We start from the raw sequence: 72,089 nt of genomic DNA, 5'->3' as shown, positions 1-72,089 counted from the left end.
TAACAACCAACCCTAAAAATAAATGGAGAACAATAAGTTGGGAGAGATGACTGTCAGCAAGGGGACATGTAAAAAGAACACGATGATGCCATTAATGGGCACTCAGGTAAAGCGATTTGACCAGTTTTTTTTAAATAGGCCATGGGGGGATTGGCTCTATACTCTGAAGGAAGAGCATTCCAAATTCTGGGTGCCAGACCGGAGAAAGCACGTTTGTACATACTTTTCTTCTTGAATTTTGGTGGTTTCAAGAGAAGTGTGGCAGTGCTTCTTAGGTTTCGATTGGAGCCAGAAAGAACAAGCTTGTTTGCTAGATAAGCCGGAGTGCTGTAATGCAAGGCTTTAAATGTGAGGCAAGCTATTTTGAAGCAAATCCTTGCTTCAATAGACAACCCATTAAGCTGTACAAGGTCAGGTGTAATATGATTATGTTTTTTTCAGGATCCTGTGATGAGCCTGGCCTAGGTGTTGAGTGTGGCTCTGAGAGGGGCCAAGCTTGCTTTAGAAAGCCCCGCAAGGGTCAACAAACCATATACAAGATGTGAGATCACCAGGGATCGTACTGCAGGTTGTAAGTCTTCTGTCAGTAGGAAAGGTTTGATTTTTTTGAGGGTGTTGAGATGAAGGTTGGCACCCCTAAAAGTGGCACTGATGTGCGCTTGCATGTTAAGTAGTTTGTCTAAGGTAATGCCTAATGATTTTGTGGAATTAACTACAAGAGGGGTGCAGTTAAGGATGTGAGTGGGAAACATCCTTTACAACGCATCTTTTACCACGCAGTGCTTTTACATCGCAACTTTTACAACGCAAACCATTACAACACATTGCGCTGGGGGCGCTCTAGGATAGGGAATAGATTTAATTTACTACCCAACACCTTCCCTACTATCCACGAGAACTGGAGTTGGAATAGTAAATTAAACTATTCACTATCCAGCACCCCTCAACACTATGCGTTGTAAAGGCATGCGTTGTAAAACTTGCGATGTAAAAGCATGCGATGTAAAAGCATGCGTTGTGATGTCATACATCCGTGTTCAACAAAAGATGGTTCTGGGCCAACCATTGTTGAGTTTACGAAAGAGCTTCATTTAGAATTTTAATGTCATCTAGAGAGGAGATCTTCAACTAAAATTGGTTGTCATCTGCATAAAGGTGGTAAAGAATGTTAGACTGGTTCAAAAAGATCGTGAGAGGTTCCAATCTTTTGCGTGGGGTTGTGTAAGAAGGAGGTAAACCACTTTAGGGCTTGACCGGCTAGTCCCATCCTCTGTTTTAGAAAATGAATCAAGGTTTTGTGTTTTAAGGTGTCGAAAGCAGAAGATAGGTCTAGATTGATCAGAAGACGAGGGACATTCTGATCAAGGGATTTCAGTGTGTCATCCACAATGTGCGTAGTCTGTTGTGTGGAGTTTCATGTACAAAGATCTCTCTCTCCTACGGTTATATAAATGCAGTCCAGGTATTGGAAGTAGAATTCTTAGAGGCTGCATATCATTCCGGCCTTTGGCTATGAGAATCCCTTTAAGGCGCTATTTTTCTGGTGCTAAAATACACCTTTTTTCTCTCTTTTTTTTTAGTTTGAGATTTTATTCATGAAAAGGGTTTGTGGCATGCCACATTGAGAGTGACCCTTTCGAAATATTGGTGCAGTAATTATATGGCTTATATAGGTAATATTTGATTCTTTGGTATTATGACAATTCACCAGTGGTATCCATACTATGTGTATAACTGGAATTCATTCCGCTTATCTATTCGTTGGATGTAGATACCGATCATCCTTTACATTAAGTTATCTTTATCTGTGGAGGCCGTTTCTGCCCCAAGACTGACAGATACTTTTTTGAGCATTTGTTGCCTAGATAATGTTGTGTGTGAATCTAGCTATATGTAAGGCCGCTGACTCTTTAAAATGTGTAAGTTGGTGGAAACTCTGGCCCCTTATATTGGAAATAAGAAATTTGGCATTAAGCTGAGTTTTCCTTAGTACCGTGAATTACTATTTTCTGCAAGACCATTAACACAATCTTTCTGGCTTGTAACACCTAAACAGAGGTCATATACCCTGTTTTTTAATCCTGTATGAAGCTTGCATGTATGTTATGAATCCAATTTTGCCCTGTTTCTCTTAAGTTCTCTCTATCACCAACATTGTGATCCGGTTGAACAATGAGGTTATGTATTAACTTTTATGTATTTATGTATTTGTGATTTTAATGTAATTGTAATTGTTTTCATTTATTACAGATTTTATTGTGATTGTTGGGACTAGATAGTGGTTTCCTGAAGAAGGTGTTGGCTTTAAATACTTTGCCCAACGAAACGCGTTGATGCTTTTGAGAATGGAAACTACGCTAAGTCTAAAGAGACAATTATATTGAATAATGATTTGAATGATAATTGTTAACTTATAATTGATCTATGTTCTGACTACTGTAGTTTCTCTCTTTGAATAGGAATTGATTTTTCCTTAGTATATTCCCAATTGTGTTTTGTTTTTAATTTTGTGAAATTCTATTTGTAATGAACTATTTAGATTGATTAACATTGTTACTGCCTTTGTATATTATTTTGTTTTTCTGCTTGTACCAGGAAAAGAGTAGGAGAATCTGTTGTCAATGTTATATATTGTTTTTATTGATACTTGAATACATTTGTACATTTTTACTTCTTTGTTTTTATACTGAATACATTTACTCTGACTGGTGAGTAAAGAGTATTGTGGCAAATTGAAGTGTGGTGTGTAACAGTTTACCCAAAGGGGGTTTCCTTGTTGACCTTGGCCTTTGTTGGTACTCCACCCCTTTGGTTGTTGGGTCCCTCTCTCTTGGTTTAGAACTGGATGGAACACCGGCATGGGAGGCCTTGACAATAGGCTTCCTGTCCAGGGAGGTGCTAGCACCTCCCCAGACAGGCTTTAGTGTATTGTGGCAGGGAGGGTTGCATTCAGTGAATGCTTTTCAGACACTGCCTGGGGCACACAAGGTGATCCATGCATTTCCCATATCAAACCGGTTGCTGGGGCACTCAGCCCCAGCTCTGGCATGAAACTGGACAAAGCAGAAGGGGTGTAACCACCCTCTCCCCAGTTCCACCCATAGGACGGACTTTAGAGTTAGTCCAACCCCTAAATTTACTATAAGTATTGAACCCCAGTCCCTAGGACTTTAGATTACCCTGGACGAAGCTCTGCAACATATATCTTGGACCTTCCCCATTTCATATCGACTAGAAGATGGAAGAAATCTCCCTAGTGGTCAAGGAGTGACCACCCTGTTCAAACAGGCACCAAATGCATCTTTGCCAGTCTGCATTTATGAGGCTCCAGCCGGATCCTGAAGAATCTGTGACACAGGACACAGACTTTCAGACATCTCTGATGTTGACCTGCTCTCCCAGCAAAGCTGAGACCTGTAGCAGACAAAAAAAGATGTGGGACCAGAACTCCGGGACATCCTGAATTTTGCAACCTGCACCTACTTCCCGAGGTATCCCGAAGTTGTGCATACGGGTGCTTGAAGCCCCATCCCCAAACACCTTTTGTGCTGAAGCTCAGAGGCCCACACTCCATGAGTGTCCCGTGGGCCCGCTTTGTGCATTTCAGCTTGATGAATCTTTGCGGTTCCTAGTCCATTGGCTTGGTATGTTATGTTATGTTAAAAATATTTTTATAGGGCACTTACACCGAACGGTTTCATGGCCCTGTGAACATTGGGGGAGCAAGACGTTGAAACAGTGTAGTGGATTTGGGAAGGATCAGAAAGGGAAATGTTTATGCATGAGCTTGACAGAACAGTAAAGTTTTCAGAAGGGATCTAAAATGGGGATAGGAAGAAGTGAGTCTCAGCTCCAAGGGCAGTGCATTCCACAGAGACGGGGCAAGAAATGAAAATCTGAGACCGCTGTGTTTTTTACGGTTAAATGTGGGGGTAGTGAGAAGGGCCATGTGAGAAGAGCGGAGATGACGCAGAGGATATAAAAATAGACCAAGGCCAGCCAGGGCTTTAAAAATAATGTAGCCAAGTTTGAATTCGCTGCGTTCGGCCACCGGGAGCCAGTGAAGGGATTTGAGTAGACGAACATGGCAGTGTCTGGGCTGATGGAAGACTAGTCTCATGGCCTGATTTTTCACCAGCTGAAGGCAATTCAGCTGGTATGCCAGGATGCCAACATAGAGGGAGTTGGCATAATCAATCCTAGAGACTACCAGGGCCAGCAACACCAGGGTCAGGGCCTCCATGGTTAGAAATCGAGCGATCTTCCATATTTTCCAAAGATGAAAAAAACAGGAGGATACCACAGCACTAATCTGAGGCTTCATTGAGAGGTCCTTACTGATAATGACTCCTAAGCTTTTCACTGAATTAATAGGGCAGGGCGGGGGGACCAAGGCCAGAAGGCCAAAAATTAGGGTTCCAGGGATTGGAAATACCTCCAAACAAGAGCAACTCGGTCTTGGCGGGGTTAAGCTTTAGGTGATTGTTTTCCATCCAGTTACTGATGAGACATAAGGTGGACTGGAATGTATGTATAAATTGTTCGGAGGAGTCAATATCAAAGACCAGCTGGATATCGTCAGCGTAGTTGAATGCAGTGACATTACACCCCCACAGAGCCCGAATGAGGGGAGTCAGGTAGAGGTTAAAAAGGAGGGGGGAAAGGGAAGAACCCTGGGGGACGCCACATGACAGCTTGACCTTATCCGCTGAGAAGTTGGAAAGACGCACAGCCTGATGACGGTTGCTCAGAAAAGAGCGAATCCAGCCAAGAGCCGGCCCCCAGATGCCGGCGTCGCCGACACGGTCGACCAAAATATCATGGCCGACCGTGTCGTAGGCAGCCGAAAAATCCAGGAGCACCAAGCCCTGGTTGATCCCGAGGTTCGCTCCTCTCCTCAGCTCCTCCATCACTGACAAGATGACTGACTCAGTTGAATGGGCAGGTCTGAACCCAGCCTTATGAGGGTCGAAGAACTGGTTGCATTCAATAAACAAGCTCAAGAAGTTGGTGACATGAGTCTCAAGTACTTTACTGAGGTAGGGGAGCAGGAAGTTGGGACGGAAGTTGCTCATAAGAGAGGGGTCCGCAGTAGGTTTCTTTAAAATGGGTATCACTTCAGCTGTTTTGAAGGAGTCAGGGACCAGACCAAGCCGGAGGGATTTATTAAGAAGTGCCGGGGGGGGGGTTGGGGCAAACAGTAAAGACCTCACGTAGAATATCAGGGGGCAACAATCTGTAGGTGAGCCAGAGCTCACCTTTTTTAGTAAGACTAGAAATTCCTCCTCAGAAATTGGGGGTAGCTGGTCCACTGTGTGAAAGTTGTAATATTAAATGTTGGGGCAACTGTGAGTGTAGAGGATGGTGTGCGAAGGGGAATACTCTCTTTGATTTTTGCAATTTTTTCCACAAAAAAGGAATTAAGGGAGTCACATAATTATTGGGAAGGGGAAGGTTTAATGGTAACTCTGTCAGGGTTTGAAAGTTCTTCTACTATGGAAAAAATATCTTTTGCCTTGGAAGCGGAGTCAGTAATCCTCTTGGAAAAGTACAAGGTTTTAGCATGAAGGATGGACAGTTTATTGTCCTTAAGCTGGGCCAAGAATAGCCCTTTTTTCTCAGGGGCGTAGTTACGCCTCCAACTACGTTCGGCCCATCTAAGTGTAAGTTTTTTAGCTTTTAGTTCATCTGAGAACCATCTCTGGGCGTTGTGGGGGCGCTTTAATTTAGGGTGTCTAAGAGGTGCCACAGTGTTACAAGCGGAATCAAGCCCGTGCCTCACACTGGCAGCCTGGGTGTTCAGGGAGTCCTGTTCGATGGGGGAAGAGACGCTGAGTAAGGAGCAAAATTTATCAAGATCAGCCCTGTTCCAGTTCCTGGCCAGGAGGTTCCCCATAGGTGTTTGGCTGGTATGGGGGAAAAGGCCAGGGAAAACATAATGATGAAGTGGTCAGACCACGGGCAGGGAGAGATGGGAGGTAGGGAGATGTCCAAATTGGATGTCCAGACCGGGTCTAGAACGTGGCCTTTAGTATGCGTTGCCGACTGGATATGTTGAGTACAATTCATGCCCGCTAAGAGATCCGTGAAGGCAGAAGAGTATGTGCTCACCCTAGCATCCAATAGTTAAAATCGCCTTTGATCAGCATTTTCGAGTTGTTGATCACCAGTTGGAAAAGCATATCGCCAAAGAGCGATGGAAATCCAGGCATGTGTTGGGGAGGGCAATAAACAAGAACACATATAAGGGGGAGAGGGAGGAATTAAGTCTTAGAATAAGGTAGTCGACTGAGGGAATATCAACAGCCTCTATAGATGAAAACCTGGTTGGGTGCCTAACAATGGCTGCGACCCCCCCACCGGGCTTACCACAGGATCTATTGGCTTGTGAGCCAGAACGAAGACCAATCTTCATTTTCTTCAGCTTTCCTGAAAGCTCTAGTCTTGCTTCAACTCCTCTCCAAAGGGGGAGTTCCTTAGACCTTGCTGGTCTGCACTGAAGCCCATATCAACATCCTGAGTGGATTGTGTTTGCCAAGGCTTGTTGGGTCCGATCGGGATACCAACACTGCAGTCAACTAGAACCTTTATGGGACAGCTCAAATCCAGCTCCTGTTTGTCATCAAGGCCTCCTGGTCCTCGTGGCTGAAGAGACAAGCTTCACCTTCTCACCTGAAATAACCCGACATCGGCTGGCATCTTCCTATCGCCATCCTGGTCATTGGCTAGACGTTCTAGATGAGCTAAAGAGCAAGGCTGACTCCAACTTACCCCAAGCCTTGGTGCTCCTTGATTTGTCCGCTGCGTTTGACACAGATGACCACTCAATCCTTCTCGGCCATGTCCACGCAGCGGGCTTTCGGGGCACTGCCCTCTCTTGGCTCGCCTCTTTTCTCAAAGAACGGACTCAGGCGGTCCATCTTTCTGGTTTCATTGCCCCCACCCGCTTGGTTCCATGTGGGGTCCCCCAAGGTTCCTCCCTGTCCCCTCTTCTTTTTAATCTTTACATCCACCCCCTCATTCTTTCTCTTCTTGACATGGGGGTCTCCGTGTATAACTATGCGGATGACCTCCAGTTAGTATTTGATCTCTCCTCTCCTTTGGACTCCCTACCTAAATTCCACTCTACCCTAGCTTTCATCCCCGAGTGGATGAACCACAACCAACTCAAACTCAATCTGGACAAGACGGAGTTGGTCCTGACTGGCCCTACCACCTCCCCCTGGTCTGCTGCCTTTTGGCCCCCCACCTTTGGCCCTCCGCCCATACCAGCGGCCTCTGCAAAGACCTTGGGCATTAAAGTCAGTCGGGACCTCTCCATGCATGCCCAGATTAGTTCAGTTGTCTCCTCCTGCTTCCTCTCCCTCCAGATTATTCGGAAAGTGTCCCGTTTCTTTTCTTCTGATGCTCTTAAACTTATTATTTCGGCAATGATTCTTTCTCGTCTCGATTACGGGAATAGCCTCCACGTGGGCATTCCGGCCTACGAACTACGCCGTCTTCAGGCTATTCAGAATCAGGCCGCCCGTCTTATCCTCCACCTTCCCAAGTCACTTCACATCACTCCTGTTTTGAAATCCCTTCACTGGCTTCCCATTTGCCAGCGATCCCTTTTCAAGATGGGTTGTCTGGCCTTCAAGGCCCGTGCCCGCATTGCCCCGGTTTTCATCAATTCACTCATCAGTCCCTACACTCCCAATCGCGCCCTCCGTTCCTCCAATCAGGCTCATCTCAATGTTCTGCGCTTCCGCAGTTCCAAAACTGGAGGCACTAGATTCTCTGTATTAGCCCCTCGTTTCTGGAACAGTCTCCCACTGTCCATTAGATCTATTCCAGTCTACCTACAATTCCGCAAGGCCCTTAAGACCTTCCTGTTCTCCCAAGCGTACTCCTGCTGATTTCCTTTCGGTGGAATTCCATTCTTTTCAGCCCTCAACTTTAGCGCCAGGAAGCCGCTTGGTCACAGTGCGCTCTATTAAGAATTTTTAACTTCAACTAACTTCAACTGGTGTCATGTTTTCACCACTATCCGAGATGCTTGGTGATATATATACTGTTCACTATACCTTGCATTGAATGTTTAAAGCCTGAGGTGTTGCCAATTCACCTACTATCAATACTGACCCACTAGAAACTATGGTCGGATGTATAAAGGGTTTTTACCCATTCTCTGTGGGTAAATGTGATGACACATATTAGGAAAGATTGTTATGAAACCAGCCATTTACCTATCAGTGAAAGAACCAAATGCAGCCAAAATATCAAATCTGAGTTTGATATTTTCTGATTCTCTACAGTTTATGAAATAATTAAACTAGACCTAAAACATGAAACTCAACCCTGCATCTTTAGACCAAAGGCCACAAAACTGAAAAAGTTAAAGGAAGAAGAAACAATATTTTAGTGGCATCCCAAAAGAACAAAACACAAGCAGAATAATGTTAGCCAGTCTTACTTACTGCTAGCTTGTATAACAAAGTTACATTGTATTGACACCTTCAGGAAGAAAAAAATGACTCTTTCACTCTCTTTTTCCTTTCTTTGAAAGGCATTTAGTTTGTGGTTGTGCAGGTGTTTTTTCAGTGTTTGTATGTTTTCACCGGGGAAGGCTATTTATCTTTCAGTGGGGTTGTATCAGTTATTATAGGTTTAAACCTCAAACCCCACAGCCTAGGTATACCACTTTACTACAGACATGTTTTAGGAAGTGAGCACAAGCACTTTAGCACTGGTTAGCAGTGGTAAAGTGCAGAGTCCTAAAATCATCAAAAATTAATTCAGAAAAAACAGGAGGGTGCAGAATGGAGTGGGTCAAGTCCTACAGTGCTCATGTGTCAGTTATTCTGGTGCTGTTCCCCTAGTGCTCCTAATATCTAGGTCATCCTGCCTCATCCTAGTTCTACTAATTCTCCTGGTCTCCTGGTTTGCTTGTCTACCTTGTTCTTTTGCATCTGACCATGGTCCCCTCTATCATGCTCCTCTAGAAATGGTCTTTCTGGTCTTCCTCATTACTGTGTCACTGGTCCTTCTAGTTCTGAGATTTGGTGTCACCATGGTTCATGTATTCCTTCTCACCCTGGTTTAGAATCCCTATCAGTCTACCCCTCATAGATGTTCTGATTCTCAATCCATTGGGCCTGGACTTCCTGGTTCCTTCTATCTATCCTATTAATTCTGATCCAGTGTCTTCTGGTCCTGCTAGCCATGTCCTTTCTGGTTAAGGTCTTAGTGTTGTCTGTGCACTCGGAGACTCCTGGCCCTCCTTGTTTTATTGTCCAGGCCCTTCTGTTATTCCTACCCCTCATCCTTCTTTTCTTCAGGTCCTTATCCACAGGGCCCAGACCCCAATGTTCCACATACTCCTTGCCCTCCTGATCATACACACCCTGGTTCCAAGCATGACTACCCAGGCGTCACAGGATGTGGCAGCTAAGAACGAGCACAGGCAAACAATCTTGCTGAATACCTCATCCGGCACTTGACCCACCCTGAACCCAGAGCCTGCAAGGTATAACTGGTGTCCAATGAACATTCAGTAAGGTATGTGGCTGTGAGATGCAAGATCTTCATGCAGTGTCCCCCCAGTTTTTGCTCCACTGCTAGATGCAATTTCCTTTTTTTTAAAAAACAATTTTTATTGTCGTTTGATATAGCAGTGACAACAAATCAAGCATAAACAGTTGTCTCTTGTTCCAGAAATCATGGCTAAATTACATCATAACAGTTACATTCTGCAATCTCAGGACAACACATCTACAGTAGAAATCCTGCACCTCCTCCCCTCCATTACCTCACCCTCAGCACTCTACTCCCGTCAAAGTTAGAAAGCCATCAGTCATTTCAGGGAGTCCGTCTTTCATGGGCTGCTTTCTGGTGTGATTTCTGTACGTGGTGGCTCACATATATTCCCCCTGGCCTCATTCCATTTCCCTCACACCCGCTTCCACTTCTTTGGCAGCCCCTACGAGTATAAACCGTTTTCTCGGTAATCATAGCGATGTCCATATCTTCTTCCCACTGTGTTTGTGTGGGTGTCATCCCGGAGCCCCAGTTTCTTGCTATATTCCGTTTGCCAGGGTCATACCCAATGTCGCCCATGTTTTCTGCGCCGCATTAAGATCAGTAGGTTGCCACATGTTCAGGATAAAGCAACGAGGATCTACCAGTATCTCCACCCCACTCACATCTGAGAGTTGTTCCAGCACGTGTTCCCAGTATGATTGTATGTAGGGACAAGCCCTTAGTGTATGGTAGTAAGTACCTGTTTGACCACATCCCCTGAGGCATATTGGATCAGGAGCTCGCCCTATTCTGTGTAGCAATGTGCGAGAATAATATACGCGATGTAGGATTTTAAGCTGCACCAATTCTAAATGGGAGGGGATCGCGGCCTCCTTTGCTGATGCAAGCGCCTCTAACCAGTCCGAGTCATCAATGTCCCCTAGTTCAATCTCCCACATGCTGCGTAGTATCACTGTAGGATCAGGCAGGTTGTTGACCAGCTTCCGGTATGTTAGTGAAATGGCTTTCTTCTCTAAATGGTCCATGAGGAGTCTGTCCTCCAGGGGGGAGGCGTCCGCCAACTCGGTGTATGGGGTAATGGCACTTTGCAGTGCATGCTTGATTTGGGAGTATCGGTATAGCTCCGTGTTTGCCATGCCATACTTTCCCTGGAGCTCCGCAAAGGAGAGGATTTCCCCCCCCGTATCCATAAGTCCCCAATATTCGTGATACCTATTAGGTCCCAGCGTTTGAATCCTTTGGATTTAGATAAGGTGCCCAAACGCCTTGTTTCCCAGAGTGGAGTTGCCAACTCGAGTAGACCCTCCCATCCTGCGCTTTCTGGGCCGTGTGCCAGCCAGGTGTCTCTTATTGTTGTATTGAGCCCTCATCAGGCGGTCAGCCGGCAGGACCTCCCTATTTAATCTGTTAGCTGGGTCATAGTGGGGTGCATGTATCCACTGATTGATCACTACCAGTTGAGCCGCCCAGTAATACAGCTTGACACTTGGCAGTGCAATACCCCCATCGTACCGAGTCAATTTGGGGTGTGCTATTCAGGGCGGGCATCCATCTCACAGGAACGTCGCTAATTCGGGATTAATAGATTTGAAATATGAGAGAGGGACCGGAAAAAGGGGTGTTTTGTAAGGCATAGAGAAATCTGAGGAGCGCCAACATTTTAAAGAGGGCCACTCTCCCAAGCAGGGTGAGCGGGAGAGATTGCCAATGTGACACATCTTACTTTAGTCTATTCAGTGGCTTCAGTAAATTCTACGCCATGAAGGCGGTGACCTGAGGTGTAATGTAGAACCCCAGATACTTAAATCCCCCAGTCGCTATTACCACTGGGCAGTCCTGGAGCAAGGTTGGAGCTGGGCAGCAGGTAAAGCAGGGATTTAGACCAGTTAATGGTGTAGCTGGATTTTTCCCCGAAGTCGGTCAATATAACCTGAAGGGCCTGTAGGGACGCTGTTGGTGACGTCATGTATAACAGAACGTCATCGGCATATAAGGAGATACTGTCTTCCCAGCCCGATTGATCTGGGTGGACCAGCGTTACCAGATGGGGCTGTAGGCGCATCACCAACGTTTTGGCCAGTAACTTTGCCTCTACATTAATCAGGGATATCGGCCAGTAAGATATTGGGTGCTCTGGAGGCTTACCCGGCATATGAATCATGACGATTGTTGCCAGTCTCAGATCTTGGGGCAAAGTTCCCTGCTGTAGGCTATTATTATACATTCGTAACAAATGGGGGGTGACCTTGTTTGCTGCTTTTTTATATAGTTCTACCGGCAATCCATTTGGTCCCATCGCTTTACCCGTGTGTAATGCTCCCAGTGCTTTTGCTATTTCTTCCACCGACAGGTCGGTTTCCAACGTGTCCGCCTCCTCTTCTTGTAACCCAGTTAACGGTATATCAGCTAAGAAAGCCCTACAGTCTGCCTCTTTTGCCTGTGCCCGGGGGGTGTAGACCTTTTCATAGTGCGTTTCCAATTCCTCAACTATGAGCGGGGGTCATTAGTTAGTGTACAATCCCCCCGTGCTATCCACCTACTCGCTCTCTGTTTCTTTTCCAACCATGCAAGCATTTTCCCTGTTTTGTCCCCTAATTCATAAATCTTGTGCATCATGTCCATGTGCCTCGCCTTAGCCTCAGTTTCGGCATGAGCACGTTGCTCCTGCTCCGCCAATTTCAAAGCATGCGCAGTGGTGGCATTAGGTGCTAGGGCATGCTTTCTCTCCGCTTGCAGCGTTGTTGCCTCTAATGAGTCCATGACTTGTTTTTGTTCTCTTTTGTGTCGGGTGATAGTGGAGATTGCGTGTCCCCTAATGACTGATTTGTACGCCTCCCAGAGTAAACATGGGGAGTCCACTGAACCGGCGTTCTTGCCAAAGTACAGATCTGTGGCTGCCATCAGGGCCTTTGCAATCTTACGGTTCTGGAGGAACCCTGGGTATAACGGATAGATACGCTGTTGGCGTGGACGGTGTGTCGTGTAGGTGAGCCGTACCGGGGAGTGGTCAGAGATCCCCCTAGCTAAGTGGTCAATCGATGTGACATTCTCGGGGGAGACTGCTAGAGTAAGGATACCGTCGATCTGGGAGAGGCTATTGTGTGCTGCCAAGTAGTAAGTGTACTGCTGATCAGTGGGATGTTTGAGTCTCCATACGTCAGTCAAGCCCAGAGCACTCAGAAAATCTCTCATTAGTTGGCTGGGTCTCGTACTATCTCTGGGTGGGCACCGGTCCACAGTCGTGTCATAAACAGCATTGAAGTCTCCACCTAGGATCAATTCACCCTCCGGTAATTCTAACAACAGTTTGCCCAGATCCTGAAGTGTTGCCTGGTGAAGTGTCAGTGGAATGTATACAGAAACCATATTATAGCTGCGTCCCTCCCACTGGCAGGCCAGTGACGCAAACCTCCCATGTTCGTCTCTCCACGTTTTAGTAATCACCATCGGGGAGCTTTTCTGTACCAAGACACCCACCCCTCTAGAGCTGGAGGAAAACTCTGCATGTACGGCCATTTGAAACCCCCAGCAGTTGAGCGCCTGGCATGTCGGCCCTGTTAAATAAGTCTCCTGAAGCAGAACCACGGTAGGTGTCTTCCGCTTTAGGTATTGGAGGATTAGGCCCGCTTAATTTTGTGGCCCAATCCATTGACATTCCACGATATTACTGTTAAGGGGGGTGACCATTCGTGTTAGATGGGAATCATCTCCCGTTCGGCCGGCGCTCTGCATGATGTCTGTGGAGTGCAATGGCAGGACTGACACCGAAAGTAGGGTATCTATGTCTTACATGGGTTGTCTTACTCTGATCACTGGAGAGACTGTACAATCTGAACCTGTAAACAAATGCATACAAACAATGCATAACTGAAAATCCCTTCCCCCCTCCCTGCCTCCCTGCCCGGTGGATCCAAAACTATCCACCTCCCCAACTGACCAGGGTGCTTACAGTCCCTCATATTCTGCATAACGCTGGAGGGTGAGTCCCTGTTGGTCCCAGTGAACCCTCTTTCAGAACTAGTCCCCATCTGGCTATTTAGAAACGACATCTCCTACCTCCTCTTCACCAGGCAGTCTGAAATGTCTGCACACCGTCGGTACTGATAATTCGGGTAGAGCGGATTCCTCCACGTCCCTCAGGAGCCACAGTCTGCCATATTGTCAATTCAATGCAGACATCAGTTCAGGCACTGTCTCATCAGTATTCCAACCTTAAGTGGTAATGTCCTCATTGGCCTTCTGCCCCACGTTGTCCGCCGTCTTCCGAATGACCATGGGCCGGTCCACGATTCTTGGGGCCCCTCGCCGTCCACCAGCCGTCCAGCCAGTCTCTCGCCTCTCCCGGGGTTTCAAAAATCCACACCTTTCTGTCAGGTTCCACCCTGAGTTGTGCTACAAAAAGCATGGAATATTTAAGTTCTCTGCTGCGCATTTCTTTCTTCACCTCCACAAAGCTTCTCCGTTGCTGTGCCACTGCCGCTGTGTAATCCGGGTAAAAGGTAATTTCGGCATTGTCGATCTTGACCGAGGGGCAACTTGGGCCGCTTGTAGAATGGTGTCCTGGTCACGGAAGTTAAAAATGCGCACCAAAATGGGCCTTGGCGGGTTCCCCGGTCGCGATTTCCCCCCTGGCACGCGGTGTGCCCGCTCCACCGAGAAGAATTTTGAGAGGCCACGTGGTCTTAGCTGCGTTTGAATGAGGTCCTCCACGAACAGGTCAAGGGCCTGATCATGGACCATCTCCGGTACGCCAACCAGCCGTACATTGTTGCATCTGGACCGACATTCCTGTTCGTCCAGTTTAGTTTTCAGCGTCGCATTGTCTGGTTCCAGTTGTTCTACTCTGACCCGTAGATCCGCCGTGTCTGCGGATACTTCATTTGTGGTTTTCTCGACTTCTCCCAGGCGGTCCGACACCATAGCGAGGTCTGCCCTCATAAAGGAAATATCCGTCGAGATTTTGCCCATTGCTGCTTGCATATTCTGCAGTGTCGCCATGACGGCTTTTAGTGTGATATCCCCTAGTGCGCCCGTGCTGGGGGGCAGTTGTGTGGAGGGCTGCTACAGCACCCCCTTCACCGCCTCGGCGCCATCTTTATTATAGGCAAAGTTGTCCAGCCTTGGGGCCTGCGCCTGCCCCCTTGCCCCTCTGCCACTCATAGTGTCTGTCCCTTGGGGCGGATGCCTGGCCTTTCTTCGCGCCACCTGGGCTGCAACTGTGCTCGAGGATCTCCTGGGGTGGGGGAAAACCACTTGTCCGCCCCCCGCGCCAATGTACCGTTCTTGGGCCCAGGGCGGCCGCCGTCCGCTGCGACAATGGTGTGTTTGCTGTAGTGGTTGTGGCACTCCGTGCTGCTTTGCCCAGTGTTGCCCCGATGAGTGAGGAGGGGGGAGACGGTCCCTCGATGGCAGTGGGACCCCCACCAGTCTGTCACCCGTTGCCTACGCCGCGTAGGATCGTCGTTGGGACCACTTATTCGTCGGACACGTGGTGGGTCCGTGAAGCTTGCGGTGGGCCCCTGCGGTGCAATCAGCTTGTCCGTTTTGGCATATGTGCTCCGGCAGCAGTTGAACTGGCCCCCACCAGTTGGCCCAGTCTTGGAGGCCTCACCTGGTCCGACCCTGCTGCGGGTCGCGTTCCTCTCGGGGTCCGCCGCCAATCAAGGTCCCGGCTCCGGCGGGAGAACTAGGCCGCAACTCGGGCCGCTTCTGATCTCGGTTTGAGGGGGGGACCCGGGAGCCGAGAACGGTCATATCGGGAGCGGAGATGCTCCGGTGAACAGATCTATCGCTTTTGAGCCAGTTTAGGGCAGGATGGGCTTACAAATGATGGCGGGAGGTTCCCGGGTCTCGGAGCTCGTTCTGGCTGCGGCCATCTTGCCTGGTCGCTAGCCACGCCCCTAGATCCTATTTTTCTGACTTCGATTGTGCCCTGGGCTTTGTTAATCAGACCCAGAACCAGTGCTTTGTGTAAAAGGTGCATGGTAATTAGGTACCATTACAATTACTACTCTCAACCTACCTGAAAGTTCCTAGTATGTGGTAGGGCATGTAGGTTGAGAGGCCCAGTAGATTTAATGCACTTAACTGTGCACTGCTGTGGTGCCTGCTGTCATTTTAAAAGCCAGCCCTGCCTTGCAGGCAGCTTTTAAAATTAAATGATATGCACATTCGATTTGAAATTAAAGGTATTTCTGAAGTCTCAAGCTAACTAACTTTTACATATGTCACCCCTAAGATATCCACTAGGTGCCCCAGAGGTAGGGTACCTTGTAACTATAAACAGGGACGTTATAAAATATGTTTTATATGTCCTGGTAATGGAAAAACTGACAATGTCATTTTCCTCATTGTAGCACACTGGCTCCATAGGCTACCATGGGAATACTTTAACACCTTGGCTGCTAGGTGTTTTCCCCTCCTATGCTGACTTATCGTCAAGTCCATTGATCATGACGAGCTCAGCTCGTCATCAGCACAGCTCAACCGTGCATCATGACGAGCTCAGCTCGTCATGAGCATGGAAGGGGTTAATAAAGTATACCTATTGATAGAAGGGAGCTAAAAAGATGCTTCAAGGTATCATAAATGATCATTAGAATAAATCCAACAACCCACCACTGTAGCTGTATTATAATTATCAGAGAAATTAATTTATAGAACTTACTTTTCTGATGAGCCAGAATCCAGCCTTCCAGCAGCCATTATCTGATTGGCCAGCTCTGCCAGGCTTAGCCAAGCTGCCTTAATAAGGTGTGAAGTCGCCTGAGCTGAGACAAAGGAAACATCTGGTGGAGGGCAACTGCAGCTGCAGAGCAAAAGGCAGAATGGGGGTCGAGTAGCCAAACTGGTCTTCAAAGTGGGAATGACAGGCAGGACGCAGGCTCACCCCAGCATTCTACCACCCCAGAAAGACAGGAGTCCCAGTAATTACATGGGGCTCGAAGGGGAGAGTTTGAGAAATGTAGTCACACCAGTGGGATGGCTTAGTAAGATCCTAACCTCCATGAGAGAGCTTCTCCATTTTGGATTTTGAAAGAATAGTGCTTTCTGGGTCAAGAATATGATACAGTTTGGAGGAAAAGGTCATACCTGAGGGTGCACTCCATTGGGCATGGGTGAATAAATATGGGAGAGCTGCCCAGAAAATCAGATCCCTCCCTGAAACTGCAAGAAAAAGGACTGCCCTACTGGAACCCTGACTTACACCCCAACGGATTGAATGACTGCACATGCTGCACACTTCGAGCAACAACCCTAAGGACTTAGCCTTGCTTCAAGAAGAGGAAGTGTGGACTCCCTTAAAAGCAATAGGTTTCAAGAGCTCCACCTGCACCATCCCCACCAAGAAGAAAAAAGCTGGACAGTGTCAAGGGGACTTTTAAGGATTTGGCCAGGAGCATTCTAGGAAAAATTGTCCCAACATCCCAAGGACCCTCCCAGACCTTCTAGACCCTTGAATTGGTGGTGTGGACACTTTGGAATCCTAAAACAACCTACTGGAAGAAGATCCAGAAGTTTGGAAAATTATTTGTAAAAAGCTCCATAAGTTGACTGACCCGTTGTTAAGAGTCAAGCCACAGATGTCAAGTGGCCGAGATCAAACAGCGACCTGCCTGGATTTTAGGTTTGTCCAGATGAAAGGTCCAGAGTTCAAGACTTCCAAGATTTTACTGAGGCATCAGGTTGAGCCAAGCCATCAACGTCTACTCGAAACCCAGCCTGAAGAGGAGCCTAGGCTTGATGTCCAGAGAAAAGGCTACAGAGAAGTCAGAAGGTAGAAACCTGACCGGGGTCTTCCACTCATTGTATCCAACCCACGCTCCATAACGGTGAGCCTGAAACTTAGACTTTGTCTTGGTCTAGCGTGACCAGATGTGCCAAGTTGGCGCTTTCTGTTTTTGGGCACTAGAAAGTGTTTAATCTTTACAAATTCATAACTCTGGTTCACTACATTGCATTTTTGTTGTTTTATTGTCATTTTAATCATTCTATTTATTTCTATTTCTATAAATTGGTGTGGAATTTTCACTGTGTGGTGTCTTATTTAATGCATTGGTGGTTTTAAATGCTTTACACATCTGTCTCCTACGTTAAGCCTGCCTGCTCACAGCCAGCTACCGAGGGTTGAGCAAGGGATTCATTTATGGTACCTTGACTGGACCTTGTATTGTGATTGTGGCTTTATTACTAGTGGTAGGTCCTACCTACATTTATTAATAAATCATCTTCCAACAGTGGGCAACCCACAATGCAGCCATTGGTGTCACTCTATTTCCAATTTATATCAGGAGAGAACCCGCGGTTCATGAGATGGCCATCATCTGCGGCCAGTCTCCATACACCCTGAGTACTAAGTGGCCTGGGGAAGGAATCTTTGATTAGACTGAGTCAGATGTAGAAGCAGAATGCACAAAAATATAATGGTCACTCTTGAAAATACATTTTTGTTTGAAATTCATCTAGGTTATGTTTAAATATAATTAATTGCTGTAGTATAAATGAACATGTTTATTACCAAAATGAATATAAAGAAAGCATAAAAATGTGCCCAACCTGCCCCAATTGTTTTCAGAGGTGAAATGGAGTTAATGTGGACCAGTGCAATCAGGCCTCTGTGTTATGAAAATAGTTACCTATATAAAGGTACAGACTCTTGGGGTTTGCAATTAAAACCAAAACACAGAACACAGGGGTTCTCGAAAAGAAAGTCATGTCCAGGTGGTAGGATTACATTATTGTTTATTGATTGGATTTAAGCATCTACTACTCATTGGCTGTTCAAATCACAAATTGTTACTCAACATTGTATGTTCTGCTTAATGGAACAATTTTATCTTTCGCCAAAATTTCATTATAATTAAAGAAAAAGCACTAGAGACATCGAGTCAAAAAGGGAAAAAAGCATTTGATGCTCGACTGATCTTCAAAGAGGGAATGACAATTAGGACAGGGCACAGGCTGACCCCTACAAACTGCCATCTCAGCCAGACAGGAGTCCCAGTGACAGCCGCATAGCTAGGGGGGATGTGGGGGGGGGGGGGGGTCTGCCCCAGGGTGCACTACGTTTGAGGTGGCCGCGCGGCACTGGAGGCCCGTTGCAGCCACGGCTGCCGTTATAATTCATTTGGGGGAATGATTTGAACGAACACAGTAGCCCAAAAAAATATTAAGGCGGCCGCAACGGGCCTCCAGTGCCGCGTGGCTGCCGGGCCGTCAATCAGTTGAAGTGTGCGCGGCGCAACCAATGACAGCTTTGTAATGGATTTTTGGCCAGCCGTCGCCTCGCGACCAGAACGTAGCAGTGATGATGCGTTACGCGCTTACTGCTACGCTCTAGTCGTGTTGTGTTGTGTTGAGGAGTCAATTCTGGCCTTAGGACGCCGATGGACAGTGCTTTGTACTTGCAAGTTGCTGGCACAGACAGGCAGCTTTCAAAATTGAAAGAGGTGAGAGATAATTATGGGCATAATCATTTGCTGTATTTGTGCCCCTTTTGGTTTTGGGCCCGCTGAATCACAACGTAGAACCCTGCAGCCCCTGTGGCACACGGGAGCCTTACGCTTCCACATGGCCCCCAAACGATTCAAAGGGGCCCATTCATCCCAAGGTCAGTGAATACACGTGAGATATGGGAGACTCGGGCCCCACATCACATTCTGCAAGTAGGACCCAGGATTTTTCATTTGACCACTGACATACAGTAGGTATGCAGTTATTCGTCATGTATTTTTCATACATGGTCTATTAATGTATGTTTTAACTTTTCCCCATAGTTGTGAATAGGCAACTGTTTTAAATCTACAGCATCTAAAGTCAAAAGATGCATTTTAGTCATGGCCAGTGGAATTATGCAATTCTCTCGTCGCACTTGCCACATCACCTATCATCTGCTACATAATCTGCAAATATAAACAAATTATTTTTTTTTAATAAAAAAACAATCAAAAGCTAAGGAAACCTAGCGACGTATGTCCCTGTACAGTGGAAATCCTTTTCTTCCCAAGGGTTGACTAGTCATCTTTCATTGGTTATTGCTATACTTGGGTGTTATACAGCAACTAATAAGGTGAAATAGTTTCCCAGACAGTATTAAAATGACAAAATGATGAAGTAATTCTATCATAAAATGTGCCATATTTCGCTGCATAATATGCCTATTATTGCTAAATAATCAACCCTGCCATATGGTTTGGTCCTCCCCTGCCACATGGTTTGGTCCTCCCCTGCCACATAACTCCAGGCCTCATGATCTTAGTGCAGCAGAAAGCTGATGAGGTAGGTATATATATATATACAACATTGGCACTAAATCATTTATGATAGTGCGAAAAGAGGACATTTATTCGAGATCTTAGTTTTAGACTATATTTTGGGATGAATTATCTTTGTTATATTTAGTTTTCTATTGTTTTGCTTGCTTTTATTTGGGTGTTATTGTGAAGATTTGAGTCACTCTAGATTTCATCTGCTGTCAATTTTTGGACATTTGCGAGAGCTTCCACAAACAGACGGTAGAAATTGATGGTTGAACATGGGTGTTGGCTTGAAGTGATGGGCTAGCTTAGTCAACTCATGAGTTAGGAAGTTGACTGGTGGATTCTATTGGGACTCACCCTGAGTTTGGGGCATTGTGTAGCTAGTATGTTTTCCCAGAGGAATTTACTATGACATGAGAAGCTTGTGACAGTAACTCATTCAAATATGGGGAATTAGCTACTAGAGAAATATCTCCTCCGCAAGACACCAATGGACCTACTGAACATTTTGGTAAAGTGCATGGTCATAAGATTTTACAAGATTTTGAATGAGAATCAAGTTCAAGATTAAAATACAAATCCCCTTATATGGATTTTGAGAGCACTGGACACAATCTACAAGGATAACATGGATGGCAAAGAATAACCTGAAGGGCATTTGGTAAAAAGCACAGCCATCCTGAACTCTTTCACTCACTCACACTAAAGAGGCTGCAGGCTTCAATCACAAGGTACCTAGGAGTTGCAAAAAGTGATATGACAGAAACACTATGCAAAGGATTTCCTTTTCCCAAAAAAGTTAGTGAGAATGTGTTTATAATTAGCATATAGATTTACTCGTGTTTTTTTTTTATTTATTCCTACTCTGAGGCCATTACAAAATGCAGTATTACATATAAAAAGAAATTCATGGAAAAAGTAAAACAAAAATACGTTTTATCTTTCCATTGGCTAAATGAAAAAAACATTCTACTCATCTTTAAGTCATACCACAATAATTTGTATGTCGATTGTTAAAAGTGATGGAATGATTCCTTGAGCAGGGACCTATGGGCAGGGCCACTGGAATTATGTGATTGTGCAGGCCTGGCATTTTTCGCATCGCTATGGATTTTCTGCATTTGCCACATAATCCATTATCTTCTGCATAATCTGCAGATTTTTAAAGATGTTGTTTTTAGCTCAAATGGTTCAAAAGTTACAAAATTGCATTGACGTCTGGTGGCGCTGAGTGGAGGGTTCTTTCCTAAGGTTGACTGGTCACCCTCTGATTGCTTATTGCTATATTCAGGTGTTAAACTGGTCCCAATGAAGTGCAATCTATGTCTATGTCTAGTGTTAGCAAGCTTAAAAAATAAAAAAAATGAACTAATACTATCATATAATGTGCCGCATTATGCTGCACAGTTTGCTTTTTCTTGTTGCACAATTTAGTCAACACTGCTGAATAATTTGAATAAAAGCTTCAGCCTCAATTTTCCGCATCTACATTTTAAAGTTGTGACAAGCAAAGTCCTTCCCCTTTTCCAAAAGCTAGAAGGGCAACAGAGAAAGCGAAGTCAGTAGCTCTTTGAAGGTAGTTATTGTCTTAAAAATGTCATGTATATGCATGTAACGTGCATGGTCGAGGTAACAATCAGCGGTGATACTACATGTCTCTTGGACCTCTTTCAAGTGCTCGCCGTCCTTTATCCCCAACCCCCACCCCCCTAAGGGCGGCAATCTGAGGGATAGCCCCGGGCGCCTCAAACTCTAGCTATGACCCTGCCCGATGATTAGATTACTAACGCTCTGCAAAATTATGGTTTCCTCTTTATCTACTGACTATCTTTTTGTTTGCGTGCTTTTAAAAAGACAAAATATTTAAAATCTGTTACATCATACAAACTTTCTAATTGCCGACGATAAATGTGATCTTCCTCGATCACATAACCAGCCCCAGTGACAGCTTCCTTCAGAAAATCCGCATCTATGCAGAGAAGAGGGAACTTGAAGTCCCCGCACATGTAGAACGTGGTTTCGAGGGCAGCCACCAGGATTAGATGCCCTCCGGGCTTTAAGAGGGAGGAGACATTTTTGAGAGCGTCGCAGTAGGACTTCTTGTCTGTGACAAGCCCCTCCAAGGCGCACGCCAGGAGCAGACAGTCAGCCTGTGGATGGATGACGGGAGAGAAGGGCTCACTGCTCTTCACATCGTATTTCAGAACTCTTTTGACCTTACTTTTTAACATTTCTTGCTTCTCAATCCATGACTCACTAAAAGCAAAAGAAAACAGGATTAACATGCTTTTCATTAATGAATGACAGATATTTTGTAATGTGAAGATAATTATCTTCATGGTTCTTATATAAAATTCAATATATGTCTTCAATAGGGTCCCCCACGACCTGTGCTGTGCACTTTGTACAACTGTATTCTAGCTGCATTTTCTGCTAAGGTGGGGGAGCATCACCCCACTTTTCTAAGAGCAGTGCAAAGGAAAAATACAATGATAATAACGGAAGATTATGGTTAGGGTGGGTCGGGGCTGGGCTCTCATGACATCAGAGGGAGGAGAAGGGGTTGCTGTAGCATAAGTGTGCATAGCGGTTTGGCTGACTGTCTTGGGCCAGCCAAACCATCATGCACACTTATGTTCTCCACCGGCTGAAGTGCACAGCCTGGGTGGAGAGAATACATAGCCTCTCACCCACTGTCTGAATTAGGCCTGGGCGGTAAATTCGGTTCCGCTCGCCGAATTTGTGGAATTTGGAAAATTCTGGGTCCTGTGGAAAACACGAAATTACCCAAAATTCTGAATTCTGCGGCTTCGCGAATTTTTTTATTTGTTCACGCTCTCAAATGCCTGTTTGCAAGATATTTCCCCCCAGACCATGCAAACAGTGATTGCGAACAGTAAAAAAGCATAGTGGAATTTCTGTGTGTTAGCAGAGATTTTTTACCGTTTTGCGGACATTTGCGTAACACGATTACGCAAATCCCACTCACCCCTAGTCTGAATGCCAAGCCATGGCACTCAGACCAATGACGGTGCTGCTGTCATGCTTATGACAGCAGCGTCGCAATTGGCTAGGGGAGTCTTGGAGCATGGGTGCAGCTTGAAGCCAAGAAAATAGTGAGGACGGAGAAGAGGTGGCGGCTGGTAACCGGCGACCAGCAGTTAAGTCTTTTTTACCTTTATTTTTCTACCCCCCACTGCTCCCCTTCACCACTGATCCCTACCAGCTTCCATTGCTCTATTCTCTAGCTCAATCTCTGGTGTATGAACTCGTCATGTATATGTTCTTGCATTTCTGCCTCCCTGGCTTTTCATTAAACATGCAGTTTTGCCATTTTTGGAGTTAGTTCTTTTCTTGGCATAAGGGGCATTGTGCACATTTAGACGCACTAATAACTGCAATGTGAACAAGATCCATAGTTTGTGAAATGTGGTCATTGCCAGATAGATTTGCAGTCAACGCTTCATTGCTCTGCATTACATAATATTAAATCCAGTTTGTGGGTGTGGGCATCTCACTTGCTGGCAGTCAACTCTCCATGTAACTTAAAAAATCTCAGTTTCTCAAGCTTTGTCTGGTGACTTTGTGGACTAATGCGCTGACTGTAGGGGTCTGTGTTTGACCTTATGGTCAAACGTTCAAATCCGAGTGGGTCCATTCGACATTTCATCTTTCTTTAGACAACAAAATGAGGTTCAAAGAGTTGCTTAACAATAAACATCTATTATTCACCATCAAGATACGCTTGGGTGAAAGTGCTCTTTCCAAATGCACGTTATGTTATCCATGCACGAAACAGCAAGGGCCACCAACCCAAGGGAAACCTCCATCAATTGAAGTGGCACTCATTCACAGAACAGAAACTCATGTCAGTGTAAGACTTTTAGATATAAACAATTCTCAACCTTTCAATGTTTGTCAGCACAAGTGAAGTCTACAAATCTGAGGCATATCAAATTTAAAACCAGTTGTCAACCACTTAGTGATAACATTCTCTTTGCAGAACAAAAACAAAACAAATTGTAATTGTTTAGCCGTTAGAGTTCAATATATAGTGTATTAGTAGTATGTGCTTATCTTTTCCACATGGGTTAGTTATGTTAAGGTTATTCATGTTGTGTTCTTAAGATCTCTTGCGTTTACTGTAATGTTTTGAAAAGGATAGATTAATTGAAGTTGCTTTGTAAAGTGAAGATGTGAGATGTAATTACTCAGGCAAAATATGTGTCTGTACTGTATAAATGAGGGAACAGGTTTGAAAAGATGTTGGGGGCCAGAAGTAGTCAGAGACGTTTGAGATGAACTAGAGAGTAGAGGGAGGGCCAGGGTTTAAAAGGAAAACACGTTTTCCCAATGACTGAAAATTAATGTATAAATATATTTAAATGGTTCTCAAAATATCTAATCAAAAAACAGAAGGTGCCTCAGTTCTTGTGAATGCTTTTAGAGGCAAAACCCTAGGATCCAAAGCTTTAAATGTTATAGCATAATCCTGAACAAAGTAAAACACATATTTGAAGTAAAGGTTGCATTCTTTGTGGAGGAAATGACTCTGTGAATAACTATCATAGAAAGTTAAAAAAATTGTAAAACAAAACTCACTCAGCACCATGTATTCCAGACATCACAATTGAACACTGTGACACATTGTCCTGATTACTACAGTGTGTTATGTGGCTAGCATTTTAGCTATTTTGTTAATTTAGCCTAATTTCTTAATGGTGCTTTGTACATGTTTTTCTATTGCGCGAATGGTCCTTGCATGCATTTATTCCTGATAGGCATTGTCACCTAATAGGCTGCACAGTTAGGTCAAGGATCATGAAAAATGAAAACAGTTACTTAATGTATTGTTGGTTTTAAAATGCTTTGCACACCTAAATTAAGCCTGACTGTTTGCAGCCAATTACCAAGGGAGGAGCAAAGGAATAATTTATTGAGATCTTAACTGGACCTTTTATTGTGCTTGTGGCTACATTACTAGTCGTAGGTACCTGCTTACTCCTAATAATTTATTTATTTATACATTTGTAGAGTGCATGGTTACACCGCAGGTGTGTTCCCACGCTAGTAGCTGAAAGAAAATAGCAGACACTAGGGCTGAGCTTCCTTCAGGATCGGTATTCCTAAACTAGGTCTGTCAAAGGAGGTGCATGGATACAAGTAATCAACTGGTGGGAAAAGCCATGCCTTCAGCTTTCTTCGTAAAGTCGTTTCACTGGGCTCTGTTCTTATTTCAACTGGAAGAGTATTCCATGGTTTGGCTGCCAGGAATCAGAAGGAGCGACCGCCCATCTTTGCTTTTTTGATTCTAGGAATGCTTACTAATGCTTTACCTCCGGATCTCAGGTTCCTGCTAGGTGTGTAGGTTGCTATCATAGTTTAAAGGTCCTTTATTTGCCTGAAAATGAAGGCAATGTCTTGAACAGTATTCTCTTTTCGGCTGGCAGCCAGTGCAATCTGGCTAAGACTTTAGATATGGACGTTCTTTTTGGTAGATTCAGCACTAGGTGGTCTGCTGTGTTTTTTATTGATTGCAGTTCCATGACTCTTTTTGTTAGATGCACCTACGTTTAGGACAGTGCCGTAGTCAGTTTGAGAGGTGACCACAACATGTACTATAGTTTTCCTGGCATAGACAGGTAATAGGTCAAGGACTTTCCTCAGTTTTTTTAGTGTCCCAACACATTACCTTTGACTTTCCGAATCTGACTCTCAAATTTCAAATTGGAATCATGCAAGACTCCTTGTTTTTGACTACTGTCTTGGGAGTTGGAAGTTGGCTTAGAGTCTCAGGCCACCATGCTGACACCAGAGGGATTGCGTTTTTCCCACTATCATTACCCATGTTTTTCTGCTGTTCAATAGCAGACGATGATTAGACATCCATGCTGTGACATCCTCCATGTATTTGGAGAAACGATGAGCGGTAATTCCTGGGTTTTGGGGACAATGTGATGATACGCTGCTTGTCGTCAGCATAGGAAACAATAGACACCTTATGACCTTCCAAGATGGTGGCCAGCGAACCCATGTATAAGGTAAACAATGTGGGGCTTAAGTTTGAACCCTGGGGAACTCCCTGGAGCAGGGGAAAGGTTTTGAAAGTATGTGCATCTTGTGTGACCTGGTAACCTTGTAACGATAGGAAGGACATCATCCATTGCATCACCATACCCCTGATTCCACTTGTTTCTAGTCTTCATCCGCTTGCTGTCTTAGGGTTTCGGTACTCAGGAGGAGGGCTATCTCCATAGAATGAGCAGCTCGAAAACCTGATTGTGAGGGGTGCATTAGATTATTTTTATCGTAATGATTGGTCAGCTGTATGTTCACAGCTTTTTCTGCTATTTTTGCAAAAAAAATGTAGCAGTGAGATAGGGCGTAGTTTCTCTAGTATACAGCTTTTCCTTAAAGGGCGGACCATAGCTTGTTTCTATAATAAACCACGTTCCATTACATAGTTATTCCTGTAAATTGCAGGTACGCATTAAATAAAACCTTAACTACACATAAGCTCCACAATAGTGATGGAGAGTCAGGTCTATATGCAGTTTTGCCTGCATATAGACCTGATGAATAATTAGAAATTCCTTTAACATACCAGGAACTTTAGCTTTAGAAGGCTATGCGCCTTTTTCTATTCCACATATATGACAGCAGTGTGACATGCTTGCTCTGTTAAACTCTTTAGTTAGACTATATTGATATCTATGGTAGTATGTTCTACGTACAATACCTACTGCCCCAGCAAGGGCTTCTCAAGCTGTACAGGCACAATTGGCCTTGCTTGCAATAAGGCCTATAACTATTAATGCCATTATATGTAAAGTCCTAACCAGGCGGGAAGAAAATCCATTTTGGATTGCAAAAAAACAAATTAGCTTGAAGCAGTATTTCCTCCATATGGAACCCCATGATCAATTCTGAATTTTAACTAAGTGTCTTCCACGTAGTATGGTTCCCCCTCTGGGGGTGGCAACATGTGTGTTATTGTTTTTACAGCTATATATACCACCACTCACAGTACTCCATCCATTGTTGGCTGAACATGGAGGTGACACTGATCTCGATTTGTGGATGTAACTCATTGGCAACTTTGCCACAGTGACCATAATTAATTTAGGCAATACTATGTGGGAAGCAGCTGCTTTGATGAAATGCCAATGGCTTTCTACAGTTTCAGTGGCAAACCCGGAACACAAGCTTCCTAAAATTATTTCTGAAACCTATACCAGTATAGGTCATGACACTCTGGGAACCAGACCTAATAACCCACAAATAAAAAGCAAATTGGATGGCAAAGATACTGAGAAGACACCGGAGTCTTCTAGTAAATGCTGGGATGAAAATAACGTAAAAACAAACATAGTGGATCTTCGCAACCCGAGTCTACAGAAACATGTTGCGAGTTACTTAACCGTGATACACTTAAACAATCAGATAGTTATCAGTATTCTGATACACGTCCTTCTCATTCATTGCAGAACTCTTCAGAAGGACAGTCAGAGAGAAAGGGACGAGGTGACTGCAGACAGGAGGACTATGTGAATCTGAACATAGACTAATTCCTCTTTTCTGATATCATTATAAAAAAGGAAGATAACCTTCCACAACAGAAAGCATAATTTAAAAGGAAGAAAGTGGCTGGAATTTCGACTAAATATGCCACAAATACTCAAAAGTCTTCTTTTGAATAAGATGTGTGTGAGAACATGTTCAACAGCGCAGCATGGGTCACCATAGTTACCCAGACGCTTCAAGAGTTTTTGGTGGTGAGGCCAACTGATGTGATAACTATGTTCAAGTAGAAACTCCAGATCAGAAGATTAGTCCTCTTGACATACAATTTGAGGGTGATATACCATGTAATATTAAAGTTATATTCTGAAATTTTTTTTACAATTAACTATGACATGCTCCTGGCTGAGACAGATTGGCAACATAAGTTTGTTTGTTATAAAAGTGGCAGATGGAGACAATGCAATCATGCCTTCCTTTTCTGTTTTTGTTCCCTAAGATGTTAACAGCATATGCTACAGAATGGGTTCTTGCTCAAGCCCCGCTATAATATCGCAACAAGGCAAGCTGGGATAAGGATTACCCTCATTTTGTTATACCTATATGGTCCATCCCTCAAGTACAAGCACATTACCCTAATAAACATAAGAATAAACACCATGTTAGGGAGATTATACCACTGTTAGACTATCAAGGTGTGATTGGGCCTTGTGTCTCCCCCATGAATTATCCACTATTTCATGTGCTTTAACCAGATCATTCCTATTGTATAGCCTTAGATTACAAACCATTAAACAGTCACACACACACTCTTGAGGTTCTGTAATTATTGGAATTCGCTGAACATGGATATAAATTCAATTTTCCCAGGTCTAAACTTGCTTTCCTCAGTTTCCTATTAGTGGGATATGAGTTCTCAAATGAAGACAAAAGCATAGCATCACATTTCTATAGGAAATGTGCTCTCTTACAAACACCACATACATTGAATTAGCTTCCATCTCTTTTGGGCTTTATCAACTTTGAAAGAACATACATATTAAATTATGCACAATGGTTCAATTGTTGTAAAATTTAATATGTTGAGATGTTTCTAATAAATATTGGACTCCTGAAAAAACTACTATTCCTAGAAACTTACAGACTGACAGGCTTGAGGCTAAACATTTGCACACTTTGTTTACACTAACAACTTGGTAATCTGCAAAACCCACAAGTATTATTCAGTGAAGGTGAAACATTGCCGATTGTTTGTAAATAACATGTATATTCCAGTGTGAAAATGCATTTTCAATTGACAGAATATATTTTGACTGTATTCCAAACAGCTGTACAAAAGGAATTGGCTCAGGGGAAACAAATAATTGTGATAACTCCAGTTCCAGCTTTAGAGACTGTCACCAAGACCAATGTTCCTAATGTTAAATCGTAACATCCAAGATGGATCTTGTGGGTCACTTTCTTGACAGCTACAGATGTAGATTGTCGTTTAGATTCCATCTTACTAACACAGCAATTTCCCCGGTATGAACAAAAATACTGTATGTGTAGTTAAAGTTTGCCTTTATATGAATATGATTTTATAATCTATTCTGTTAGTTCAATCCAGCCCTCGGTTGGTGCTAAGTGCAAATATTCAGCAGCATGTGCTTTGCTGAAGGGTGTCATGAAAGATGGTTTATTTCAGGCACAAAAAATATATACAGAAACTTTAGAACACTGTACTGCTCAGCTGGCTGAATTGAAGGCTTTGGTTCTAGCACTACAACATACAGATCCTGAATTCCTCACACTGACAGTGTGTGATTTCTTTTACTGTGTCTATGCCTTTATTGACAATATACTTAACTCCTGCTTGAATGGATTCACAAATTCTAAAGGAAAGGCTATCTAGCATAACGTGCTAAGGGGCAACGTTGCAGCATTAAAGGATGCTTTTGCCACAGGCTTATGTTATTCATACCTGGAGTCATCAATGTGGTGGTTCACAACATTACATGGAATTCTTTGGCTGCTGAAGCTGACAGGGCAGCTGCTCAGACAGTTTTAGTACCTGTGATTACTAATTCATGAACGAGAATTGATGTTGACATCATGGCTGCGATCAGTGCTTCGGCTTGTGGTGAGTTCTTGCCTAAAGGCTATTCAGCAAAACAGGCCTATTTATTTAGTCCTCAAAATCCCAGAGCCCACATTTCTGGGGTGGGTTGATCGAGATATACTTAACAGGGACCGCAAGTTAGAGTTAATACTAGCGCATTAATAGTGGCATTAGTGTCTGTCCATGCTGGTGTTGTGGCTATAGTTTCTTTACAACACAGTTAAGATACTAGTGGCAGGATCTTTCCAAACAGAATAAAAATTATGTCCTTAGTTGTGACACTTGTCGGAAAACTAAAACTTCCACTGCTGCTAGCCCACCACAGACACATCTTTTAATTTCCAACACGCCTTACAATGTGTCTAAGTAGATCATTACAGACCACTTCATTTGGATAATGCATTTAAATCTATCTTATTGGCTGTTGATTCTTGTTCTCACTTGCTATGGGCTTGGCCACAGCAATCAGCTGACGCTCTAACTCTTAATAAAGATTTGCAAGTCTTTGTAGGTACATATGCAGAAGCAACACTCTATTCAGACCAGGCTCTAACTTTGACCGCTAAGGCTAATGGGGATACTATGGCCTTCCTGTGTATTGTTGTGCATTAATCCGTCCCCTATCATCCTGAGGGAAATTTGATAATGGAGCTGAAGAACCGTGACTTAAAGCACAACTAGAGTATTAGGTTTAGGTCGTAGTTGGATCCATCACCTGTATGGAGTCCAGAGAGAATTAAATAATCTGCCTAGTAGATCTTTGAGTGACCTAATACCCCACAAACTTCTCTTTAAGGTTCAGATGCATGTTCCAGATCTTAATCCTAATATTGGCTGGAGATGTGTCCTTTGACATCAATGAACGTTTCACTGCTTTACTGCTTTACAAGACTTCAGAGATGAGCACTCCAACTTGAATTCTAAACGTTCTGCTATGGTAGAAGTGAAGGAGCAACCAGAAATTTCTGGCTGGATTCCTAATGTTGGGTATCTAGTCCAGTAGATCATTGCTGACAGAAACGAGTTTGCCTGTCCTTGCAGTTCAAGTTACTCGAACTGTGATTTTGCCACCGCTCACTGGTTGTAAACATAGACTTGTTTCAATTGATTTGATCAAGCTACACTATATGTCTATTATATGGTTCCCAGTGTAAAAAGTAGTACTGCATATTAGGATGACAGGACTTCATAATGCATGGACTGAATATGTCTACATTATCAGGGACTGTTCTCTGCTGGGATAGTAGGTGATTTTGGCAACCTCAAACATGAAACTCTGACCCCCAAGGGAATTTTGTGGAAACAATCTCACCCCTTTTGTTGTTTACTCATACATGCCTTTGGTAACACAAGAAAGGTACAAATAACATTTTCAAAAAATTTATTGAAACAATCATAATCTTGTATAGACTGAATGAACTGTGATTATTAGGCAGGTAAAACAAAGCAATTTAACCAGCATAATGAACTTGGTGAAAAGAATGAATAGTCAAATCATGGCATCTGATTCATATATATATTCATGCCTTGCAATACCTCTATTCTGAGAGCCTAGTATGTGTAACCTAGGACTGCGGTTTTAGGTTAGCCTAAAACCCCATACCTGGATGAAGTAGTCTTGAGTAGGATTGGCAATCCCCCTCTGCAGGATCAGGATAGCAGATCAGCATTAACAGAACTGCTTGTGGAACACAGCATTAGAACCGGACCATTGTGTCTGGTGCGCTCCTCTGACTCTTAAAGGGACAGTGCACTGTTTATATAATATATCTATTGTGTTAAAGGTACAGCTCTGATGCAATGATGTGCCTAGATGTTAGAAGCTGTCTCTGAGGGAGCAACGTAACCTCTAGGAAATCTTGTACAGTTCTTAGTTTTGAACTAAGTGTACATATGTCACAGGCTTTCTAAAATCAAGCAACATGTGTAGCAGCGTCTTTTAAGAATAATATTGTGTAAGTAAAATATGTAAAAACAATCTAGCTAAAACAAAGTCTGCTAAAATGTGTAAAATATCAAATTAAAAAGAAGAACCAAAGTGGGTCCAAGAGGGCCTTACTAGACTCTCCCCGTGGCCATGAAAAGAATCTGCTTCTGCATAAACTTGGCCTACAAATATTAATAAATATTTTTATATTCACAAATCAAGCAAACTAAAACTATTTAAAAATATGTCAATTAAAATGTTTTATAAAAAGAAAATAAATGTTTAAAAAAACTATTTATAAAACAAGGCTTGAATTTAAAAGTATAAGAGGCTCCCAAGAAGCTATCCATGTTTCCATTGCCAAGGAAACAAAGATGGACTCCGCAGACAATATTTTCACAATAGCCTCGTACACTAGTTCCAAAGAACAAACGTGGTCAGCACCCTCAGGCACAGCTGAAGGCACGTTATCAGGCAGAGTGCCCGTACATGAAAAGCCAGGACCCAGAAACTCAGGAGCTGAAGTATCCATATGACAGGAGAAGAATGGCTCACGCTAGGCATTATGAAGCAATGGAATTCTCATGGGACAACTCTGACAATTGGTCCTCATTGGACGGATAAGCAGATCTATATCCATAGATTGTACTAATTGCATTACAACGCAGAGGTTGATTTCACAGTCAAAAGGGCACCACAGACAGAAAAACACAGGCTGAACGCAGGTAGACCACCCTGGTCTAAAGGACACAAACCAGTCATTGTTCAGTAAATGATGCATAGAAACTCCAAAAAGCTGTATCAAGCATTCACAACGCAGCTGGACCTGCAGCATATCCATCTAGTGATGAGGTAGCCTTGTGTAATGGGGTGCATCTGCTCTATCAGAGGACACCTCTCAGGTATCAAGTGCAAACTCTGAATGTAAGGCTATCGTAAAGAATGCTGAACACAAGGAACACAGAAACTCACAGCCAAGAAATGTCTCCGCTGATCACAGGGATAGGAAGGCTGAGTATGATACAAACCGGCAGACACACATACCCCACTCAGTGACCCACAAGGAAGATCCCCAAACAGGAGCAAACCAAGAGAGACATTGCTAAATTGTTCCAACACAATTGAATAAGACCACCCTTGGGAGGGCTGCGCTGGCCGGGAACATGCAAAGGACACGGGTCTTAAAGGAGTCTCCACCCCAAATAGCCCAATAGCCCCAGTAGCATCAGAGGCCAAGGAGGATGGCAGCAACCAGACCTTAGGGAATGCCACTATTGCCACTGGATAGGCCACATGGCAGACCAATGCTAGTTAAAAGCATATCATGAACAGAGATCGATGGGCCAGGGTCAGCCACCACATATCCTAATCTCCAGAATCAAGCTCAGAGAAACCCAAATATACCTGATTTTCAGCTGCAGGGAAGCCAGTCCGTTGCCGTACACTCGCAACAGGGATCAGGTAGTTGTACAAATATGTGGAAGCAGCAACTGCAGACAGTAAACTCAGCCCAACAGTGACTGGGGTCACAGCCTCAGCAGGGAGAGTTAACTGTTTGGGGAGGTAATGCCTTCACACAAACAAAGAGTCCAAATGAACAGTAAGATAAAACCCCAGAGTGAAATACCACCCATTTGCCCACATTCCAAGAATGAACTGTACCAGTAACCAAAGGAATGGCCAATGAGACAACAATGGGAATGCAGACTTTTACTTGTATCTGGGAATTCAGGGCTCCTATATGTGTTTTGCTGATCGGGTATCCCAAGTAAAGTTTGCCATTAAGGGCGCCTGTGGGAGGCAAGCCCCAATCTGCTTTTGACCTCCCTGGGGCTGGGTTATCTGATGAGGGGGTGGGACAGCTCTTAAACTACGTACTTAAAAAACAGGCATCCAGGTACCCGATTCCAAGGTCAAATGGGGTGGGTTCCACTTACTAAGTCAAAAGGTCCCCATTCTCAGGCATTTGGGCCAGTACCCATGTTTCCATCAAGATGTGGAACCGCAGATCCAAGCACGAATAAAAAGGCTTGGTCAAAGGGAAAGTCAGGTCCTTGGGAGAGGGGAGGCTGCAAAGTCCATCACAGCTCCAGGCAAGAGTAAAACATAGACTGAGTACACCCCCATATCAGGCCTAGCAATTGTCCAAAGCACCAGGCCTCACATACACCATCCAAAGAAAGCAGTAAGCCCCAACCTCAGGCACCACAAAATGGCAATCAGGAGTATATGGGAGCCACAGAACAACTTTCTGACCCACTGTGCCTCATGATAAGTGAAATAGCAGATCGTGAAAGATCTAAGAACATGCCCAAAACCCACCAAAAATAGCCCAAAGTTAGCCACAAAAGAGAAGACTCTAGGTAAAGGATGTAACTGAGATATCTGGCACCACAAGGGAGGGGCATGTTGCACACTGCATGCCGAGAGATACGTGATATTGGGACACATTCCTACCACCACACAACACTCAACAACAGGCCCCTTCCTTGTTTAGTTCCGTGCACGAGTAGGTGGAAAACAACCCACACCATTGGTGCCCCAAGGCACACATCAGAGGAGACAGGGTCTCAGGAAACTGGTGACACACATAAAACCTCAGATAAAAACAAATAAATCCATCCCCATAATCACAAGGGCACTCCTAAAAACAAATGCAAACATTGAAAGTGCAATGACGCATAAAGTAGATTAAATCGGCCCGATTAACCATAAGCATTCCGGTGCCTCACTAAAAGAGTGTGTAAATGGGGTGTGGAGAACACACCCATGGGGGAACTACAGAGCCCTGAAGAAAAGTATTATTAACCATGATGCACATGCAATGTTTTTTTTAAATTAACAAACAAACCAAGATCTTACCCAACAGGTCTGCAATCGAACCACCAAGTGCACCACCTGTCAGCTGACATATCAACACCACAGTGCAAATTTAAAGAAAATGAAATACAACTTACAAAACTGTATGGGATATTTTTGATTGAAAACACCTGATAACCACAGGACCACAGACATCTCCCATAGAACCATATCTGAGACTTCAATGTTTAATCTCAAGTTATGATTTTTCGCACTTTTATGCATCTTCTGTCTAGTGCTACAGCATCTATTTGTTGCCCCGGATATGCATGGCAAAATGGAGTCTGTCACAGCTCTTGCATATGGATCTCTGTCATGTTGCGTAGGATCTGTCTCATGTCACTTCTAATTACCTCAACCCAAATCCTAGCATTCGACATGCACTACACAGCACCCTTTTATGCAACACATGGTCTATACCGGGATCAACAAGTCTCCGCTCTGTAAGCTGCAGGCCGTACAGAATACTGCAGCCAGACTCGTCCTCTGCATCCTTTAACACAAACACATCACCCAACACCTGGGGGACCTCCACTAGCTCCCCGTTGAGAAGCCAGTTACTTTTAAGATAGTCACCCATGCCTCCATATGCCTCCAAAACACTGTATCCCAAGATCTATACATGTGAATCTCCTTCCACTTACCCCATACATAAACCTCCAATCCGCCGCCCTTGCTCTCGCCGAAACCCAGCGCATCCACAGAGCCATAACGGGTAGAAGAACCTTCTCCTACATCACGGCCAAGACCTGGAACAGGCTCATAATCTTCATCAGATGCACCACCTCCCTGAACAGCTTGAGGAAGACGCTAAAAGTGTATTTTTTCAGTGAATTTCTAAGGTTTTTTAAATGCGAAATGTGCCGAAAGAGGAAGAAAGGCGCAGAAAGAAGCAAGAGAAATTCAGAAAGTGGCAACTGAAGTCCAGAAAGACGAAGAAAGGTACAGAAAAAAGCAAGAGATGTGCACAAAGAATCAACAGAGGAGCAGAAAGAGGCCTTGTTGCAAAGTCATCCTGTGCCCCCAACTTTTTGCTGACGGGTACTAGTGGTAACTGACCCTGACTAACCAGGCCCGGAGCCAGTGATATGATGTAAGACACTTAGAATGCAGTGAAAACACCAACATACACTAGTGTACACTTAGGGTTGCGGTACCCCTGTGATTGGCATGACTACCCCTGTATGGCCCTAGTACATAGTAGGGCAGGGGATTAACACTACCTCTAATTAAGAGGTGCAGAAGAAGGTGAGAGAAGTGCAGAAGGAAGCACCAAAGGTGCCAAAAAAGGCAAGAGAGGTGTAGAAAAAAGCAAGTGAAGTGCAGAAATAAGCAATAAATAGGCAAGTGAGGTACATAAAGGTACAACAGGGGTGCAGCAAGAAGCAAATCAGGGGCAGGGAGAAGCATGGAAGCAACAGTGATGCAAAAAAGGCAAGAGAAGTGAGTGAAGAAGCAACAGAGGTGCAGATAGAGGCAAGAGAACTGCACAAAAAGGCAAGAGAAGTGCAGAACATAGCAACAGAGGTGCCGAAACAGGCAAGATAAGTTCAGAAAAAAGCAAGTGATGTGCAGAAATAGGCAAAAGAGGTAGATAAAGAGACATCAGGGGTGCAGAAAGAAGCAAGACAAGTGCAGAATTATGCTTGAAAGTGCAGAATGAAGCAACAGGGTGCAGAGAGAGGCACGAGAGAGGCACGAGTAGGGTAGAAAGATGCAAGTGAGGTGCTTAAAGAGCCTGCAGAGGTGCAAAAAGAGGCAAGAAAGGTGCAGAAACAGGCAGGAGAATTGCACAAAGAGGCAAGGGAATTGCTGAAAAAATCAACAGAGGTGTACAAAGAAGCAAGAACAGTGCAGAAAGAGGCAAGTGAGAGGCAAAAACAGGCAAGAAGGGTACAGAAAAAGGGAAGACGAGTGCAGAAATAGACAGCGAGGTGCTGAAAGAAGCAAATGAGGAGCAGAAACAGGCAACAAACGCGCAGAAAGAGGGAAGAGAGGAGCAGAAAAAGGCAAGAAAATTGCAAAAAGAGGCAAACGAGGTACATAAAGAGATAGCAGGATTGCAGAAAGAAGCAATACAAGTGCTGAAAAAAGCATGGAAAGTGCAGGATGCAGCAACAGGGGTGCAAAAACAGACAAGAGAGTGCTGAAATAGGCAAGAGAAAGAAAGAAGCAACAAGGATGTAGAAAGAAGCAATAAAAGTGCAGAAAGAGGCAAGTGAGATGCAAAAACAGGCAGGAAAAATACAGAAAGAGGGAAGACGTGTACAGAGAAGGACAAGAAGGGTGCAGAAAGAAGCAAATGAGGTACAGAAAGAGGCAACAAACATGCAGAAAGAGGGAAGAGAGGTGCAGAAAAAGGCATGAAAAGTACAGAAAGAGGCAAACAAGGTACATAAAGAGACAACAGGGGTGCAAAAAGAAGCAAGACAGGTGCAGAAATAATCATGGAAAGTGCAGAGTGAAGAAACAGGGGTGCAGAAAGAGGCAAGAGAAGAGCAGAAACAGACAAATGAAGTGCACAGAGAGGCAAGAGAATTGATGAAAGAAGCAACAGAGGTGTAGAAAGAAGCTAGCAAATTGAAGAAAGGGGCAAGTGAGATGCAAAAACAGGCAAAAAAGGTACAGAAGGAGGGAAGACGAGTGCAGAAAGAGACACCTGGGGTGAAGAAAAAAGCAAATGAGGTGCAGAGAGAGGCAACAGATATGCAGAAAGAGGGAAGAGAAGTGCAGAAAAAGGAAAGAGAAGAGCAGAAAGAGGAAAAAGAGGTTCATAGAGAGACAACGGGGTACATAAAGAAGCAAGACAGGTGCAGAAAGAAGCATGGAAAGTACAGAATGAAGCAAAAGGCTGCAGAAAGAGGCAAAAGAAGTGCAGAAACATGCAAGAGAAGTGCACAGAGAGGCAAGGGAATTGCTGAAAGAAGCAACAGAAGTGTAGAAAGAAGTAAGAAACTGCAAAAAGAGGCATTGGAGATGCAAAAACAGGCAGGAAAGGTATTAGAAGTGGGAAGGCAAGTGCAGAAAGAAAAAAACAGGGGTGCAGAAAGAAGCAAATGAGGTTCAGAAAGAGGCAACAGCCGTGCAGGAAGAGGGACGAGAGGTGTAGAAAAAGGCAAGAATAGGGCAGAAAGGGGCAGAAGAGGTACATAAAGAGATAACAGAAGCTGGACAGGTGGTGAACTAGCCGTGGAATGTGCAGAAAGAGGCACAAGAAGTGTAGAAAGGAGCAAGTGAGGTGCAGAAAGAGCCAACAGGGTTGTAAAAAGAGGCGAGAGGGGTGCAGACACAGGCAAGAGAAGTGGACAAAGAGGCAATGAAGCAAGAAAAGTGCAGAAAGAGGCAAGTGAGATGCAATAACAGGCAGGAAAGTTACAGAAAGAGAGACGACAAGTGCAGAAAGAGAAAACAGAGGGTCAGAAAGAAGCAAATGAGGTGCAGAAAGAGGCAACAGACATGCAGAAAGAGGGAAGAGAGGTGCAGAAAGTATAAGAGATTTGCAGAATGAGGTCAAGAGAAGTGCAGAAAAAGAACGAAATGTGCAGAAAGAAGGAACAGAATTGCAGAAAGAGGCAAGAGAGGCACAGAGGAAAGCAAGAGTGCCTTGCACACCATTAATACCAATTTAACACCCTCATTTAGCAATAAGTAACAATTGACCATTCTAGGTTTGCCAAGGGCCTTCCACCATGCTGTAACACTTGTCACTACATGTTTGGCATCGTTTGACCCATTCCAGCTAGAAACAAGTCTTTTTTTGTTCTAATTTGCAGATTAGGGTGCAGATTATGAATTATGAGGCTAATGCAGAAAATGTATAATTGTGCGAAAGTCAGTGCAGCCAAACAGTCTCATAATTCCAGTGGCCCTGTTCATACCTCTGACTAGGTTCACAATTGTTCCTCAGTGATTTCATCTTTTTTTTTCTCGTTTAGTTCATACTTGAGGTTCTATGGCAACGAGGAAGACTAAACCTGATGTTACAACTCCACAACACAGACTACCATACCACATAATTACTCTCGATAACATATAATCCCACTCTCTATAATTCCGATTCACTAAATACCACATAATTTCTATCCACATAATTTCACTGCACAACACATCACATAATTCCACTACACTCAATGTACATCCACACCAATCCAAAAAACATTAGTAAAAAACGTTTGCATTTGCAACGCCAATAGCTCTAATTCTCGCAAATGCGAAACCTATTACATTGCAAATACTTGTTTAACTAGTAGTCGCGTTTGCAGAGTGGTGGAAAAAAAGGGTGCTGGGCCTCTTACCAGCACTGAGGAATTCCGGTGCGTAGGGCTTACAGGAGATACCAGTAGGGCTTTTTGGTCCCCAAAGTCCCTCAGGAGTAAATTGGACTTCATCCTCCATCCCATTGTCTGCCAGGAAGCACGTTTGCAGAATGGTGGAGAAAGAGTTGCATGGCCTCCGAAGACGTCTTAGCAATCCCACTGTGCAGGACTTACTGGAGGTAAAAAGAGCGGTAGTTGGCCCTCAACGACATCCTTGGGGACCAATTACCCCCCCTTTACCTCCTTTAAGTCCCACACAGCAGAATCACTAAGTTCCAAGAGCATGCCATGCCCCTTTTTTCTACCACTCTACAAACGGGCCCCCGGTGCGTTTCAAGTTGGGATACTGAGGGTTCCTGGGGGCCAACTAGCCCACCAAGTACCTCCAGTAAGCACCACAGAGCTGCACTGCAGAGAGATGTAAAAAGGGGCATGGCCTAGGACCACTTCTCTGCAATCCAGCTCTGTGACACTTACTGGAGGTACTGGGTGGGCTAGTTGGCCCCCACAGACCCTCAGTTTTCAAGGGGACTTAATCCCTCAACTTAAAACGTACCAGGGGGTGCATATGCAGAGTGGTGCAGAAAGGGGGCAGGGCATCGGGCGAGTTGCAGCTCTTCAACAAAAACAATTTTGTTAGAAGGGGGCTACATGGCCCGCCTTCTTTTATTCTATTTTTGGGCCATGGGGACCCCATCAACCAGGGCCTGCCACATTTTTTAAAAAAAACGAGAACGGGCATGGCCTTGTTTTTTTTTTTTTACTTTTATATGGAAGGGGGGCCATGTAGCCCCCCTCCCCTTGGCTACTTCTGCCCTGGAGACCCCATCCTCCAGGGCCAGGCCATCCTTTCATTTTTAATTATAGTGGGGGGCTTTGTGGCCCTCTCCTCAGGCCTGGATTCCTTCCTGAACGGTCGCTCCCCCACGCTACCTTACTCGATCTATCAGCAACACCTACACCGCAGCTGAAGCCCCTTGCACCCGCGACCTCCTGATTGCGCCTGGTATCGTAGCCTGTGAGAGAATAATCGCGCTTTGAAGCTCTTGCCCGTGCAGCGCTTTGAAAACTTTATTTTACTTATTTGAATCGCGCTTTGTGCTTCATTCACTTATTTGCATCGCGCTTTGTGCTTCTTTCACTGCGAATTAAACCGCGTGTATCCTAGCTTTTATTATTGCGCTTTGAAGCTGATTATCGTTTAGCGCTTTGGAACCTAGCTGTACTTATTTGCTTAGCGCTCTGTATTTAGCACTTGGACATCATTGCTGTGTTTGATTTCAACTTTGGTTTGTTATGTGAATAGCGTTTCTAGCTGTAAATATTGTGTTGGATTTAGGAGCCTTTGATTACTTGTTGGCGAGCATTGTGCTATGCCCTCGCTGTTTTCACTTTCATTTTTGCCCTCCATTTTGTTGTTGTGCTATCCCCTGGCCCGCCTCCACGATCCCGCCTCCCAGCTGACCCTCCCACGCTCCGCCCCCTCCACCATCCATTTAAGTCAGATGGTCCCACACGCAGCGTCCACGCGCTACGGCCGCGCCGAAGGTGCGCCAAAGGTAAGCCCGTCTACGCCCGTCCGCGCCAAGGCCGCGCCCAGCGCCAGACCCCCTGGTCCACGCAATGCCCAGCCCCCCCGCATCACATACGACGCCTCCACCCTCATAGCCCTAAACCCCGGCCGTCTCCCCAACTGCGCCCAAGCCGCTCCTGGACTCACACATGGACCCTTCACATGCTACTCCTGCAAGTTCGACGGCACCAAGAACAACTCCTCATCCACGAACACACAACAGATAGCCGATCCCAACCACCTAAAATGCATCCTGCTCAACACCCGCTCAATCCACAGACACGCCATCGACCTCTGGAATCTGCTTGACACCATCTCTCCCGACGTCGCCTTCCTAACAGAAACATGGATGAACGCCTCATCAGCCCCAGACATCACCATTGCCATCCCGGAAGGATACAAGATCATCCGTAAGGACCGCACCGACCAAACAGGAGGAGGCATCGCTATTGTCCATAAGAACTCCATCCAAATCTCAACCAGCTCAGACGTCAACCTTGCCTGCGCCGAACACCTTCACTTCCAGATCCACACCGACCCCAAGACCACACTCAGAGGCACCCTCCTCTACCGACCTCCAGGATCCCGCGCACAATTCAGCGACGACATCTCCGACTTTATCACCCCACACGCCCTCCCCTCCGAAGAATACATTCTACTGGGAGACCTCAACTTTCACCTGGAAAAGAGCAATGACAGCAACGCCACCACCCTTCTGGACAATCTCGCCAACCTCGGACTCAAACAACTTGTTAATACCCCCACCCACATTGCAGATCACACACTCGACCCTATCTTCACCTCCAGCAAACATGTCTCCTTCAGTCACACCACAGTTCTCCCTTGGACGGACCACAGCTGCGTTCACTTTACCTACAATAAGACCACAACTCACAACCATCCTCAACCTACTCTGCGAAGAAACTGGAACAAAATCACCTGCGTCCAGATCTCCTCATCGCTGCTTCAAAACCCCCTTGTCCACTCCTCAAACCCCGACCAAGCAGCCATTAACCTCACCCAATGGCTATCCAACAGCGCCGACATCCTGGCACCGTTGAAAAAACGTCAAACCAAACTAGGCAGCAAAAACGCCTCCCGCATACACCACCAAATGATCCGGACGGCAAAGAAAGCCGCATTCAATGACCGACTAGATAACAACGCCCACAACATCAAGGAATTATTCAACATCGTCAAAGAGTTTACCAACCCCTCAGCCAACTCCAACGACATCACCCCCTCTCAAGACCTCTGCGACGCCCTAGCTACGTTCTTCCACGACAAAATCGCAGACATCCACAACAGCTTCAACAACCAATCCGGAGACCAACCCACCCAACCCTCTGCAGGACCCTCACCCCCCCTGAACACCCTTAATGAATGGAACCCAATCTCTACTGAAGACACCATCCGCCTGATGAACTCCATCCACTTAGGATCCCCCACAGACCCATGCCCTCACCACATCTTCAACAAAGCTGATTCCATCATAGCACCACACCTCCGAGACGTCATCAACTGCTCCCTCAACTCCGGCACCTTCCCAGAAAGCTGGAAACACGCCGAACTCAGCGCCCTTCTGAAAAAACCCACAGCTGACTCCACCGAACTCAAAAACTACCGCTCCATCTCGCTCCTTCAATTCCCTGCCAAAGTCATCGAGAAAGCTGTCAACAACCAGCTCGTCGCCTTCCTCGAAACCAACAAATCCCTCGACCCCTCACAGTCCGGCTTCCGAGCCAAACACAGCACGGAGACCGCTCTCATCGCCGCAACAGGCGACATTCGAACTCTACTGGACAACGGAAACACAGTCGCCCTCATCCTCCTCGACCTCTCCGCAGCCTTCGACACAGTCTGCCATAGCACCCTTCTACAGCGCCTCAGAAACATCGGAATCCAAGGAAAAGCACTGGAATGGATCACCTCGTTCCTCACCGGAAGAACACAGAGAGTCCGCCTCCCACCATACAAGTCAGAGGCCACTGAAGTCATCTGCGGCGTACCACAAGGATCCTCACTCAGCCCCACCCTCTTCAACGTATACATGAGCCCCCTCGCAGCCATCGCACGCCAACACAACCTCAACATCATCTCCTACGCTGATGACACCCAACTAATCCTCTCACTCACCAAAGACCCTAACACCGCCAAAACCAACCTACATGAAGGAATGAAAGAAGTAGCCGAGTGGATGAATCATAGCCGTATGAAACTTAACTCAGACAAAACAGAAGTCCTTATCTTAGGAACCTCCCCCTCCGCCTGGGATGACTCCTGGTGGCCAGAGGCCCTTGGAAAAGCACCCATCCCGACGGATCATGCACGGAACCTGGGAGTCATCCTAGACTCCTCACTCTCGATGTCCAAACAAGTCAGCGCCGTCTCATCTTCTTGCTTCAACATTCTTCGCATGCTCAAAAAAACATTTCGGTGGATCCCCACCGAAACCAGAAAAACGGTCACCCACGCCCTGGTTACAAGCCGCCTTGATTACGGAAACACCCTATACGCCGGTACCACCGCAAAACTCCAGAAAAAACTCCAACGCATCCAGAACGCATCAACCAGACTCATACTAGACATCCCGCGTAAAGACCACATCTCCAGTCACCTGAAAAAACTCCACTGGCTCCCCCTCAATAAGAGGATTACTTTCCGCCTCCTAACCCACGCACACAAAGCACTTTACGAACTTGGACCCGAATGCCTCAACACACGACTCTCCTTCTACACCCCCCCCCCGCCAGCTACGATCTTCCAACCAAGCACTTGCTACTGTACCTCGCATCAATAAAACCACCATGGGAGGTAGATCCTTCTCCTACCTGGCAGCTAAAACCCGGAACTCACTCCCCACTCACCTTCGTCTCACTCAGAACCATCTGGCATTCAGAAAGCAACTTAAAACTTGGATATTTGACAAGTAATTCCCCACCCTTCCTCAAGCGCCTTGAGACCCTCTAGGTATGTAGCGCGCTATATAAATCCACTTGACTTGACTTGACTTGACTATTGGCCCAGGGGACCCCGTCACAAGGGGCCAAAGCATTTTATTTTTAATTAAAGGAAGAGAAACCATGTGGCCCCCCTCCCGGGCCACTTCTGGCCCCGGGTAGCCCATCCCCCAGGGCTGGCCCTTTGTGTTGGGGATGTGGGGGGAGCCCCAATGCCCCAATAGTGCCTCCGGCTCCCCGCCTCCTGTGGAGCCGGTATTGCTAATGCAAAATCAGGTCAAGAGGAGGGACAGAACACCAAACCATAATTTAGAACTTTCTCTTGAGTAGCAGATAGAGAGACATCAGATGTATTCACACACATGCATCACTGATGAAATTTGATTCTCCAGATTGTATTGTTTCTTGTTTTTGTTGTTGTTGCCTTTTTCTCTTGCCCCTTCTTGGTTTGTTCTTCCTCGTCAATGGCCTCTTCCCTTGCAGTGCTGAGGCATAACCAATCTGATCAGACGCATCTCCTAGTAAAAATCCAGCACTTCTCTTGATGTCTCATCAGCTAAAAAACCTAGTTCAGAGCTAACAGCTGTATCACTCAATGTTCTAGTTTGTAGGCCCATCACAGTCAACTTTTCCTTTGCTCACAAATATATATATTACTGGTAATCCAGATTGTCTTGATTGAACTTGTGGGCTTTACTCATCCTTGTTTCATCTTCATGTTTTATGAAATGTTCCTCCATTTTGCTAAGAAGAAACTTAATGTCCTCTGGATCTTTCACTGCTTTAATTGTTTTCTGTAACAAATCTATTATTGCTGCTGACTCCTCCATGCAACATTTAACATGTGTTATTAATGTTTCCATTAGCCTGAAAGAACACCCTCAGTGTTGGACTGCCACTCAAAAAACAAATCTGGATCCATGTCTTCAAACGTGGGCATTACAATAATTCTCAGGCCACTTCATATTCTCTTGCACTAAAAATAATTGGCAAGGGATGTGATGTGATTTACCACCACTTCTTGGATTCTGCTGTGTGTGTTTTCTCTAGTTTTCTAATCACTTGTTGCAGTGTTCTCAAGCTTCCCCCACTAATTGTGACCCTCTTACCATTGAACACATTGTAGGCTATGTTCTCCAATTGGGTACCACGATGCCCCATGCCAATTGTCACTTATCTTACTTAATGGGCATTCATTTTCGGTGCTAGAGCCTTCTACTGTTGCTAGCACTTGATCGGGTATGCACATTATATAAGCCGTTCCACCATTTCAGCCTTACGGATACGATTATGTAATAAGGTGTTGATATATGTTGATTCAAATGCTTGAGGGCTGCTTCACTAGCTTGTACAGTGCTTGTGCGAGCAATTAGTCAGTAGTCGTCTGCAGGATTTGTAGTGCATTTTATTTATTTATTATTTATTTATTTTACAGATTTGCAAAGCGCATGGCTGCCCGTAAGCATCCCATCGCTAGTGATAAGGAACCAGGTGCGAGGGAAGCGTTACGGGAACAGCCAGGTATTTAGTGCCCTACGAAATGAGAGTAGGTTGGGCTGGGCTCTGATGTCTGGGGGCAGTGAATTCCATAGCTTGGAAGCATTATATGCAAAGAGTCGACCTCCAGAGCGGGCTTTCTTGATTCTGGGTACGAATGCCAAGTTGCAGTGAGAAGAACGTAACGTTCTCTTGGTAGTATACGGAGTGATAAGGTTCTTTAAGATGGGTGGGGCCTTGCCATGCAGAATTTTATGTGTCGTGCGAAGTGCCTTAAATTGAATTCTCTCCTGAATAGGCAGCCAATGCAAGGCGTGCAGGGCTGGTTTGGATGAACAACGACGATGGGTTCCTGTGAGAAGACGAGCGGCAGTATTTTGTACTGTCTGGAGTTTTGATATTACTTTTTTAGGCGCTCCCAGATAGAGGGCGTTGCCGTAATCTAGGCGGGACAACACAAGGCCGTGAATCAAGAGTTTTTGAGATTGTGTTGGAAGTAAAGGCAGAATTTTTCTTGCGTTCCGTAGAATACCATGGCACACACCAGCCGTTTTTCTTGCTTGGGTGAAGAAGTTGAGGCCTTCATCCAGCCAGATTCCTAGACTCTTGATTTCTTGTTTTGGATTGGGTGGCGAGCCCATACAGGGAGGCCACAGGGATTTGGGTTGGTAGAGTGACTGATTGCCTAGAACCATTATCTCTGTCTTGTCATTATTAAGTTTGAGAAGTGAGATGTTCATCCATTTAGTTATGTCGTTAAGACAGGTATGGAGGTTGGTGAGGGATTGGTCTTGCTGACTTGTCCAGGGGGACATGTAAACATTAAAAAGGGTCGGACTCAGGGACAAACCCTGAGGGACCCCACAGCTGATGGCAGTGGGCCTGGAAGTGAAATTACCATCTGCTACCTGGAAGGACCTATCGTTAAGGAAGGATTCCAACCTGGACAGGACTGTCCCTACGATTCCGAGATCTCTAAGCCTATGGACTAGTGTCGAATGGTTGACGGTGTCATCCCATTATCCACATATCCTGTTCAAAGGGCCAACAAGGCTGTTACTGAGCCCACTATCACATTGGGGCAGTGTACCCTCCCAGTGGATCCCCCTCAGCACCCAACCAGATGAATCACTTACCCCCGCTTCATGTGTGGCCCACACATCCATCCATCTGCAATGTATAGGGATTTCACTTACCTTATATATACTTACCTTGCATTGTAGATCTATGCATTCTAAATCCATATGAATAGTGAAGACTGGATTCTTAAAGCTAATGCATAGTAAATGCATTATGTGGTAATGGGTGCATGTTAAAGGAATGAGTTGTTAAGTCATAGAATGCTTCCAAGTGCTAGATATCTAAGCTAGTGATGAAGCATGCCACACTATGCAAGTGAGAGTTCATCAACCAAAGAGATGCCTGTCATGAAATCCCAAAAAGATTCAGCAACCCAGAGGGGAGTTGTACATGTATGTTCTCTACAAACTAGTGATTTTGCCAGTCATCCAAAATATCCTGTCACTTTTCTTCCCACTTATGTCCAACATCAATCACTCAACCTGAGAAGATGAATGCATCAGTACAGATAGAGATGCATTTATGCATGGACAAGATCAGCACTTCCAAAATCATAACCTCAAATTGAATTGATATGGTATTTAGGCTTTAATATGAGGAAAGGTATGGGAAAGTAGAATCAAATTTTAACTGTGATTGTGAGTAACTTAGTCACTGTATCAATAAATCCCAATTACGGTGCATTGAATATTATATCTTTTTTTACACTTTTAGCAGTGGCACTAAAACTTTCATTTTTTTAAACTCTCCCTCTGATTTTTTTACTCCTCCCTATGAGCATGCATGTTCTTAGTTAGAGTTATACAAAGAGAATCTGAATAGGAAAACAAATTAGGAGAGTTTCAGGACACAGCAGAATCCTTACCCACAGCCCTGAATCTCACAAACCATCTTAGCAGCATCACTCCAGTCCATGGCATCAGGTTCATTCGTCAGCCATTTCTGTGTCTCCTGGGTGGATTTGTCATCAGGGCAAGCAAAGGTGATCTCGTTGAAATAGTCACAGAGCGGGAGAGTGTAAAAGAGAAAAGGACCGAAGCAAAGTCCAATCAGGGAGTCTCCTTTAACATTGCCTGTTTAGAAAGAGGTCCATACTTGAGTGAAGTGAAAACCTACAACATCTTACATGTGTCTACTTTATCAGCAAATGAAAACAGACATGTCCAGTATGCCCATCATTATTAACTATACGTTGCATGTTGGGATCTCCGTGTGGCACATCCCCTCTAGGACTCTCCTCTGAACCTCATAACCTCTCCAGATCTATGTTGGAGTCAATGCTGTACAGCCTCTTATTTGGGGTGCAGTTGCGGTGTCTTAGAAGTTGGAACGGTATCCCTCCCATCTATATGTTTCTTCTTTGTTCTTTAATGGGAAAGGGTAGGTTTTTGCTCTTGTATCATTGGTCCCTACACCTCCCTTGTAGACTATGAGATGTTCTGGAGTATGCTTTTTCTCTTGAATACATTTATATCTAGGGATATGGGTCAGAATTTCTTTCCCAGAATTTGGGGCTAGACAACTTGATGTGTCTGGCATCTGCTCCTCACATTGGTTGCTCCAATGCCAGGGCACCTACCTTCTCTTTGTCTATGCCCTCAATCCTCACATCCTCATTTCTCAGTACTGACACCACAACAGATGGCTGGCTGTCTCTCACTTGAGACAATAGGCAGCTCCCTTTGGGCTCTCTGTACTCACCAGCAAGTTACTTATTGTCTGTTAAGCACTTCTGAGATCTCCTCTAGTCTAGATTCCTACCAGGAGGGTTTTTGGCTGTTCCCAAGGTTAATTCCTACCATTCCCTGCCTGACTCATAGCTTGTATTTCTGCTAGACCTGTCTTGATAACCTCTGTTTATGAATTGAAAAGGTGTGATGGTTATCAAATGGTTATTTATCCACTTCACACCAATACGTTAATCTCCTGTTGTCATCTTCTACTTAGAAACACGTGTGTGCCACAAACACCTAAATAGTAGTAGTTATCCATTATAAATGAAAATATGTTGTGAGAAGGATTTTTAATTCTCTTTAATGATGCACGAGATGCATTGGTCTTAATTGTAGGTGCAATAATGGTCAATATTTGGGGAGCATTTCCGGAGAAAGCTTGCTTTGGGGTTCTGCTTTTTGCCTGCATGTGTAAGTATCTAGTTGTAGAGAGTCTGCACAGGAGTGTGCAGGCATCTCCTGAAAAGATTAAACTAGGCACCTTTAATTTGGCAGAACTGTTATACACGCCCTTGTCATTTATAAAAGTCAGCTTTCAAATTCTTCTGAGATCCATGAGAAGCCAGTTAACTGTAATCAGAATTACTGTAATGTCATCACCAAATCTTCTAGCTCTGGTGACTATGCGAGCTGAAGATTTGAGGACTGCCGTCAGAGGTGCTAGGTATAGTCTAAGCAGGGACATCTTAAGGACTTTGGGTTTGTGGGACCTTGTTTGGAACATGTTTGAATTTATGATCCAATTCCAGCTCTTTCATATTTTCTTTGGCATTGGCACCCTTGTCTAATTGTGTTTATAACTAATATTCAGGGATAGTGATGTGTAATTTTCAATATTGTAACACAGGAGCAACTCTGAATATTACTCCAAATAATCTCTGTGACACCCTCACTTTTCTAATATGTGAGGTGCTGTTTATTCTAAAAGAAACTTTTCTTATGGATGTTGCATGAAACATAAACATAACATTTCTTTCCACACTCTCTAATAGACTTTCACTGATCAGCCACATCAAAAATAAATTAAAGGAAAAATATTTTTAAAACAATCCCTTAAAAAAATATTCAAGGTCATCAGGGCAAATCACTCTGCAGAACAGAGCTGGATCTATCAAGGGTTCTGAAGGTGTTGGGCCCTGGGCCAGAGCCCACATTGCCCATGCCTTAAAAACTCTCTGAGCCTGGGAATACCAAGTTGCCACAGTCTCATTTAGAGAGGACAAGAGATTGAACTGGAGCTTTCAATTCATCATCTGACAATAAAAGCTGGATTGAGATATGATTCTCCTGAAGAGTCTGATTCAGTATTAGAAACCCTTAGTTGTTATTGTGGGTGTGTAAATTAAGGTTTTATCAAGCATAAAATCCAAGGATTTTGCATTCTCTACAGTGGATGTTTCGCAGTAAGGTAGGACAGAGCAGAATAATTAGGTTTACAGCAGTGGTGCAGTGCAGTGAAGAGAGTAAAACAAACTGCTGGCTGTTCAGCTTGAGGTGATGGAAGGATATTCAAGAGTGATGATACATGAGAGGTTTGAACAGATTAACTATATTTTAGGGTAAGGAGGCTATTGAACCAGATATCTTTAATGTGGCATTCCCCCAACATTATGCCTTCAACTGGCCTGTTTTTAACAGATTTAATGTTTGCTGGCTTTAGGCCTTTGCACACGTTACCACTGCTAACCAGTGCTTAAGTGCTGGTACCACCTCCTTTACACCTAAACAGTGGATTACACAAAATTGGCATATTTGATTCACTTATAAGTCCATAGTAAATTAACACTCAATGTGCCCAGGGCCTGTAAATGAAATGTTACTGGTGGGCCTGCAATACTTATTGTTCCTTTAAACATGTCTCAGGCCTGCAAATGCAGCCATTCTGTGCGGTTTTAAACTGCTATTTCAAACTTGCAAAATAAACCTTTTACTAAACCTTAATTTTTAATACATATAAGTCACCCATAGAGTATGCTTATACGGCCCAGAGTGCACGGTGCAATGTATTTAAAAAGTTGTACACATATGTTTAAGTTTTACATGTCCTAGTAGTGAGAAAGTAAGGTCCGGACTTTCATGCAGTGTAAGGAAGCAAGCCACCTTGCTTCTTGAATGGGAAAGGGCAGGTATGTTTCTCATTTAACTTTATATTGTGCATTCCTGTCCTTTCCTTGCAATGGCATACTTGTGGTTGCCTAAGGCCAACGCTGGCAAACGGACATCATGGTGCAATGGTGACTGTTTTTGTGTAGGGAGTGACACCGTCCTGCACAGAAAACAATCCTCAAAGACATTTTAGTCTTTCTATGTGTGCTGCATAATGCAGGCCAAATAGCCTGTGCTCTGCCTTCACACAAATGCCTAAATACCATGTCTTGTAAATACAGCCAGCTTGGAGCCACACAAGGGAAGTCAGAAAATTCCATGCAACACTCAGAGGCCAGTCTGGTGTTGAGTCTTACATGTACACCTGCACCCAGGACTATCAGAAATTACCCTAAGGGTTACTTTCCTAGCCTACTGTTCAGAGCCACAGGGACATAACAGACTTCAATCACCTTGAACGTGCTTCTGGGCCCAGCCTGGGTGAGTCCTGATCTCCCCAAGAGGTCTTCCATTACTCCTGGGCCTTTGGTTTTGGTGCTAAAGATACCCAGATGGCCAATTTCCAAAACTGAGGCCATACAAAATTTAACCAAAAAGTCCTCTGAGAACCAGGAGGAGACATGACCATCCTGCCAGCCTATCTGCCTGAGGTGCATTGTGGTCAGATTGACTTTGTGGCTTCTCCTGCTACATTCTTCTCTGCGCCAGCAAATTGGTTTCAGCGGTCCTTCGTCAAAAGGGAGTCTGACCTCATGGAACTGTCTTTTGGTACAGCCCTCTGCTTCATCTCGCTGGAGTTATTTTACGTACATTTTGGCAACTGTTGGAAATGGTCCTTTTTGCAGAGTAATTGCCAAACGTTTTGCTTCCTCCTATTTTTTGCTGACTTGTTTTTGTAGGCTATAAGACTCTGGGCACCTTACCACTGCTAATCAGTGCATATGCTCTCAGGGTAAGTTGTTATTATGATTGGTTATCCATGTTTGGCATATTTGAGTATTGTTCCCTAGTAAAGTGCACTAAGTGTGCCAGGACCGGTAAATCAAATGTTAACCGTGGGCTTGCAGCAATGGTTGTGCCACCCACATGAGTAACCCTGTAAATGTGTCTCAGACCTACCACTGTAGTGTCTGCGCATGCAGTTGTTAACTTCAATGTCAATGTTGTTTTTCACTATTGAAAGGCTATCTGTCGAATAGGATAACATGGAAGATACTTTGTCACATCTTGCAAGTATAGCTTCCCATTGGGACACGACCGAGAGATAGAGTTTAGGCTCTCTGAACTCTGAATTTAATAACACAACTTTTAGTAAAGATGGTTTTTAAATTGTGTGTTTGGAAATGCCACTTTCAGAAAATGGGCATTTTCTTGTTTAACCATTATGTGTGCCTCTACCTGTTTGTGTATTGACTGTCTGGTACTGGAGTGACAGGGGCTGGGGATGTGCATTCACTGTAGACAGTCACTGGGGGCGCTGAGGTGTGCCTTGCCCTTGCTGGATGACTCAGAGCTAAACAGAATATTCTGCGGCTGCATTTGGAGTGGTGGGAGGTGTATTCTTGCATTTGAATAGGGACTGTCTCCCTTGCTCAATGCTGTCTCCACCGCCTGTGGTGATACTGCACCAGTAAGGACAAAACTGGTTCGGACTGGGCTCAGAGGCCCTTGCACAAAGAAGAACAAAGTCAAAATGGGGTAAAAGTAGTGTACCTTAAACCCCAGAGCTTTAGATCACGTCTAGACTCAAGTGAAATCTTTGCCAAGGAACTGGAGAGCTGTGAGGAGGTGTACTTCCGCTTTGCTGTGTGCTGTGTGGGGTTGGCCTGTAGTTGCTGCTTCTACCAAGGAAAGAACAAAGACTGGAATTGTGCTAAGAAACCTGTTTGAAGAAGAATCTCCAAGGGTTGGTGTGTGATGGCCTCCTGTTCTGCAGTCTCAGGGGCACACAGAATTCGCCACCAGGTGCCTATTCCACTTTTAGGCTTCTGAAGGTTGTTCCTTCTGTTGGGACCAGAAAGAAACCTAAGAGAAGCAAGAAGAAAAATCTCTGAAAACTGTCAGCGATGCCGCCATGATGTCGCAACCTGCACTGAGGCCAGGTGCACTGCTCGTGAAGTGCACGATGCACAGCCCAGCCTGTACAGCAGCTCAAGCACCCCTCGATGCTTGCCAACACTTGCTGTTATCAGGCTTCCCGACGCCAGCGCTCACACCGACACCTTCACCGCTAGCGCCTGCGTCCTGTTATTTTAACACCCTTAACTGCTGAGGTTGACTCAACAAACTCACAGACTTCATGCTGCCTCATCAGAACCTGAACTGGTGTGGAGTCCGTTTTTGGTGTTTTCACTATGTTACTGTAAGTGTTGGTGCAAATGCTTTACACATTGCCTTTGGGATAAGACTGTCTGCTCGCGTCAAGCTACGCAGGGGGGTAAGCAGGGGTTATTTAAAGTGTGGGGGTTGGGAGCATACTGCCTCACAGTCCCAGAACAGTTCGCCCCTTTGCATCCTGGGAAATGCAGTACACAGTTCAAACTTACTTCAGAATTAGCTGGAGTTTTTCACCAAAGTTGGTGCAGACATTGCTGTATATCTCTAGACACCGGTTTCTGGGTTGAGCCCGTCTTCAGCTTTGGAGATGCACCTGTGTGCCTGTGAGTGGTACTGTGACCCGAGAGAAACTTGGCAGCATTTCCAGCAACCCCAGATGATTTTTCTTTGCTCTCAAGCAGCAACCAGAGATATACAGCAATGTCTGCACCAACTTTGGTGAAAACCTCCAGCTAATTTTGAAGTAAGTTTGAACTGTGTACTGCATTTACCAGGATGCAAAGGGGTGAACTGTGCTGGGACTGTGAGGCAGTGTGCTCCCAACCCCCATTCTGTTATCTGAAGTGTGTACACCCCTTACCCTGAGAGTCCCTAGTTTGCCAATTATTTCTAACAGCAACTAAGTCTGAATGTAGAAATCTTCACTGCGGTTTCAACCCATGGCTATCTGACAACACTCCCTCCTCGGATACCCCCTATAGCCATGCCCCACTGAATTATACCGTCTCTGTAATTTTTCTTGAGAATTTTTTCTAATTCCAAAGCCAGAGCTGACCAGGCAAAGCCTCGCTCCAACACTGCCAGCCTTAACTTATTACCTTGACCTGGTATCTCGTGTGAGAAGATGTCTGTGGTTGGCGCTTTGATCTTTTAGCTGCTATGTTGACCCTTAAACATTAAACATACATAACTCCGGTTCTAGTTGAAACCACTGATGTGCGAAGCATCCATAAACCACAACCTCACATGGCTAGCCACAACCTCTTTGGAACTGCTGCTGTGCGATGCAACGTCAAAGCAAACTTGTGACTTTGGTCCAGTCCAGAGTGACCAGATCACCACAGTTGGTCTATTTTGCTTTCATGCGCTATTTTCACTTAAATATTTTAAATTTGCATAGCTCTGCATATATTGATTAGATTTTTGTTGTTTTGATCTCAAATTATTTATTAAAGTTACCTCTATTTTCTAAATTGATGTGGGATGGTTTCATTTTATGATTGTTTGAAATGCTGCATTAATGCTTGAGACATTGCCTCTAAGTTAAACCTGACTGCTTTTGTGCCCATATTCCAGAGGATTAAGCACAGGTTAATGTAGTGTTTGCTTGTGGTTCATCCTGACAAGAGTCGTGGTTTTTTCTTGAGTAGGGTTTCACTAAGCATGTGCGAATTTTGCGAATTTGCGATCCGCAAATTTGCGGATTTGCGAATTCGCAATCCGCACAATTTGTGAATTTGTGCGAATTTGCGGATTTTTTTATTTTTGCGTGTTCGCAGGTGTTCGCGGGGCGCCTTGCGTGTTCGCCGGGCGCTTTGCGTGTTTGCAGGTTTTTTTTTGCCTGGTTAATAACTGCCACCCTCTCGTTTTTTTTTTATGCCCTTCTGCCCTCTGTACCACTCGTTTCTGTGCCCTTCTGCCCTCTGCCCCACTCATTTTTAATCCCCTTCTGCCCTCTGTCCCACTTTTGTGCCCTTCTCTTCAGCCCCACATAGAATGGCGCCGGCAAGCTGCCAGCGCCATTCTAAAATAGCTACAAAGAGCTTCAACAGGAAGCACTAATAGATAAAGTAAAGCAGGTGCTCGAGTTGTAGGTCAAATTAATTACACAATCATTAATCACCCCAGGTTTGGGGTGATTAATGATTGCGTAACTGAATTTGAGCTTCAACTCGAGCACCTGCTTTACTTTATCTATTAGAGCTTCCTGTTGAAGCTGACTTTTGTAACTATTTTGAATGGCTCTGGCAGCTTGCCGGCGCCATTCTAAAAGAGTTACAAAAGTCAGCTTGAACTTTTGACACAATCCATTCCGCTCGCGGATTTTGCGGCAAATTCGCGAATCTCGCGGATTGCGAATTTACCCAAAATCAGCGAGCGGAACGGATTTTCCGCCCATGCTCTGTCAGTAACCCATTTTCCTTCAGAGACTGTCAAGTACAGCTGTGTGTCACCTATACACAACTGAAAAAAGATTATTTACATGAAGGAGCAAAGGGTTTCCATTTACATAACGAACAGTGTTTGTGTGGGGGATTGGCGACTTTGCTTTCTCCTTGACGCAGAGTTGAGGGGCTTTGAAGAGGGATAGGTAATTTTACCTGCTTTGAAAGATTTTTGAAGTAGAACTTAAAACATCCTAGATTCTACTCTTTGATTTTCATCTGATCTTCAGGAGAGATAAGTGATTTTTGGGTCAATCCTGAGGAAAGGACCAGGAGTATGAGAAGGAAGGATTTTCCATTGCCTATGCTGCATTGACCATCATCCACTACTTGCAGCATTACTGTCTACGTGCTCAGACACATCTAAATCCTACCTAGTGATGTTGAAGAACCTTTCTTTTATGTGTTTCCTTAGCTGTCTTTCAGCACAGCTTTCCAGCACTTTTGCTTCAGGTGGGTTGGAAATGGGGCAGACTTTGCCAAGATTGGAGGAATGAGTATGTGTGTTTTAAGAAGAGTGCTGACTTGCCAAGTTTTGAGACACCCAGAAGCTACCTCTAGCCTAAGGGATGAGTTGATTACATAAGATAGATGAAGATATATTGTTCACAATAGTGGCGGGATGGGGTCAGCAAAACGGGGGTGGTCTGATAGTAGTGAGAGTTTTTCCTAAGACATATTCAGTTATAAGTTGAAAAGAGGTGTCCTCATCTGTAGGCATGGCTTTCCACAGGAAGAATAGATGCTGCTTTGTGAGAGAGAGCTGGACTTCTATTTTCTATGAAGAAATTGAAGAGGTTGTCACACATCTCTTTGTTACTTTGGAAAAAGTATAGAGGGCATTTTTAGAGTTCTTCAAGATTTTAATCAACTTCTTAGATTTAATTTCAGGAATATTGAGTTCTGCCTTAGCTTTGAGAATATCGTAATTGTGTTTGCTGCATTTGATTCAAAGGTTTTCCAGGATTTCCTTTAAGTAAAGTAAGAGCCATTCATTTATAACTTCTTTTTTGACAGAGCTGTAGTTCCCTACTAGTATGATAGTGCCTTTATAATCCTGTGAATTCATTAGCTTTAAGGTAATTTTGGATTGTTGTTCAACTGGCTGAACCCTAGCCTTTCTTTTTTTGTTTGCTTACAGGTGGACGTTCTGCTACCTACCAAGAAGAAAGAAACCAGAAGTTGGTCCGACTAGTCCATCGGGGATGACTTTCAATAAGGTATATTTTGCCCATGAGGAGGTCGAGGATAGATCCTTTTCTTATGGGTAGGTTTAGAGTAGATCTGTTTGAGGTTGGTGTTGATACAAAAGATGGCTAGTTGTGTCATAGCTGAATCAGATTCATCTCCCCAGGTTAAGTTGAAGTCACCCAGAAAGCTGCTATTGAAGCTTTTATTTGACATTTCATTGATTAGATCTTTAAAGATGCTCAGTGAAGAGCAGATTATTCCCAGGAGTGTAGATGACGTGGCGTCTTTTGGCAAGGTTTCCGTTAACTTTTTGCTTTCTGACCTCCTGCTTTGACTGTGTGCTGAACTTCACTTTTACTGGCTCAAGGACCCTGTGCACTTTTTCACTGCTGACCAGTGCTAAAGTGCATGTGCTCTTTGTCTAAAATACAATGGCTTTTGGTTTCTCCATGATTGACATATTCGATTTACTGATAAATCCCTAGCAGAGTGCACTACATGTGACCAGGGTCTGTAAATTAAATCCTACTAGTGGGCCTGCAGCACGTCTCAGGCCTACCACTGCAGAGCCTGGGTACGCAGTTTTAACTGTCAAGCCGACCTGGCAAGGTCACCTACCTTCACTTTTATTACATATTCGTCATCCTTAAGGTAGACCTTACACAGCCCCTTGGGCAGGGTGCAGCATATTTGAAAGGTAGCGCATGTCTGTTTGAACTTTAAATGTTCTGGTAGTAAAAACCTGCTAAAATTGTTTTTCACTACAGCAAGGCCTATCTCTCATATAGGTTAGCATTGGAGCTGCCTTGTAAAACTTTACAAGTGTAACTTCCAGTTGGAAAAAGATAGGAGGGATACATATGGTGTTTATGGATTCACAATCTGAAAACACAACTGTTTGTGAAGTTCATTTAAAAAAATTCCAGGTCAGAAAATGCCACTTTCAGAAAGTTAAGTATAAGGCAACAATATCTCAATCGGATTCAATTGGGCAGCAGATATATTTGCATGTGCATTACATTACAAAGGATCTGGACAAGAAAAAAGAGGCTCACAACTTTTTGGTTTTTGAAAGTGCATATAGCATCATATATTTGAAAGACAATATTGGCAAAACAATCAAAGAGAGTAAAATAGTCAACAGCATTTATGGCAAGTAATGCGGTGGCAACCCAAGGGGGCTTTGTGCACTACGTGATACTAAGACAAACAGTGACAGCGCGAGTGACATAAGGGTGAAAAAACAGCGATTGGCTCAGACAAAGACATTTTTTAACACACTATATACAGATTGTGGGTTCCTCCTTGATGAATAAGTAATAGTAGTTAGTTTGGGAACCAAAGTAGGTAATGCGCCATGAGTTGCGCTGCAGTGCGGGTCGTCGGCGTTGCGATCCTATTGATTTAGGATCTTCATCAGGACCGGGTTGCCGAATAATGGAAGTGAGGGTGCGTTCTGGTCCAGAAATGGATCCCCGTTGTGGTGGGGACAGAGGCGAGAGGATCCTGTGGTGGGGGGTGATCCAAGAGAGTCAAAGTGTGAAGAACAAGGTGGCCTAATGCGGGAGGAAGAGGAGGTCGCCGGAGTAGTGGTGTAACCTCGAAGTAGACTCGGCAAGTTGTGGGAAGGATGCGCAAACGGAGCCCCGTTCAGGCGGGATGGGATTAAAACAGGGCCGGGCTATCCGCTGAGTAGTCCCGGGGCACTGTGGGCGTGTGGAGTGAGTGCCGTCAGAAATCCGGCGGTTAGGGAGCAGTCAAAGGATCTGACTAGTAGATCGGGATCCGCTGCTTGACCTGGTGAACAGGTCCAAGCTTTGGGATATTCTTGGGGTAAGCTCAGTTGACCATTTTTCTTAGAGGTCTACATGCGGATGTAAGTGCGTGCTTTAGATTTGGTACAGAGGAAGAGTCAACTGGATCTTTTATTTTCCCATGGGCGGTCGCAGGGATATGTTTTGGCACTGATATTGTTTCTGTTATATATGAATAGCCCTAACAACTACCTGATTGAAAATGGGGTTGATCTGCCCAGGGTAAAGTCTGTCAGCATGCCTACCCTACTATGCACCATCAACGCCGTAATCGTGGTCTGAACTGCCAATGGGTTAAAACTCCTGGTTGACAAGTTTGTTAAGTTCATGGATGACCTAGACCTAGATACAAACATCTCAAAGACTCATTATATGGTCTGTGGGAGGAAGAAAGCTATCAAAGGGCACAACGTTACTAGGGTTTCTACCTTTCCCTACTTTGGAGTATCATTTGACTGACAGAATAACTGGGTTTCATGCATTTCCAGTTGCTGCTCCAAGTTCACACAAGCTTGTTGTGCCCTAGATAGATTTTTACTGTTGGTGGTTCACAAGCCTATCTTGCCCCTGCTGCGAATCTACACAATTAAATGTCTCCAAGTCCTGACATACAGTGCAGCCATTTCGGGGTGCCATAAGTGGAAGGCGATCTAGCTTGAATAGGACTGATTTTGTAGAAAACTACATGGCTGAGCCAAACAGTTCCTCCATTGCAACCCATGAGGAACTGGCTTTGGACTATGTGGAGGATCAGGTTAAACTGGCTGTTACTTTTGATATCTGTTTGGGTCGACTTGAGACTGTGGTTCAACAGGAGTGTGTTTGAGGACTGCAAGGAATGCACGTATGGCCATAAGATACAGTGGATTAATTATAAAATCTGCTCCCGTTCCGTAGAACGCATGGATATTTTTAAGCAGCCACACCTCCTTAAAAAGGGCGACTGTGGTCTTTTTAAGTAACACATTTGTAATATAGGTGACAGGGAAGCATGGGCATTGGAGAAAAAATCCAACAGATCCCATCTACTGCTAAAATCCGCTGATGGCTTTAAACCATATCTCACAGCAGTCAAATATCCCAGGGACAGATCCCTACTTACTAAATTTCATCTAGGTACTATTCGGCTAATGATCTGTTTCCCTCTGGGTCAGTTCGATCCCAATGCACTTCTAACTTGCCCTTGTGATGACAGTTCACCCCAGACCTTGATACACCCGGTTTTATTCTGTAAATACTATGAATTCTTGCACAAAAGGTACTTAATACCACTTTGAAAAGTGAGGGGTTTTACCCAATTCGCCCTGCCTTTTTACATTTATATTTATTACCTCATCAGGTGGTGATGTTGGAGGTCACTGGTTATTTAAAAGGTGTCTTACACTGGAATAAAATAATGTAGACCTACTAAACAATGATGTTTAGGTTCAGCTGGACTGTTAAATTTTCAAGGTACTTAAATACTCACACATTTTTTCACAATAAATTGTACTATGTCATGCTTAAAAAGGCTTTTTAATATTTTCTTGTGGCTTTTATGTATATGTTTTGATCTTTTATGATTATGATATATAGTTCAATAAAGATTAATAATAATAATAATAATAATGATCTAATTCAATGTAATTGTTACTTGGGTGAATGACTCATGCATTTTTTATTTTCCTAACACCGGCCATAGGTCATTTTTCACTTCTCACGACATAGGCTGATAAATGCTGAGAGAGAAGAGAAGATATTCACTCTTTGAAACCTTTGGCCAAAATCCATTCTGTTTCCAGATGTGCAACAAATTGTACTATTATTTTGATGGGGCAGAATGTATTCTTCCTCTGTGGTGGCTGCAATACCCGTATCTGAAATAGAGAAACTCCTAACAATAATCTGGGGTTATTTCCTGTTATTTCTATCATAATTGATGCATAATAATTAGACTCAGCCTTTTACTTAAAAATGATTTGGAGACATTATGTTCGAGGACATTCAGAGTTTATCTGCAGCAAACAAAATGACAGAAAAAGCTATTTTCTGCAGGTGAGCTGGGGCATCAATATTACATACCTGATGACAAGCTTTTGACGTAATAAAAAAATGATCCAGCAAGTACATCCTTAAAAAAGGAGAATGACTGAATGAAATATGCCTCGTTGAACTTCCGTGCATCAGAACACATTTCGTAGAACTTTTTCAGGTCCATAGAAGAGTCCATTTCTCAGGGGCAGCCTTCTGCAACCTTCTGCCTGTGCTACGTGAACTCCGACTAAGTAGCCAGAAATCTATCGCTAAAATACTTCCAAGGGAGGCGGTCACACGCTAGCATCATGCCCTGGGCAATGTATGCACAGTCTTCTCTATTTTACCTTCAAAAATAAATTCCCCATCGGTTAACTTGACTAAACCTGTTCCCACAGCCACTGCTTTGTTTGCTCTTCCTTCTGCCGGAGCTTTGCCTATTGTGATGCTCATCCAGGATGTTGACTCCTGAGCGTCGTGCCCAGGCCAAGACTCCTGAGCAGAGTATCCTAGCCAAGTCTCCTGAGCAGTGTGTCCAAGCTAAGACTCCTGAGCAGTCTGCCCAAGCGAAGACTCCTGAGCAGTGTGTCTAAGCCAAGACTCCTGAGCAGTGTGTCTAAGCCAAGACTCCTGAGCAGTGTGTCTAAGCCAAGCCTCCTGAGAAGTGTGTCCAAGCTAAGCACGGACTGGTGCCTTGCCTCAGTGACCTAAGTGTGACCATCGAAAGAGTTGTGATACAAATCAATGACACTTGCCAACACTTGTATTGATGAATGAGAAACAATGAGACTTCCATGCCCATGGTTTGGCAAATCTACTTTGGGTCACACATAGGTCCAGTATGACACTATGTTCTTTAACAGGTTGAGGACGCCAAGTCTAGCATCGGTTGATGGGTTTGTGTGAAACTCAACATATCAAGACTCAGATAAACATGGGAAGTGCCTGCCAAGTTTTCTGGAGCATTGTAAAAATATGCCGGAGATAGTAGCAAATACATTATTTTTGACTACTGCCATCCATATAACTTTTCCCTCATTTGTATGTCTGTAGTTGGGGATCCCCGGCCACATCCTCAAGAGGGGCTCATCAGTGCTTCCCTCTCTTCCTGGCATAGTGGGGGCTCCTGAGGATAAAACTCTGCCCTAGGGTTGGGATCTCCAGGCCCTTTTAGCTCTGCGGATGGGGCCCCTCACACTGCTGCTCCCAGTATTAAAAATGGAGCATGTTCCTTGTAGTGACCCCCAGACACTTGCTCACTCCAAGGCAATTTTAAAGAAATCAGTACATTGATTTTTGTTTCTCCAGGGGTCAAATATCACAAAACTTAACACAGCCATAAAGTTGGGCCCCTTGGGCTAATTTAGACATTCGAAAGCTCATTTTACTGCTGATGAAAAGCTCCACCTACCAGAAGAAGATTCAGCAGGCCTTCTGGCATAGAAGGCAGTGCACTGTGTCTGTCAGGGTGTACCACAAAATTCACTAAATTAATCTATACCTAACACTCTGGGAGCTTGACAAAAAAGCAGTTTGGCTTAACTTAGAGGCAATGTGTAAAGTATTTTGCAGCACCAAAGCAGCAATAAAGTGAAAACACAACCCAAGAAAAATCAACACCAATACTTTCTGAGCTGGATACAAGCTGTATCTAACTGGTGGTTCTTACTTGTTAAGCCAAAGATGAGCAATTTAGCATCAACATCAGCATTAGTACATATAAAAGTACTCCACTGCCTAATAAATTGGAGGAAAGGCAGCAGATTACTGCCGTCATTTAAAAATGAACTTGAGAGCAGTTCTAATTTTGGCAAGTCTAAAGATTAGTGATAATGTCACCCCACACAATAATAATCCAACAGTTTCTAGAGGTCATCCAGAATAGAGAGGACAACCAATTCAGTACTTAACTTTGGTAGGAAGGCAGCCTAGCAGCAATCTAAGATATGGCTGTGCTCAGCATACCTGTTTGGTTGTCTATATGCCATTTTCTCTAGAACTATGAAAAGGAAATAGGGTCCCCAGGGGTGAACATGGCCCAATTAGGAGGGCTGCATGCCCTTCTCCTCCAGAAAATAGCCCCAGGCCTTGAATATGGGGTCCCAGAGGCCACAATTGGCCTGTGGGAAGGTGGGATGATCATGTGCTCCCTCCCCCAAAATAAAAATAGCTGTGAAAATGTAAATTGATACTTGTATAGCGCACTACTCACCCGCAAGGGTCTCAAGGCGCTTGTACGAATACCGCTGTGGAACCCGTCCTGGCTTTCCTTGTGAGGCGTTCACTCCTGGGCACCCCCAGGGTGGAGGCCAGTCATCCTTAGCGTTGTGGGGGCCGTTGTGGAGATTAAGCAAGCTATTGCCCAGAGTTGCAGAGTGGGACTCTATGATTAGAATAGGGCACTGAGGCGAGAATTATCAGGTCAGTGGAATTTTGAGCCCAAGACCCGCCGAGGCGGGGAATTGAACCCTGGTCCCGGGCTAGACCTCTGCATGAGGGTCTGCCGCTATAACCATTGAGCCACACTTCTCCACACTGTTCCCCCCGTAACCAGGCCCACCGGGAGAGGAGATTTTTGTTCCAGATTCACTGATCCTCCCTAAATTAGCAGCATATTTAAAAAAAAAGTTTTGGTCCCAGGTGGGTCTCTGGGAACTGTACCACCAGGCCTAGGGGTAACAATATTCCCACCTTTTCCTCCTGTATGTATGTGTGTGTGTGTGTGTATATATATATGTATATATATATATATATATATGTATATATTTACTGAAAAAAACAGGTTTCAAGCACGCCATATTTTGAAATTAGCATTTAAAAAAACCTTAGAAATTCACTGAAAAAAACATAGGTTTTAGGGATGTTATAGTTAGCTGGCCATTTCACTCATACAAAACCATAGAAATTCCTCCGTTAGTTCTGCTAACTATAACTCAGGCCCCTGCAAAGCACTGCTGATGACGTCACATATTACATCACTCATGGCCACACTGTCCCAGACTCCTGGAAAGGGGCAGAGGTGGTCACGATATATAAAAAGGGCAACAGGGAGGATCCTGCCAACTACAGGCCGATCAGTTTGATCGGTGTAATACAAAAAGTGGTTGGCAGGGTCCTCCTAACGAGAGTAAGGTCATAGATGGATGATGCTAACGTCCTCTCACATTTTCCGGCGGGATTCAGGAAGAAATTAGGGACAATTGACGAAGTGTTCAGATTCTGCACTCTACACTGGAAAGTGGTATCTATCGGGAAGGGTAGCCTTTATCTGGCTTTCATCGATCTCAAGACCGCATTTGATCTAGTCCCCCGGGCCAAGTTATGGAAATTCCTGTATGACCTAGGGATTCCCCCCATGATTCTTGACTTTGTCAAACGTCTACATGAGGGGAATTACGCCAAAATTAGGTGGGGTTATCAAGGTCAGTTAACAGGAAGGGTGGCAGTGAATAGGGGGGTACTCCAGGGTTGTGTTTTGGCTCCAACCTTGTTCTCTCTCTTTGTAAATGTGGAGTTGTTTGACTACTTGGGGATTAGGTTGAACAATCAAATGAAATAGAACACTCACTTAGCTAAAATGCTCCTTAACCATAGAAGGGTAGCGGGAGCCATATTAAGGGAACAGCGCCTCTCAGTTAGCCGACCAGTAGGCCCGGCCCTCGTGGTCTACGAGGGCAAGGCACTCTCCTGGGCTCTCTACGGGTCGGAGCTATGGGGATTCGAAGATGTCTGTGAGCTCGAGAAATCTGAAAATAAGTTCCTCAGGGGCTTGGTATCTCTGCCTCTCTCCACCCCTCTGACTCCGCTCTGTAGTTACCTAGGAAGACAGTCCTTTACAAACATCGCTAGAGTACGTCCCTTATTGTTCTGGGTGCGCCTAAGAAGGACCCCTGAACTGGCCAATTATGCTCCCACTGAGCGAGATTATCAATCTAGATATAGGAAACAAGATTAAGTGGATTTGTAATCTAAGAAAGTTGGTAAAAGAAATAGGGTTTGAAGAAGCTGGGGTAACCCAGACTGCGCCGGCAAAGCAAATTGTAAAGAAGGCTCATTGGGATTGGGTGATAGAGATGGAGGCACAAAAACCTAACCAAGGGACAGCTGCTAAATTTGAGCATTATCTTGATTGTATACAATCTTCCCGCGATAGATTGTTGTACATGAAGTTTAGGCTAGGAACGCTCCTACTCAACGATATGGTAGCAGGTTGGCGGAAGCATAGCTTGGTATCTGTGAGCTGCTCAGGCTGCCATGCACCATCTGAATCGCTCCCACATTTCCTCTTTGCATGCCCCGCTTATAGGGCTGCAAGGAAGAAATGGTTGAAACCTACATGCAGAAATCTTGGGTTTACCGACTATAGGGCAGCATTACGCATATTCAAATCTGATACTTCTTCTTTTAGTATGATCTGTGCTGTAGAAAAGTACTTGGGTAATGCCTGACTGTTACGTTCCAAGATGTTAAAAAATAGCATGAACTAGCATCTATAGGCTCCCTATGCTGTTTATATACCAACTGTAAATGCAATTGTTTTTTATTGTACATAGTGTAAAAATTCCTTATAACAGATTTTTAGATGTTTTTACCTTGTAATTGTTGTATGAATTTATCGGGTTAAATATTGTATGAATTGCTGGATTTCTTTTTCCAAAATATATTTTGTTCATACTCTTATGATAATTTATATCGAATAAAGTAAATACAACACATCACTCATGATATGGTCAGTGACATCACTGATGACATCACTGATGACATCACTGATGACATCTCAAATGACATCACTGATGGCATCTTAAATTATATTACTGATGAACTAACTATAATGGAGGAATTTCTATGGTTTTGTATGAGCTAACTATAACACCCCTAAAACTGAATTTCTAAGGTATTTTTGAAAGCTAATTTCTAACTATACCCTGCCTAAACCTATGTTTTTGTCAGTGAATTTTAAAGGTTTTTTAAATGCTAATTTCTAACTATAACCTGCCTGAAACCTATAGTTTTTTCAGTGAATTTCAAAGGTTTTTCAAACGCTTGTTTCTAGCTGTGCCTACAGCGGTAGGACATGTGAAGAAAGAATAAAAAACACACAGAAAGAAGCAAAAGAAATGCAGAAAGAGGCAACAGAAGTTCACAAAGACGAAGAAAATTGCAGGAAGAAGCAAGTAATGTGCAGAAAGAACCAACAGAGGAGCAGAAAGAGGCCTTGTTACAAAATCATCATGTGCCCACAACTTTTTCAGACTGGTGTTAACTGACTCTGACAAACCAGGCCTAGAGCCAGTGTTATGCTAAAATAAACTTAGAATACAGTGAAAACTCCTACATACACTAGGGAACACTATGCATTGGGGTACCCATGTGATTGGCATGAACTCCTCTGTGGGACCCTAGTACATAATAGGGCAGGGGGATTGAAACTATCTCCTAAAGCACGCTACAGGGCCTCTGGCACTTACTGGAGGTACTTGGTGGGCTAGTTGACCCCCAAGGCCCCTCAGGATTGAAGGGGAATTAATTTCCCAACATAAAATGCGCCACAGGGCTTGTTTGGACACATGTCACTTCAGGCCCAGCCCCCTTATTTTACCACTGTGCAAACGCACCCGTGGCACGTTTTAAGTAGGGGGATTAAGTCCACTTGAATCTTCAGGGTCCCTGGGGTCCAACTAGCCCACCAGGTACCTCCAGTAAGCACCACAGAGCTGCGTTGCAGAGAGGTGGTCCGAGGTCATGCCACTTTTTACACCAGCAAGCGATCTATCAGAGTTCAACTGTGCTACTGCTTATCATGTTCTGAATAATTTCAACATTTGCACAAAATGCCTGCAGAAATATCCTTGACAAACCTTTGAAAAAGGACTGAGGTACTTTCATAGGTCTGAATGGAGGGCTCAATTACGTGACAACGCTCTAGTGAAATCAGTCTAGAGGCACGGAAACAAACTATGCTGAAAGCAAAAACGTGAAACTGCAAACAGACATGTTTGTAAAGGGGGATACGAAACGAGGCACTGCATAAATTCCTCATCATGTAGGGGGTAGCGTTTTAGGGTTTAGGGTAGTGTAGTTGTCTTTTTGTAGTGTAGGGGTTGTGCTGGGGGTAGATTTAGGGTTTAGGGTAGTGCAGTGGTGTATATGGAGAGTAGGGGGTCATGTTGGATGGTCAATTTAGGGTTTAGGGTAGTGCAGTGGTGTTTGTGTAGTGTAGTGGGTGATGCTGGGGTAGTGTTTTAAGGTTTAGGGTAGTTCAGTGGTGTTTGGGTAGTGTAGGGGGTGGTGCTGGGGGTAGATATAGGGTTTAGGGTAGTACAGTGGTGTTTGTGTCGTGTAGTGGGTTGTGCTGGGGGTAGTGTTTTAGGTTTTAGAGTAGTGTAGTGGTGTTTGTCGAGTGTAGGGGGTAGTGTTTTAGGGTTTAGGGTAGTGGAGTGGCTTTTGTGGGTTTGTGCTGGGGTAGTGTTTTAGGGTTTAGGGTACTAGGTAGTGTTCTAGGGTTTATGATACTGCAGTGGTGTTTGTATAGTGGAGGGGTAGTGTTTTAGGGTTTAGGGTAGTGCAGTGCAGTTTGTGTAGTGTAGGGGGTCATGTTGGGGTTTTGTAGGGTTAAGGGTAGTGCAGTGGTGTTTGTGGAGTGTAGGGTGTTGTGTTTTAAGATTTAGGGTAGTGCAGTGGTGTTAGGGTAGTGTAGGGGGTCGTGCTGGGGTATATTTAGGGTTTAGGGTAGTGCAGTGGTGTTTGGTTACTGTAGGGGGTCATGCTGGGGTAGTGTTTTAGGGTTTAGGGTGAGCAGAGGTGTTTTGGTAGTGTAGGGGATCGTGCTGCGGTAATGTTTAGGGTTTAGGGTAGCGCAATGGTGTATGGGTAGTGTAGGGGGTCGTGCTGGAGGTAGAATTTTAGGGTTTAGGGTAGCGCAGTGGTGTTTGGGTAGTGTAGGGGGTCATGCTGTGGGTAGTGTTTTAGGGTGTAGGGAAGCTCAGTGGTGTTTGGGTAGTGTAGCAGGTCGAGCTGGGGTAGTGTTTTAGGTTTTAGGGTAGCGCAGTGGTGTTTGGGTAGTGTAAATTCAAACTTGGCTGGAGGGTAGCTCAGACCTGGAGGGACATATAAATCAACCTCCTATGTTACTGGACCATTCAGAGTTTGCAGGAGCTCAGGAGTAGCAGACCTGTCAGTCATGAAGTGGTACCTGCCGTTGCCGGGGAGATACCTTTGGTTGTCCTTGATGCTCCACAGGTCTTGCATGGAGCCTTTATTGTGCACAGGCACAGACAATGCTTCAGACTGAGAGGGACACGAAGTCAGGCCCAAACAAATTCCAGAGTATCCAGAAGGTTGAAGTTCAGTGGTTTCTTGTTCAGAATTTTCTCCATGTCGTATCTAGGCTCCTACAGCCAGTTAAGCCATTTGGTACCCACGGTAGAGGGTTGGACAGATTCAGGGGACCCTTCTAGGGGAGGGTCTGTAGAATGGGGAGGTTACTTCCCTGTCCCTTTTTCCAGTTTCACTCCAGAGCAGGAGCCAATGGCTCCCAGGACTGATTTGAACTGGACTATGCACAGGAACACCAAATTTGTCCCTCATGCAGACTTTCGGTCAATGGCAAGCTCACCCACCCAGACCTAATACACTAAATCCTGTCAGGTCACACCTCCCTGTGACAGGATGCCTAGTGATCCACCTTCCTCTATTCAACTTGGCTAAGCATCAGAAGGGCAGAATCATGTCTCTGATTGGCAACAACCATTTTGTGCTTCCCAGAACTAGAAGGCTGGTACCAGGAAGACCAGGGACCCAACGAAGCTCACTTCTGAGGGGTGGAATCATACCTCCCACACCGGTTACCGGTATGGGGGTATAATTCCACAATGTTTGACACCAAATATGATATGGTTACCATCAGCCATTTTAGAGTTGGTCATCATGCGGTCGCAGAATGTCACTCTACATGTCGTAAATGGCTGCTGCACTAACAACCCTGGAGAATGGACTCCGAGGGCTGCAGGGGTGTCCTGCTCATGTAGTGGCACCTTCTCACTTATAACCAAGCATCCTGCCTTCAGGTTTGTTAAGGCCTGCTATAGGGGTGATTTATAGGTTTTAAGTGTAGTGACCCTTATATATAGTAAACCAATATCTTAAGTAAGTGGTGCATGCACCAACTTACACAAACTGAAATGGCAGGCTTGTAGTTCCTTTACCCATGCCCTCTCATAGGTGGCTTAATACATCCTTCAGTCCATGGGAGGCCTCTGGTGTACCTATGCCCTGGGTACATGGGCACCATATACCAGGGACTGACAAGGATACCCAATTATCCAATTTTGAATGTTCCTAAATACATACCATAACAGTTTAGGGAGAAAGCAGATAGACTGGGGCCCTGATTAGCAGGATCCCAATCAGACTAGTCAAAAACAGTATCACATTTAGAAAAAAAAGTGGGGGTAAAAATAAGTAGCAGATCCTACTTTCCGCAACCTATGGATTGAAATTCAAACACGTATCAACAATTTACAGCATGATTTTTTGCAAAATGATGTGCCTATTTGAGGTATGAATAAATCTTAAAATTAACTTCTTTTCTCATCATTACTGTGATGTGTGCTGTATTCTGCAGCCCACATACAAAGACAATTAAGCCACAAGTATTAGTTTTCATGCAGGAAGTTATTCCTTCCTGCAAAAATGGTATTCTTTCTGACCACAAGACTGGTACCCTTGCATTGTGAAGTAGGGTGCCTACATTAGCTGACGGCTTCCATACGTGCAGCTGCACAATGAGTGAGCTTGTGTTTCATTACTTTTTCACCCCTACTTCTGTTTTCTCAGCTTTCTCCTCTCTTCTTATTCTTTTACCCTTACCCCTTTTTTTCAGTTTAGTTTTACAAGGTACCTGCTGGATTTCATTTAGCAGGGGCTGAGTTTTTTAAAGTTGGGTTGGGTACGCATATGATAAAGAAGGCAAAACTTCAAAAGTGCTGATGAAATTCTTTGCAAAACAGATGGCATTTATGTGATCAATTTGTAGCTACCAAATTACAACATCGTAGCTAGGATATATATATTACCTACTGGCGGTCACCAGTAGGTAGTTATAATTCGGAACTAGTTACTATAGGAAAATAAAATCGCAACATTCCATTCCCAATAACTTTAACACTGATTGACTATCTTCGCAAAATTCTCAACACTCATGGGACGGTCCAGACCGCTCCTAACTTGGAAGTTTTGGGGTGATTCGGCAAGCGGGGGCCAAGAAAAAAGGGGGGTCCCAAAACATGTTTTCCCTATGCAATTTTCCATAGGAAACTTTAAACGCAGCAGCAGCCAGAACTGCTGAACGGAATTACACAAAACTTGGCACCATGGTAGCCCTCGGTTCAGAAGGAGACCTTTTTGTTAAATGGTGTAAATCCATTCAGTAGTTTCTGTGAAAATCAAAATAAAAAAAAGTTTCGATATATAGAGATGCACAGGATCCACGCACTCTCCCAAGCTTTATGCTAATTGGCTATCAACACTGGAAAGCAGGAAGTGTTGTGGCAGCCATCTTGTGCCTTGGTAGAACCAAGGCACAAGAAATCAGGAAAACAAAAGCACAAAACACAAAAAGGACACAGGGTAGAAACACCCTGACCCCCTAGGCATACTCAGGGGGGGTGGGATGAGCGGAGGATCCGCGGATCCGGCTGCAAAAAGAAAAACAGAGGGTGGTTTCTCACGCTTTGTTACTATTTAGCCGCCGGGTGGGCCAAGTCCCGGGGGCAATATTTATATTGTATATTGTAATGGGGGGCCCACAGGGCCCCCAAACCCTTGGGGCTGCCACGCCTGGGGTTTTTTAAAAATATTTGCAAGGGTCTCAGAGCACCCCCAGCCCCTGGGACCGCCACCCCCAGAGCATCTAAAATAAATGGGTGGGGGGCTCAAAGGACCCCCTAAGCCCCTGGGACCGCCACCCCAGGGCTTTTTGAAAATATTTGCCGGGGGCTCATGGCTCCTCTGCAGCCCCGGGGACCACCATCTATTTTTTTAAATAAAAAAACCTGTCTGGGCTGGCTTGAACCCCCCACATACCCCGGGGACCGCCACCTCCCCAGAGCTCTAAATTCTCAAATTGGGGTGTCCACTACCCCTGAGGCTTTGAAAATGGTGGAGCCCTTGATGGCCCTGGGGACCACCACGCCCCAGGGCTGGCTTCTGCCATGTCCCGGGGTACCCACCCCCGGGACACTGCTGTTGACTATGGCAGGGCAGGAGCCTCGCAACTCCCGCCCTGTCATAGCAAACTGCTTTGGTTTTTGGAAGACAGAGAAGGAAATCCTGCTCTCTCTTCCAAAAACCAAGACGATTGCTTTTCCACATGGGGAGCTGCATCTTAGCAGCTCCCCATGTGGAAAAGCAATGCCAGCTCCCGCAGGTCACGGACGGGGAGCCGGAGGGACTGTGGGGGGATTGGATCCTGCCGGCTAGGGCCGGCCCCAAGGGATCGGGTCCCCGAGGCGATAAATAGCCTGAGAAGATGGGGCCACGCAGCCCCCCTCCAATGATTTAAATGAATGAATAAAAAAAACTGGCCTTGCCCAGGGGGGTGTGGTCCCCAGGGCCCATTATGGCCTCGGGAGGGGGACCCTTTCCAATTTTTTCATTAAAAAAAGGCGGTCAGGCCCTAGGATGGGGTTCCCAAAGGCTGATAAAAAAGGAAAAGACGGGGAGCCACACAGCCCCTCTTCTTAAAAATAGTAATAACAAAAGATGACCGGCACCGCAACGGAGGCCCTGCCCCCTCCCTGCAGCACTCTGCAAACGCACCCCCTGGTGCATTTGCAGATGGGGAACTAATTCCCCTTGAATACTGGGGGTCCCTTGGGATCAACTAGCCCACAAGGAACCTCCAGTATGCACCAGGGAGCTGCATTGCAGAGAGGTGTTCAGAGGCCATGCTCCTTTGTACACCTCTCTGCAATGCAGTTCTATGGTGCTTAAGGGAGGTACCTGGTGGGCTAGTTGAACCCCAGGGACCCTCATGATTCAAGGGGACTTAATCCCCCAACTTAAAACGTGCCACGTGGCGCGTTTGCAAAGGCATGAAGGGAGGGGGTAGGGCCTGACGTGACATGTGTGCAAACACACCTCTGGCGCTTTTTAAGTTGGGGAATTAATTCCCCTTTAATCCTGAGGGCCCCTGGGGACTAATTGGTCCACCATGTGCTTCCAGTAAGCACCACTGCGCTGCGTTGCAGTGAGGTGGTTCAGGCTGTGCCCCTTTTTACACCTCTCTGCAATGCAGCTCTGTAGTGCTTACTGGAGGTACCTCGTGGGCTAGGTGAACCCTAGGGACTTTCAGGAATCAACAGAACTTAATCTCCCAACTTTAAACAGCCACAGGATGCGTTTACACAGTGGTGAAGGGAGGGGGTGGGGCCTGAGGTAACGGGTGCAAACACTCTCTTTGGCGCATTTTAGGTTGGGGAAATAATTCCCCTTCAATCCTGAGGAGTCCTGGGGGCCAACTAGCTGACCAGGTGCCTCCAGTAAGCACCATTGTGCTGGGTTGCAAAGTGGTGGTCCAGGACATGCTGCTTTTCACACCTCTCTGCAACGGCGTTTACTGGACGTACCTAGTGGGCTACTTGGACCCAAGGGAAACTCAGGATTCAAGGAGACTTACTCTCCCAAATTATAACGGCCACAGGGCGTGTTTGCACACATCAGCTAAGCCCCCCTCTCTTCACCAGTGTGCAAAAGTGCCCTGTTATGCGTTTTAAGAGGTAATTTTAATCCCTCTGCCCTATTATGTACTAGGGTCTTACAGAGGAGGTCATGGTTATCACAGGGGTACCCCAACACATAGTGTTCCCTAGTGCATGTGGTGTTTTAACTGTATTCTAAGTGTCTTTTAGCATAGCACTGGCTCTAGGACTTGTTAGTCAGAGTCAGTTAGAACCAGTACCCAGCTGAAAAAGTTGAGTGTACAGGATGATTTTGCAACAAGGACTCTTTCTGCTCCTCTGTTTGTTTTTTATGCACGTCTTCCTTCTTCCTGCACTTTTCTTAATCTTTGCGGACTTCTGTCTCTACTTTCTGCATGTCTTTTTCTTCTTTCTGTGTGTTTTTTCTTCTTTCTTCACATGTCCTACCTCTGTAGGCATAGTTAGATACTAGCGTTTACAAAACCTTTGAAATGAACTGAAAAACCATAGGTTTCAGGCACGTTATAGTTAGAAATTAGCATTGAAAAAACCTTAGAAATTCACTGAAAAAGACATAGGTTTCAGGGGCGTTATAGTTAGTTGGACATTTCACTCTTACAAAACCATTGAAATTCCTCCGTTATAGTTAGTTCAGCTAACTATAACGTGCGCGCCCACAATGCACTGCTGATGACATCACCTATTACATCACTCATGACATGGTCAGTGACATCACTCATGACATCACTGATGACATCTCAAATGACATCACTGATGACATCATCCTTGTGATGGAATGGCAGAGCTCCTCTCACCCTAATATAACCATTGATATACGCACACTCAAAATTAGAAACTAACATTTTCAAAACAATGGTCATATCAATACCACTTACAACACACCTATTCAGTAATTCCAAGATCTACACACACATCCACTCATTTACCAACAGTCCTATACAGTCACTCATACATTTACTCACTCAGCATATGTACTCATACGCCTATACATCCTGTTACACACTTACACTCATCCATAGAGTTACTCACACACATAGTTACACATATAAACAAAGTATCAAACAACCATTAAATTGCATATACATTTATACACACACAACCACACTTACTGCTAGAGAAACTTACACATACTTACGCGCTTAAGCAATAACTTATAGAAACACATACTAATTTATACAGAAACTCTTCCAATCTCTCACTCTCACATATACTCACTTATATACACCAATACTCACATATACTAATTTAAAACATATGTAGTTACTCATAAAGACACTATTGAGACTGTCATTCATTCACTAACACACCCATACACACATTCATCCACCCATACAGTCCTGCACACATGCTGTTTTCAACACATATAAACAGTGAGTCACTCATTCATGCATCTAT

The 72,089-nt window shown here is 44.6% G+C and overlaps 1 protein-coding gene across 1 annotated transcript; it reads right to left on the bottom strand.

Moving 5' to 3' along the window:
* Positions 1–19,460: 19,460 nt before the first annotated feature.
* Positions 19,461–59,204, bottom strand: LOC147725099 (indolethylamine N-methyltransferase-like). Its single transcript, XM_086966540.1, has 3 exons — positions 59,023–59,204; positions 46,481–46,688; positions 19,461–22,037 (listed from the first exon to the last, which is right to left on the bottom strand). The coding sequence occupies exons 1-3, from the start codon at positions 59,168–59,170 to the stop codon at positions 21,599–21,601; spliced, it is 795 nt and encodes a 264-aa protein (XP_086822666.1). The 5' UTR covers positions 59,171–59,204; the 3' UTR covers positions 19,461–21,598.
* Positions 59,205–72,089: the final 12,885 nt, after the last annotated feature.

Source organism: Lissotriton vulgaris, chromosome 4_1 (assembly GCF_964263255.1).
Source record: "Lissotriton vulgaris chromosome 4_1, aLisVul1.2, whole genome shotgun sequence".
Taxonomy (NCBI): Eukaryota; Metazoa; Chordata; class Amphibia; order Caudata; family Salamandridae; genus Lissotriton; species Lissotriton vulgaris.
This window is presented reverse-complemented; position numbering and strand designations above follow the sequence as displayed.

Coding starts and splice junctions, on each gene's coding strand:
- LOC147725099 (XM_086966540.1), bottom strand. CDS start 59,170: ATGGACTCTTCTATGGACCTGAAAAAGTTCTACGAAATGTGTTCTGAT. Junction 46,689..59,022: donor CGTCAAAAGCTTGTCATCAG/GTATGTAATATT, acceptor CTTTCTAAACAG/GCAATGTTAAAGGAGACTCC. Junction 22,038..46,480: donor TGTGAGATTCAGGGCTGTGG/GTAAGGATTCTG, acceptor TTTTGCTTTTAG/TGAGTCATGGATTGAGAAGC.